The sequence below is a fragment of the Meriones unguiculatus genome, chromosome 5, assembly GCF_030254825.1.
Source record: "Meriones unguiculatus strain TT.TT164.6M chromosome 5, Bangor_MerUng_6.1, whole genome shotgun sequence".
Lineage (NCBI taxonomy): Eukaryota > Metazoa > Chordata > Mammalia > Rodentia > Muridae > Meriones > Meriones unguiculatus.
In genome coordinates this window covers 37,390,131-37,462,219 of record NC_083353.1, presented here as the reverse complement: position 1 = coordinate 37,462,219, position 72,089 = coordinate 37,390,131, and the positions used below count along the sequence as shown (strand labels likewise).

The 72,089-nt window shown below is 38.2% G+C and overlaps 1 pseudogene; it reads left to right on the top strand.

The window, feature by feature from the left end:
* Positions 1–45,738: 45,738 nt before the first annotated feature.
* Positions 45,739–64,862, top strand: LOC110539536 (small ribosomal subunit protein uS4-like; annotated as a pseudogene).
* Positions 64,863–72,089: the final 7,227 nt, after the last annotated feature.

Genomic DNA, 72,089 nt, shown 5'->3' with positions numbered 1-72,089 from the left:
CCTTCTGAGGCAACCATAATTGCTGCAAGTGATGGAGGCCTTCAAGGCACCTGGGCTCATACCATACCCCACACCTGTGTCTGCACCCCACCCTTTAAGGCATCTGAATACATAGTCCTTATGAACTTAAAAGTGTGTGCTTGTGCCTGTGCCCTTGCCCTTACCTGTGCCCTGTTTTCCAAGCAAATGGAGTAGCCATCCTCATATCTAATAAAATAGATTTTCAACCGGAAGTAATTAAAAGAGATGGGGAAGAACACTTGATTCTCATAAAAAGAAAAATATATTATGAAAACATCAGTATCCTGAACATCTGTGCCTCAAATAAAAGGACACCTGCATTCTTAAAAGAAATATTATTGAAGTTTCAAACACACTTTGGTCCAACACGTTAATACTGAGAGACTTCAATGCCCTAGTCTTCCTAAGGGACAGATGATCTAGACAGAAGTTAAATAGGGAAATAATGACAATTACAGAGGTCATGAATCAGATGGACTTGATAGATGTCTACAGAATTTTTCATCCAAACACAAAAGAATATACCTACTTCTCAGTACCTCACAGGACCATCTCCAAAGTTGTCCATATAGTTGTGCACAAAGCAAGCCTCAAAGATACAAGAAGACTGAAATAACCCCTTGTATCCTATCAGATCACCATGGTGTAAAGCTGGACCTCAACAATAACCTAAATAGCAAAAAGCCTACACACACATGAAAATTGAACGACTCTCTACTCAATGACAGCTGGGTCAAGGAAGAAATAAAGAAAGCAATTAAGGACTTCCTATAATTCAATGAAAACGCAATCTACAAATTCAATGCAACAAATATCAACAAAATTCTTTAGAGACTTTGAAAGAAAAACAACTTCATAGGGAAAAATAGAAAACACAGAATAGCTAAAATAATCGTGTACAATAAAAGATCCTCTGGAGGTATCTCCATCACTGATCTCAAGCTGAACTATAGAGTAAACAGTAATAAAAACTGCATGGTACTGGCATAGAAAAAGATTGGTAGATCAATTAAATCTAATTGAAGACACAGAAATAAACTCACACACCTACGGACACCTGATTTTTGACAATGAAAAAGGACAGCATATTCAACAAATGGTGCTGGTCTAACTGGATGTCTACTTGTAGAAATGAAAATATATTCATAGTTTTTATCCTGTACAAAATTAAAGTTGAAGTGGATCAAAGACCTCAACATAAGAGCTTGGACTCATTGGCTTAGGAGACAACTTCCTGAATAGAACACCAACAGCACTGACTCTAAAACCAACAGTCAATACATGGAACCTCATATAAATGAAAAGCTACTGTAAAGCAAAGGACACTGTCAACAACAACAACAAATGACAGCATACAAATTGGGAAACAATCTTCACCAACCCTACATCTGACAGAGGGTTAATATCTAGAATATATAAAGAACTGAAGAAATTAAAAATCAACATACCAAATAATCCAGTTAAAAATGGGGTACAAAGCTAAACAGAGAATTCTCAACAGAAGAATATCAAATGGTGGAGAGACACTTAAAGAAATGTTCAAAGTATTTCATAGGTCCTTAGACCCTTTGCTCAAATGTAGCCCATAGGTAGCTCAGTGTCCATGGGGGTTCCATAGTGAGGGGAATAAGGGCAGTCTCTGGCATGAGTTCAGTTGCCTTCTCTTTGATCACCTCCCCCTGGGGGGGATGTCCTTACTAGGCCACAGAGAAAGAGGGTCCAGACTGTCTTGATGAGACCTGATAGGCTAGGGTCAGTTAGTAGGGGAGGAGGACCTCCCCTATCATGGACTAGTGGAAGGGAATAGGAGTGGAAGAGGGAGATAGGGTAGGACCAGGAGGAAATGAGGGAAATGGCTGCAGCCAGGATACAATGTTGAATAAATTGTAAGAAATAATAATAATAATAATAATAATTTAAAAGTCTTATTTTCTGTTCTTGGGTAAAAGATCCCTATAAAACACAGATTAAAACTACCCATGGAGGAAGAGAATCCAGGCAGTCCTGATGAGACTTAACAAGTATAGGCAGATGGCAATAGTGGAGAACTCCCCCTTTCAGTGGACTAGGGGAATGAGATGGGGGGAGGGAGGTGGCTTCATTGGGATATAATGAATAAGTTGTGAAGAAAAAAAATAAGAATTAAAAACAACAACAACAACAAACACTACAAGTTTTTGCTTTGTCAGGGGCTTTTGCTCTGTCAGGGTTGTGAGTTTATACGTGCAGTGGGCCTACAGTACTCAGCATGCCACTTGCCAGAAGTTGGATTTGTTGCAAAAATCTAATGTGAGACCCACAGAGACCCTTTGAGAAATTGCATTTTGACCAGGAACTGAAGTTGAACAGAGAGTATGGGCTAAGGAACAAACATGACGTGTGGAGGGTAAAGTTTACCTAGACCTTTTAGGCTAGGGTCAGATAGTAGGGGAGGAGGACCTCCCCTATCAGTGGACTAGAGGAGGGACATGGGGGGAAAGAGGTGAGACCAGACCAGGAAGAGATGAAGAAGGGGGCTACAGCTGGGATACAAAGTGAATAATTTGTAAATAATAATAATAATAATAATAATAATAATAATAATAATTGCTCAAAGTCCTTAGTCATTAGGGAAATGCAAATCAAAACTACTCTGAGATTCTATCTTACTCCAGTCAGAATGGATAAGACAAAAAAACTCAAGTGAAAACACATGCTGGAGAGAATGTAGTGAGAGGATGTAGTGAAAGAGTAACATTCCTCTATTTCTGGTGGGAGTGCAAGCTTGTATAACCACTTTGGAAATCAACCTGACACTTTCTCAGAAAAATGGAAATAGCCCTACCTCAAGACTGAGCTGTAATGTTCCTGTTCCTGAGTATATACCCAAGAGAAGCTCCACCATTCAACAAGGGCATTTGCTCAAGTATGTTCACAGCAGCTTTATTTGTAACAGCCAGAATCTGGAAACAACATAGGTGTCCCTAAACTGAAGAATGGAAACAGAAATTTTGGAACATTTACACAATGGAATACTCCTCAGCTATCAAAAACAAGGAAATCATAAAATTTGAAGGTAAATGGAATGAAGTAGAGAAGATCTTCCTGAGTGAGGTAAGCCAGAAGCAGAAAGACACACATGGTATATACTCACTTATAAGTGGCTATTAGCCATATAATAAAGAATAAATATATTAAAAATCTACAAACCTAAAAGCTAACCAACAAGGAGGACCCTAAGGAGAATGCTTAATTCCCATTCCGAAGTGCAAAACAGGATAAATACAGGAGGTGATTGAATAAAGGGAACAGGATAGAAGCCTACCGCAAAGACTCCACCTGTCAGGGGATTGAAGCAGATGCAGGGACTTACAGCCAAACTTTGGACAGAGTGCAGGGAGTCTTATGGAAGAAGTGTAGGGGGTGGAGTGGGGATAGAATGACCAGAGGCAACAGGTGCTCCAAAAGGAGACAAACAAAGACAAAATGTCTTGGCCCAGGGGCCCCTGCAGAGACTGATGCATCAACCAAAGACCATAAATGGAGAGGACCTAGACCTCCTGCTTAGTTGTAGCCTATAGACCACTCAGTCTCCAAGTGAGTTCCATAGTAAGGGGATCTGGAGCAGTCTTTGACATATTCTTGGTTGCTTGCTCTGTGATCACTTCCTCCTGGCAAGGTGGCCTTGCCAGGCCACAGAGGAAGAGAAGCCAATGCAGTCATGATGAGACTTGACAGGCTAGGGTCAGATGTCAAAGGAGGACTCCCTCTTTCACTGGACCAGGAAAGGGGGATAGTGGGGTAAGAGGTAAGTGACAAGGGAGGGTGGTACAATCAGAATATGAAGTGAATAAATTGTATTTTTAAAAAGTCAAGCTGAAAAAAAAAGTTTTCACCATTAACTCATTACAACACCTTTTAATGCCTCCAGAGAACTACTGTCATTTAACCAAGTCTGATTCAACCTTATAAACTTTTAAAAATGGCAATTCTATTGGAATAGATTTGGCCTTGAGTTAGTAACATGGAGTAGTGTGATAGTTTCCCAAAATGCCAGTACATCTTTGAGTATACATTTTTTCCATATTTTAAATTTCTTTTTAAAATTTATTTATTATTTATTTTAAAGTTTATTCACTTTGTATCCCTACTGTAGCTCCCTCCCTCATCTCCTCCCAGTCCCACCCACCCACCCTCTTCTCCCCATATGTCCCTTCTCTAGTTCAACGATAGGGGAGGTCCGCTTCTCATTGTTTCTGACCCTAGTCTATCAGAAATAATCAGGATTGGCTGCATTGTCTTCTTCTGTGGCCTGGTAAAGCTGCACCCTTCCAGGAAAAGGTAATCAAAAAGCCGGCCTGAGTTATCTTTGAGTTCATACACCTGCTCCCCTTACTAGGAGACTATAGACTGAGCTGTCTATAGGCTACATCTGAGCAGAGAGTCTAGAACCACTTCATGGTTCTCTTTTGTTGGAGTATTGGTCTTTGCAGGCTCCCCTGGGCACAGGTTTTTTGCTCTGTTGGTCTTCCTGGTAGAGCTCCTGCCCTCTCCAGCTCTTTCTAACTACCCCTTCTTCCATAAGATTCCCTGCACTCTTACCTAAAGGCTATAAGTCTCTGCATCTGCTTTGATACCCTACTGAGAGGAGTCTTTTGAAAGCCCTCTGTGGTAGGCTCCTGTACTGTTCCCTGTTTTCTCCCACTTCTGATATCTATCACATTTGCCTGAGTATTGAGCATCTTCCTAGGGCACTCCCTGTTGTTTAGCATTTTTAGGACTTTAGTATTTTTATCCTATATGATATGGCTAATATCCACTTATAAGTGAGTACATGCCATGTGTGTCTTTCTGCTTCTGGTTTAGCTCACTCAAGATGATATTTTCTAGTTCCCACTATTTGCCTGCAAATTTCATGATTTCCTAGTTTTTAATTGCTGAGTAATATTCCATTGTGTAAATGTACGACAATTTCTGTATCCATTCCTTGGTTGAGGGACAACTAGGTTGTTTCCAGCTTCTGGCTATTACGAATAAAGCTGCTAAACATTTTTGAACAAATGTCCTTATTGCATACTTGAGCATATTTTGGATATGTGCCTAGGAGTGGTATATCTGGATCTTGAGGAAGCACTATTCCTAATTGTCTGAGGAAAGACCAAATTGCTTTCCAAAGTGGTCGTACAAGTGCACATTTCTGCCAGCAATGGAGGGGAGTTCCTTTTTCTCCACATTCCCTCCAGCTTGTGTTATCACTTGAGTTTTTGATCTTAGCTATTCTGATGGGTGTAAAGTGAAATCTCAGGGTCGTTTTTATTTGCATTTCCCTGATGACTAAGGACATTGAACATTTCTTTAAATGTTTCTCTATCATTTGATAGTCCTCTATTGAGAATTCTTGTTAAACTCTGTATCCCATTTTTTTATTGGATTACTTGGTTTGTTGGTGTTGAACTTCTTGAGTTCTTTATATATTCTGGATATTAGCCTTCTGTCAGATATAATCCTTTCCTAGTCTGTAGGCTGGTAACAGTTTTGTTCTGTTGAAGGCCAGGTTCACAACCAAAATTTATAAGAGTATGCATTTCTAAGAGAAGCCACAGTTTATTTTCAGATGATGGTGTTTTGTATTTCCACATGAATTCAATCAACACAATGCTTCTTCTTGTTCTATACTAACACTGAGAATGAAGTGTGCTAAAAATGACAAAATAATATTAATTCTCTTGATTATGTAGTTTAGAAAAAAGTAGTGGATTCAAAGAACTAAATTCATTTCTTTTATATCTGTTAACCGGACTATTTAGTTCATTTTATATAATACACTTTAATAAATTTGTTTTCTGAATAGGTTTGGATGATAGCAGTCAATTAATTGACATCATCTTCTATAGTAAAGAGCCTAATAGAAAGTAGGCTGTTTGACATGACAATGATGAGTTATGGAGAATGAGAAAAGACATTTAACAACATATATTCAGTCAGCATTTCCCAGAAATACTAGCCTACTGAAAATACTAGCCTACTGAAATGCTAGCCCTACTTGCTTTGCTATAGGCTCTTAAATCACATTTAAGTTTTCAGCAGGATGGTAGTTATAGAAGATAATTAACTGTAAAAAATAACAAATTAAGAGTTTGGTAGACTTATAATGCACAGGTTTTAGCATTTCTCCTCTCTGTATGCCTCTCAGCTTCTCTTATCCATGGTACATGCAATAATGAATACAATGATGTGGTGGAAGGGGACAAATGTGGACCACATCAAGTTTTCATATCTTAACCATCATCCTCTTCTGTCTTTCTGGAAAGGACAGACTATAGCAACCATAGAGCACTATGAGATACTCTGCTTTATCCTCTGTCAGCCAGATGAACAACTGTAAGATCTCCTTTCAGCAGTTAGTTTTTCTAGCTTACATAATCTGTTCCCATATCCTCAGATATCTGCTTGGGAACCTTGGCATATTGTGGCCTTCAGTCTAATCTCAAGGGAAAGAATTCTAATTGAACTGAGTCATTCTGAGAGCTCAAATATTCTCATGAAGAGGAGAGGATTATAACACAATATGAACAAACCAGTATAGAAAGACAGGCTATCTGCCTGTAAGGTCAAACACTGGAGAGCTATTTGCATACCCAGAGAACTTAATTACTGATAGAAGCAACTGCAGATACTTTAAAGGGAGGTTATTTTTCATTAAGGAAACTGATTTTTTTCCCTTTGTCCTTAATTTATCTTCTTTCCTCTTGTCTTTGTTAAAGATAAACCTCACTGTTTACACAATCAAATTGTAATATGTATGTGAAGAAGAATCTATTTATTGCAGATTGAAGTTATTTTCAGAGTAGGCAATTTCTAGACCATAAAATTGCATTTTTAAACTTCAGTAACATGGCAAATAGACTACAAATAATAAAGAATTCTTGCGTATGAAGAAGGCTATATTTTGCCATTGAAGAAATTTCAGTTCTGAAGAAAATGTTTCAAAGTGAGGTGCAACTAGTATCTACCAACCTGGATTTGTTATAGCCAGACAAACACATGTGAAGCTGACTTCTGAAACTTAAAACAAGCTGTGTCCCAGAAAATGGAACATCACATTTCACATTAATGTTTTCTGTTTTTCACAGACCCTCTGCAGTGCCACTACTGATCTGGGTCACACTACAGAATTTTAATAGTCTCAATTTCAAGCCACAGTGTTTTTGTTATTGTTTTTGCCATGCCAGACCTATTTTAATGGGAACTAAAACAACAGAAAAAGTCAATTGTAGAACAGCCCAGGAGAAATATTAGAGAATGAAGAATATTGTGATGACAGACTTACATTTGCAGCCATAATTTAGATATTCAGATCCCCATAGCTTTGAAAAGTAACAATGAAATTAACCCAATAATCAAGTACGTCACCGTAGTTCCTATGCAGTTCATTTGCATGTGGGCAAGAAGGTATTTGAAGTAGTGCACGGTTACCTTAGCAAATTAATAGCCAGGTCCATGTGATAATAACACCAAAGAGAAAAGGGAAAAAGAAAGTCCCTCAGGAACTGTTTCTTTTATCGAGCATACAATCTTGTCCAATGTTGGCCAAAATAAACCTGGGAATAAATAAATTATGCCTGTGAATGACTATAAACCAAAAGTCTGCTGCCTACAGTCATCCAGTCATGATAACAAAAGAACAATATCATTGTTGTATACATGACAAGGGGGGGAAGAATAACAAAAACTCTGTAAGTTTTAACAGGGGTATATAAATTTTAGAAATGTATAATGATGATTCTCTCCATTTGTGAAATATTGAAATGTTTGACTTACTACTGAAAATGAGGTCTCTAATTATATCCTTGTGATGTATTCTTTTCACTTGTTTATTTTATATAGGCATCAATTTTAGATCTTTTGACTGAAAGTATCTTTGATTTTACATTTTATTCTAGTAAATTTTGTCTTTACTATTACTGAAAGGATTTTGCAGTTGTCTATTTATGAAGACCATAAAGAGACATAGATCAAATATAAAAACTAGATCACAAATTTTATCAAATATGTCAACTAAGTAATGAAGAAATTGAATAATAAAAATCACTTTCAGTAATATTTTCTAAATATTTTATTCTATGACAAGACCCAGACCTAATAGTGTCTTAGTTTTCTTCTCCTGCTTTCACTACCTTTTTGTAATTAAAACAGCCTTGGCAACAATTGTAAAATATCTCTTAAATAAATTATGCAGTTTCTGCATACATTTCTAGTTGTGGTTATCAAAGGCGTTCATGTTTAATCTTAATTTGATTTAATTAATAACTCTAGAATATTGTGGTATTGTTTTTCTTGAGGGGGAAAGCAACAAAATCTCTTGCTTCCACACAAAAAGCTTTAGAATGCTAAAACTCTACAATACCAAGGGCCTGACTAACAAGTCCTTCATCAGTGCAAGGAATGGGCTTTATAGTTAAGACAGAGATCACTGTTCTTTAACTGAGATTAAAACGGCAAACTATGCAGAGGAGTATTTCCCATTTGTAAAAATACAAAATACAATACAAATGTGTATGTGGATTATTACAAGCAGCAACTTCTACCTTAGTGGTTATTGGTTTCCTACATATATTTTTTCAAATGGATAGAGAGGTAAGAAACCTCTTGGAGGATTTGCAGGAGGGAATACAATAAAAATATTTTTAAAACGAATAAAAACAAATAGACATCTATACATGAGTAGAACTGATAAGAAAAGTACAACTTAAAACATTTAACTATTCCTATATCTCACTAAACCCAATTCCTTTCTCTTGAAATTCTTTTGTTAATTTGTTTCCATTAAAATGTCCCCAAATCCTTCTTTTGAGCTTTCAGTTAAGTAGTATCTGTAATTTGACTGTAAATCGTCCAACTCCATCTATATTTGCTCACCTCAGGATCTCACCCTAGGAGCATTCCTTACTAGAGTGGATGAATTAACAATTTGTTCAATCCCCGTTGTGTGTACAGAAGTGTTCAGGAAACACAAAAAGAACACACACACACAAAACAGAAAACAAGAAAAGAAAAACACGGAAAGCAAAAGGAATTGGCTCTTGTTCTGGAAGACCTTATGGCATTTGCAGTAAGTCTATATAAATATTACTTAAGTGTATACGCATACATGTACATGACACAGCAAGTCATGTACCTCTCAGTGTCCAGAACTTTTTCTTGCCTTTCTTTTTATTGAATTTATTATTTTATAATTATCATTGTCATCACTCAACTTTTAGAATATTATTTGTAGTTTTACACTGTCATTTTGTTGTGCACTGAATTCAAATGACTACATAAAAACAAAACAAACTTTGCACTTTCCTGAGACAGACACTCACTGTGAGGTTTTCCCTCTGCTCTTATGCTTTGAGCCCCAAACAGGTGGCTGTGTATGCATGTGATCAGGCACAGAGAGCACCGGCCCTGGGCTATATATGCTTATGACTCCTTTGGACTGGCAGGGTAAGTTATTTACATGTGATCATGAAGCACACTGAGTGCACTGACTTCCCACGCACTGAACCCTGACCTTAATTTGAAAGTAATGACTATTATCTAGAGGAAAGAAATCTATGTAGTGGTATTAGGTGGTTGAGTGAAGATCAGCAGGTTAAAGAAAAAGTCTTTTAAAAGTTTTAAAAATTTTTCAGTTTTTCTAACTTCTTTTCTCTTTCTTGCTTGTAGATAATTTAGGTTTTTTTTGGAGGACATTACATCACCAAGAAGACTAAATAGCTGTGAGTCTAATAACTACTGTGACAAGTGAAGAATGGCTGTGAGAGACTTTGGGCCTCAAACCTGACCCTGCTGCTTGCCCCCAGATCTGGCCCAGAACAGCTACATATTTCCACTGAAAAGTATAGTTGTTACATCTTTTTTCTTTTTTTTTCCTGTCATTATGTAACAGGTTTTCAGCTGTATTGGAATTTTTTTTAAAGATGTATTTTAGATGGTAGGTACTTTAAACTGCCAAGTATTTGAAGTGTAGGTGGATATTTGTCTCCCCTTTGTTCTCTGCCACTAAATGCCTGAGGCATCTGCAGCTGAACAATGAGAAAGAACTCTATAAGAGACAAGCCTGTGCACATCCACATCAGCTGGAAGTCAATCTCTGTAACATGCTTTCAGGCCATCAGTTTGTGTTCACACACAGGTGTATTGCATATGAAAAATGCTCCTGTGTGTATATGCTTACAAACTTTCAACTTGATTGTTGATGTTTTAATATTTATGACATTTGGGTAGGTCAAGCAACTATCATACACATTTAGTGTTGCATAGCATCTTATTTTGTCAAAAAACACACTGTAGTTAATGGCATGCCAGAATAAGAATTTTATTTATTTTAATTAATTTATGTTTTATTGATTACAATTTATCACTTTGTATCCCAGATATAGCCCCCTCCCACTTCCCCTCCCAATTCAACCCTCCCTCCCTCATCTTCTCCCATGCCCTTCCCCAAGTCCACTGGTAGGGGAGGTCCTCCTCACCTTCCCTCTAACCCTAGCCTATCAGGTCTCATCAGGACTGGCTGCATTGTCCTCCTCTGTGGTTTTGTAAGGCTACTAGGGGGAGATGATCAAAGAACCAGCCAATGAGTTCATGTTAGAGGCAGTCCCTGTTCCTATTTTAGACATGTGTGTGTGTGCAAGTGTGATTTTTAGGTTTCTTGCTTAAAATTGCTCAAGAGCTTGATATCAATAAATATTTTGAAATAGCCTATAAATAAATATTTTTGAAATAGGCTATTTCTTTTCTTTCCATTCTATCACTATTTCACTTATATGTACTATATTTCTAACAGATGGAAAACAGTGCTCTTGCTCTTAAAATATATACGGTGTAGATGTGGTGTTTACACTTGTGATCCGAACATGTGGGAGGTGGAAACAGGAGAGTCAAGCGGCCAAGGTCATCCTTGGCTATATAACTATCTTGACACAGCTTTGGCTACATGAGATCCTATCCCCAAAATGCAATTAAGAGATGAAGGAGGTTGTAAAGAGGTGAAAGAGGTGGTTATTTGTAGCATTTTTAAATTTCACACAAGTCTTTTAAATAAAAGAAAACTTATGTGACTTAAATTTCACATAAGTCTTTTAAAAAAAAGAAAGCATAAAGTTATGATAACTTTAACTTACTGTTCCTTTATAAAGATTTCAAACTATGAGGTTGAATTTTATAAATCTATCGGTAGTATTTAAGTGGCAATGGAGATGAGAGAATTATTAGTCCATATTTTTCTACATCAATAAAACTACAATGAAAAACATATACAATGAAGATCTAAGCTAAACCCTATGAACCCAACTAAAATCCTACAATACAGGCTATTAAGCCAGATGACTTTTTCAACATACTGGAGAGAAAAATGTGCTCAAAGAAACAACTCTCTTAGGACCAAATAAGACAATGATGAAAGAGGTTTATTAAATAAAGATGACGAGAGAGAGAAGAGAATGAGCCATGATAGGGGGAAGATGGTGGTGCCCCGACAGAGAATGGGGAAAGAGCAAGAGCCAAGAGAGCCAAGAAAGGGACAATATAACAATGCCTGCCAGGTGTGGCTACCTGGCCTGTGACACCTGATGACATCATAGGTTGCTAGGCAACCTACAGTAACACTTATACCTTGTCAATTACTTGGATAATGAGTTGAAAATGTGTGTCTCTATCTTTATGAAACACATCTCTTTTTTAATCTTTTTTTAAAATTCTTATTATTAGTTACATTTTATTAACTCTCTATCCCAGCTGTATCCTGCTCCCTCATTCCCTCCCAGTCCCACCCTCTAAGTAACAGGACAGGAGCCTACCACAGAGGGCCTCTGAAAGACTCTACCTAGCAGTGTATCAAAGCAGATACTAAGACTCATAACCAAACCTTCGGCAGAGTGTAGGGAATCATATGAAAGAAGGGAGAGTTAGTACGACGTGGAGATGATAGGAGCTCCACATGGACCAAATATATCTGGGCACAGGGGTATTTTCTGGGCTGATATACTCCACCAAGGACAATGTATGGATATAACCTAGAACCTCTGCTCGGATGAAGCCCATGCTAGCTCAATAACCAATTGATTTTTCTCTAGTAAGGGGAACAAGGACTATTTGTGACATGAACCCAATGGCAGGCTCTTTGACCAACCCACCCCCAAGGGAGGAGTAGTCCTGCTAGGCCACAGAGGAGGACTTTGCAGCCATTCCTGAAGATACCTGATAAAACAGGGTCAGATGAAAGGAGAGGAGGTCCTCTCCAATCAGTGGACTTGGAAACACATCTCTTTTAGAACTTTATAAATCTTATAATATTTACAAGTGAAAACTAAGTTTAGCTATATCCATAGCTCAGAAGGTCTATGGCAGAGTGTAAATTCAGATCTTTCTTACTGTAGTAAATGATAACTTTGCAGATTATTTTTAATTCATCTGATATGTGATGGTAAACATAAATTTCAATTCAAATAGCGATTTCTGACAATGCAAAATGTGTATGTTTTCTTTTCTTAAAGGCAAAACAAAGTCTTGAGGGATAACTCCAATACCTTTACCTGCCTTAAAATTTCCCCAGAAATTCAGTTTGACTCAGAAAGGGTCAAAGTCAGTTATGTTTTTGTTAGTGCAGAACTTTCTCATTAAGTAGAGGTACCAGCAAACCAGTAACTTATAGAACACGTGGGGTATAGTATTAGCCCTTTGCATGCCCCAATCATAATACATGGTATTTCTTTACTATGTGGCCAACTGTTCCATTTAAACATACCAGAAACTACCAGAGATGAAAACAGCCAAGCCTAGGGAAGTCCATTACTAACCTTTATTTAGATAATAATGGTTTCTGACTACTTACTGAACCCAACCCCAGCTTTATAGTTTGTTGTAGTGACAGAGTTTTTTAGGACATTACTGACATGCACACATCACTTACTGTACCATAAGGCAGAGCAACCATCATGTTCATTTCCTGCTCAACTTTGCATCTTGCAGGTTACCTTTATGCATGTAATAGTGATTTGTGTGCATATTTTCTCCTCCCAGGTATTGCCTGGTCTAATTTCTATGACAAAAAATAAGACATGCAACATGCTTTCTCGCTAACCCGGTAAGATATAAAGTCTTTTCTACCAACTTTACTTACTTCAGTATTATGTTAAATAATCAGCATAGTTATTTTTACTTCCTTGTCTCATGAAGTAGAATTTTAAGATTTTTTTTAACATAATGATCAAGGACCTGCTAAAAATCTAGAATTTTTTTCATTATTTGTTTACTTTAGTAATGTTTTCTACATTTAAATAATTTAAATAACCTGACAATTTAAGCTAATTGACACACTGATAGCTGTCAAAAAATGTTGAACAATTCAGAGGAAGTGAAATTCCTGCCAGAATAGCATAACTTGGGATCTGTTATGCTTCCCTGTGAATTCTTCCAGGCTTTAAAAATTATGTTTTCAAAGGTGGTTAAAAAATGTATGTATGTGAATGTGTTAACATATATCTCTGGAAATCCCAAGTGTCCTACAGCACTGACTCTTACCTTGAATATCTGCTAAGATAGACAAACCATTTTACTTTTTCATAGGTTCCAGATTCTAAAAATTAGTAAATAGCTTGGATTTGAGACTCATTATTCACTTCTTATGTAATTTTGATTTTAAGGTCATTTTTAAAACAAAGGGGATCAGATCCAGCTCCTTGTCCATTGCAGACAAGTATTCTACCACTGAGCTGTACCTTCAACCTCTGTTTCACTTCTTTTGCAGCAAAATTATCACTTCAGCTGTGTTTGGAATTGTTGGAGAAAGCTTGTCTGTATCCTTCCTTTGATGATGAACCCTATTGCCTATTTATGAATGAGGAACTGGTCTACCTGACAGCAAGGATGAAGCCAGCACCTACCTTGCCATTCATTATTGTGTCTTTCCTGAGGTCCAGTAGGCAAAGCTAGGAGTGGCTAATCTGTGACTTAAACAGAACAGCCAAAATTCATAGCCTACATTCTTACAACAATACATTTTTTTTCTTTCTTTAAATGAATATTCACAGTTAGGAAGGACATAAGTCACTTTTAGATTATCCTTTACTGTTTGAAAGAAATGTAAGAGAAGAAGTGTGTTAATATATCTACAATTTAAAAAAAATGTAGCATGGTATTGAGTTTTCTTCTTTTTTTCAGAGTGCTATGAGAACCTTTGCTTCAGGCTTTGTTCCAGGTACTAGAGCACAAGTCAAATGACACATTCCCAAGTATACACAATAGTCTTTCCAACAGGAGCCATGTGGGGAGTCACCATTTTAGAGAGGTGGCAAGGGAAAATTTTACTTCAGGATAAATATCTAGGAAGGCTGAGAGAGAGAGAGAAATCAAAATAAAGAATAAGTGCAAAGAACTTAATGAAAACATATGTAGTATTTTAAAGAAGGCAAGGAAATGTGTGGCTGGATAGACGTCTAAGAGACAAAAGTCTCTTAGAGTCTCTTAAAGTATATGAGAGACACAGGCATAGATAGATAGGATAAGAGCTAGCTGTACTGCTTGAATTTAGTTTATACTATGCATGAAATGAGTCATCTGAGGAGTTTCAGGCCTTTGCTAGATCTTGCTGGATCATTTTGATGGCTGAATTCAGAATAAGACTGGAAGCAAAAGCATGAGAAAATAAGAGATAATTGTTGTTTGGACAGGATTTGTAACAGGAGGTGAGAAAAACTGGTAGAATAATTATCATATTTTAAAGTTAGAGCCAATGTAGATTTGTTGATTTCTTAGACTTGATGTTTGTATGTCTCATACACACCATTGTAATGAATGTTTTGTCAATTGTTGTGATCAGTTGACAGGGGTATAAGAAAAAGCTAAGAGTTACAATTACCCACAAGGTTTTTCTATCTGAGAAGCTGGTGAAAAGAAGCCCCCACTTACACAATGGGGAAGACAGTGGAAAGCAGGATGAGGATGTGATCAGGAGTTGAGTAGAATACCCTGACAATCTAAAAGAGAAAGGCTTTATTTGGCTTAGGGTTCTAGGTTACAGTTCACACTGTGGGGAAGGTAGGTGGCAGGGACTTGCAGCAGTGGATCACCTTATTTTTACATTCAAGGGCAGAGAATGGTGAATTGATGCATGTATGTTAGTGTTCAAGTCTACTTGTTTCCCTACTCAAGAAAGCCAAGCAGTCAAGAGCCACTGGTACACTAAAGTGCCACCATAGTAAGCAGGGCTACCACCTCAGTTAACATATTCAAGGCAATCACCTACAGACATGCCCAGGAGCCAACCTAATTCAACAATCTTTGATTGAGACTCTCTATCCTGGTAATTCCAGACTGTGTCAATTAAGACCATTGACAATTAAGAGCATTCATTATAATGGTGTATAAGAGACATATAAACATCACTATTAGGAAGTCTAAGAAATCAACAAATTTACAGAGAGCAGTCAGCCAGCAAGAACAGATGAAAATCAGGAAAGTGCTTCATTCTAGAAGCAAAATGAAGATATTATATGAAAAAAAAAAGTGTATGACAGCTTTTTTTGGACAATGAATAATGAGAGCAAAGTCTTCATTAACTATATTTAAACATGGAAAGAACATTGTTAACTTGATGGATGGTGAAAGTGAAAAAATGTTTGGAGTAGTAGTAGGGAAAACTGAATGCTAAAATAAAGTTTCTCTTGATCTCCTAAGTTTTAAAAAGATAGAAGCCAGGTATGGTGACAGCACTCGGGTATGAAGATAGGAGGATCAATAGTTCAAGATCATCCTCAGCTAAACAATGATCTGAGATCACCATGAGATTCTGCTTCAAAATATAAAATGAAACTAAACAATGAGACAATTAGCTAAACATGAGCCAAATCCTTCAGTAGGTACTTCACAAAAGAGTACAGATGGACAGCAACTGACAGGGTAAGTGCACACAGCATACATTGGGATTAGAAGGCAGAAGCTTCCAGTTTACCAACACAGTGTTGAAAGTGTAAAGTTGGAGAACTGGCTGTCACTAACTGAATAACAATGGGGCTGAATTAATGAAGTCAGTAGGGGATTGAAGAGGGAACAGACACAGATGAACAGAGAAAGAAAGAGACAGAGACAGAGAAACAGGGAGAGACAGGGAGCGACAGAGAAAGAGATAGAGAGAAAGATCAATGAAACTGAATAAAGATATGAGAGGTCTTTACATAAAGATATGTCTGGCCTTCACAGATATAATCAGTTGGTAAAATGGAAGTTTTGGGGTTTTTTTGAAGACTCAGTTGAGTCATGTGATGTTTTGCTAGAAGCTCCTTGTGAGGGGGCATATGTTTTGTTGGAAGCTGGTTTGTGGGAGAGCACATAATGTTTTGCTGTCAGCTGTCTTGTGTGAGGGGCTAAATTTTGGGCAGTTGAGAACATCCATGCATAGACTTTGAGGAGAGGAGATATGTAGAAGCCCACAGACAGTGACACATCACTTTTTAGATTGACATCACTGAGCTGGTCTTCCTGCTTTGATACTTGACTTTGCAGACAGAAATGTTCCAGAGAACTTTTTGTGGCAATCCAAGTGAGTCTTGCAGCTTTCACTGACTTGTTCTGATCTTCTGTATCATGTTGATCTTTGATGCTGCTTGGTGTTGGCCTTTGAACTGGACTGCTGGTATCCAGACAACAAAGAGTGGACTCACTCTAAGGAACTACTTCTAAAAAGGCCTACAACCTCTTTACCGAATAACCTTCTTTCTCCTCTACCTCTTGTTATTGGGTAGAAGGGAGGTATAAGTGATTAAGAACCCTAAATAAAGTAGATTAGATGAAAAATCTAAGCCTACAAGTTGGTCTTTAAAAAGGCAGTAAAGTGACATGGTGGTGAAAAATAGTCATTGCAACAAATGGCGCTGAAACAAAACAACAGCCATTGGGGGGAGGGACGACAAAAAAACCACAAGTAGATTTTACACATTTAACAAAAATCAGCTTTAAACAGTCACAGAACTGAATGTAAATTGTGAAACTATAAAACTTCTAGAAGGAAAATATCAATAAACTTTAGATGACTTTGGGATTGATAATTAAATTTTAGGGGCAATGCTAAAAGCACAATCCATGAAAGAAAACTGAAAATCTGGACTTCATTTAAGTTAGCTTTTTCTGTTCTGTAAAAGATTCTATGAAGAAAGTGAAACAGTATGTCATACACTGTGGAAATACTTGTAAGACATGTCATATAAAAGGCTGACCAAACTGTAGCTATTCAATCTCTTAAGTGTTTCCCTGCTTGCTTTTAGAGGGTCGGTCTTATTAAAAGATCTGGCTACTTCAAAGTAGTTTTAACTTTCACTTTCCTGGTGGCTTAGAGAGGTTGTATACTTTAAAAATAGTTATTGGCAAATCGTATTTCTTCTTTTGAAAACTGTCTATTCAGTTTGTTAGTCCATTTGTTAACTGGTAGTTTTATTTTCTTGGCATATAATTTCTGTAATGTTTAGTCAGTTTTGTATATTTGTTCCTTCTCGGAAGTATGGTGAACATCTTCTCCCATTCTGTAGTCTGTGTGCTCTGTTGAGAGACGATTTTCCCCAAAACAGAATGGCTATCATCAATAAATTTGACAACAAATATTTGAAAGGATATATGGAAAGAATAACCCTTCTTCAGTGGTGGTTGGGGGCACAAATTAATACAGCCATTATGGAAATCAGTTTGGCAGTTCATTAAAAATTAAAAATAGAACTACCGTATGACTCTGCTATTCCACTCCTGTCCAAAGAACTCCATATCCTACCATATTATATTTAAACGTTCATGTTTATTGCTGCTTTGTTTACAGTAGCAAGGAAATAGAAGCAATCTAGAAGTTTAGCAACATGTCATCAAATTCTGGTACATATGAAAATAGAACATTATTTAGCTCAAAAAAAAATGGAAACCACAAAATTAGCAGGAAAAATGGGTAGACTCATAATGTATATTTTACCTTATATGTGGATCCTAGTTTATAATATATACATGGATATATGTAAACAGCTGTGTGAGTATAATATATGTGTTGTCTAGCTTTTAACTAACACAAGCTAGAGTAAATTGAGAGGAGGGAACCTCAGCTGTGAAAATACCTCCATAAAACTATAGGGAAGCCTATAGGGAATATATACATAAATTACATTAGTGATTGATGAGGGAGGGCCAAGCATATTGTGAGTAAAATCACAACCAGGCTGGTGGTCATTAATTCTATAGAAAAGCAGGTTGAGAAAGTCATAATGAGCAAGCCAGTAAGCAGCACCCTTCCATGGCTTCTGTATCAGCCCCTGCCTCTAGATTCTGCACTGCTTGAGTTCCTGTCCTGATGCCTTAGAAGATGAACTATGATATGGTAGTGTAACAAAAATAACACTTTTCTCCTCAAATTGCTTTTGGTTATGGTGTTTCACCACAGCAATAGAAACCCTAACTAAGGCACTATAACATTTAAAAGGTGACCAAGAAAGAATATTAGGTGGTAAGGAAGTGTGAAATCAGCCAAAAAGACACATGCATTGTGAAAGAGAATGTAATCTTACTGTTTTTTCTAGTTTCAACTGTTATTATTTTTCTTTCTTTTTGATGGATAAGTGCATACAAATGTAACTGATAGTAAAAGCATAAACGTTAAGGGAAGCTCTATGGCTTTAGAGTGGCTGTGCTATCATTCACTGTGATGCTTAGAGTTTGGGGCCAGGTAAAGTTTATGGAGTGACTTCCTTAGTTTATCTGTGTTATACTTTTATTTGTGAGTTCATTACAAAAATATCATGTCTGTTTTTAAAGTGTTAATAATAAAACAAGAATCATGTTGAAAAATGCGCCAAAGAAATTAAGAGATAACTAGCTAAATTATATATATACAGGACAACTTCAAATACTAGCAAGAAATTAATGGAACAAGAATCCTTGTTCATTGCTGGTGAGCGTATATGGTGACTCTGTACTCTAGTTGGGAACACAGGAAACTGCTGAACATTCCACTCAAAATATTCTGACATTGACTAACTTATACTTTATTGTTTAGGCTCAAGGTCGAGTATTTTGAATAATTTTGTGCTAATACATTTTTTAAAATTTAGAGAAAATGAACCATTTCTAGAATATTACAATTGATGGAAACTATCAGAAAAAAGATAAAATATGAATATGCTGATGCACATTGAAGCAACTGAATCTGCAATTTATAACTTTCCCATAACAACAGTTGCAGGCCCAGATGTCTCTACTCATGAATTAGCACCAATCTTGTTCAAATAAAAGGTAATAGAATAAAACTGAAAAGAAGACTCCCAACTCACTTAATTAACTCAAACAATGTAAGAATAAAGGAATATTAAAAGCCTGTCTTTTATAAACCCAGATGCAAAGACTCTTCCCCTTCAAACTGCTGAACAGAATTTGATGACATTAAAATGCATAAAATATTGTGGAAATTATTTATTTTTAGGTTGAAGAGTTGATTTTATATTATGAAATAAATCAATTTCAGAAATTAGCAAAAATAACAATTAACCAATAGTAATTCATAGCAATTCAAAACATAGAGAAATTTATTCAATAATATAAAATTCTGGGCTGGTGACATAGTTTAGTTTGAAAAAGCCCTTGCTGTCATGCCTGGTGACTTGAGCTTTATCTGCAGAATCCACAAACAACAGGGTGAAAGAACTGATGTTAACTGTTTTTGTTTTTTTTTTTTCAATGCAGTTTATTCAGGAACCTTGAACAATCATCTGACCCTGGGTAAAGCCAGCCCACTTTAAATAGCCTCTGGGTAGCCAACCTCAGCATGCCACGTGGGCAATGCAGATAGGTCCACATACATGGAAGCAAGCCAGATCCTCAGCCTTAGCCAAATGTGGAGTTGTTTGTGACAGAGAGCACTCACCATCGGGAAGGTGGAAGGCGGAAACTGGTTGTTTTTTTTTATCCTAACATATACATGGCCATTCATAAATACATGTAAAAAAAAACCAAAATTCTATTTTTTAATTTTTATTTTTATATTAATTACAGTTTATTCACTTCGCATTCCAGCTGTAGTCCCCTCCCTCATCCCCCCCAAATCCCACCCTACCTCCCTCATTTCCTCCCTGCCCCTCTCTGAGTCCACTGATAGGGAGGGACCGCCTCCCCTTCCATCTGACCCTAGTTTATCAGGTCTCATCAGGACTGGCTGCAATGTCCTCCTCTGTGGCCTAACAAGACTGCTCCTCCTTGGGAGGCGGGTGTCAAAGGGCCCTCCACTGAGTTCTTGTCAGAGACAGTCCCTGTTCCCATTACTAGGGAAACCCACTTGAATGCTAAGCAGCCATGGGCTATGTCTGAGTAAGGATTCTAGGTTATATCTGTGCATGGTCCTTGGTTGAAGAATCAGTCTCAGAAAAGACCCCTGTGCCCAGCTATATTTGGAGTTAGTAAGACCTGGAGAAGACAGGAGAGCCACAAGGACCAAATATAGCTAGGCAAAATTCTATTTTTATTTTGACAAATCTCTTAAGCTAAAACCAGGCATAATGGCTCATGCCTGTATTCATGCATTCAGAAAGCTGAGGCAGGAGAATTGTCAGGCTTGCTTGAGCTTCACTTTGAGTTCTAGGACAGCAAGCTATAAAATGAGACCCTATCTCAAACAAACAAACAAACAAAAGCCTTTTATTATAGAAATAAATGGGAGGTGGCAATAAGTGAAAATTCTCCTTGTATAGAATTTTCTGGCAATTTCTTATTATTAATGACACCCTAAATCTGATTAAGGCTGCAGATGTGCCCATGGGTATGCAGCCAATCCCTGGGGCATGAACAAGTTCCCAAAGAAGAAAGAAAAATAAGAAGACAGCATGAAGTTAGGAGACAGGTAGAATGGAGTCATTAGAGGGATCTGGGGGTAAGGTAGTGGTGGATGGATATCAAAGTAAAACATTTAAAGAATAAAAAGTATTACAAAAGGCCTCCATAACAGTAAAAAGGAAAATTCTAATTAATGATACCATATAATGACTTCAAATACCCACTAATAAACATAAATAAATAAAAACTCTATTTAATGAAAGCTCTAAGAAATTATCATGAAAAGTTATTCATTAATGGGATCTGGAGAGATGGTTCTGCCATTATGCGTGTTTACCTGTCTTACAAAGAAGCAAGTTTCAGTCCTCAGCACTCACTTCTGGCTGCAAATAAGTACCTGTTGAGCTCTAAGTAATCTCATTTCCTCCTTTGACCTCCATGGATGCTGATATGCCCAAGTACAGTCTAACAGTCACACAAATGTTCATTAATAAAAATGAAAAAATAAATCTTGAAAATATTTTTTAAAAAATTAATCCTAAGCAAATGGATTATTCAAAATTTTAGAAAATTTTATAATAAAGATGTTGGTTTTTCTACAAATTGTCCAATAGGTACATTGTAGACCTAATACCATTTTCAGAAGTTTTTGTAGGCGCTATTTTAAAATTGCCTGGTCAGTCTGAATTAAAGTTTAAAGTGATCTGGGTGTGATGGCACATGCCTTTAATCTCGACACTAAGAGAGGTAAATGGATCTCAGTGAATTCAAGGCCAGCCTGGTGTAGAAAGTGAGTGCAGGACAGCCAAGGCTACACAAGGAAAGGGAGAAAACAGGGAACAGGACAGGAGCGTACCACAGAGAGCCTCTGAAAGACGGTACCCTGCAAGGATGTCAAAGCAGAGGCTGAGACTCATAGCCAAACTCTGGGCTGAGTGCAGAGAATCTTATGAATGAAGGGGAAGATAAAAACACCTGGAGGGGACAGGAGCACCAAAAGGAAGGAAAAAAAATCTGGGCACAGGGGTCTTTTCTGAGACTGATACTCCAACCAAGGACTATGCATGGAGATAGCCTAGAACTCCTGCACAGATGTAGCCCATGGCAGCTCAGTGTCCAAGTGGGTTCCCTAGTAAGGGGAACAGGGACTGTCTCTAACATGAACTTAGTGGCCTGCTCACTGCTCACCTCTGAGAGGGTGCAGCATTACCAGGCCACAGAGGAAGACAATACAACCACTCCTGATGAGACCTGACGGACTAGGATCAGATGGAAGGGGACAAGGACCTCCTTTATCAGTAGACTGAGTGAGAGGCATGGTGTAGAAGAGGGAGGGAGGGTGGGAATGGGAGGGGAAGTGGAAGGGAGCTACAGGTGGAATACAAAGTGAATAAACTGTAATTAATAAAAATAATAATGATAAATAAATAAAAACAAAGAAAAAGTATAAAATGTGATTATTTAGTATATATACATATATAATATATAATATATATGTGCATAAAATATATGTGTGTTATTTAGTATATATACATATATACCTATTATGAAATTAAAATAATAAATACAGCAACAGTTGAAGAAATACAAGCAAGCCAGTGAAAAATTGGAGACTTAGAGAGACTTGTGATATAAAAGGACAGCTCTGCAAGCAGTATGCAAAATGTGGCTTTGTTAGCAGATGCACTTAATGGTGGTGTGACTGGAGGACCATGGAGGAAACAACTGAATAGTGGGCCATTACAGAGCACCAACATGAAGGAATTTTATCTATTTTAGAGTCAGTGAATCTCATGACCACAATGTTGGGTTTAGGACAACAGACACAAAATAGTATATATCTTTAAATAACCATAACAATTTTAAACACCTGTAGTACCAAAATGTGGCAGTTGGAGCCCACTGTGTTAGTGGAGGTGGAGGCCCTCTTTGGGCTGTCTGTGGTTTTATAAACTTGGGTGATGACATCACAGATGTTCACTTTGTCAATTTACCGAGACAAAGGTTTGCTTTATTTTGTGAAGTATGCTATGGCTGCAGAATAATTTCTTAGTATAGAAATTACTCTTGTTTTGGCATGGTTTGAAATCCTGGAAATAGTGTCGTCGAGTTTCCAGTAGGAATGACACACCAGGTTGCTGCTGGCAAGATCCGTGTGAACAGTCTTCAGAGGGGAGAACCACTGGCCTCAGTTTATTTCCCCTAAGGACCATGAAGGGCCTTTCCAACTCTTCCCTACTTCAAGCAGGCTGACTTTAATGCCAGTACTTGTATTCCAAATCTATGCAAGAGAACCTTTCCTGCTATGCTTAATTTCAGAGTCCAATGCTGTCACAAAAACAGTTGCAACATGACACACAGTGCAAAGAGCAAGTATGGTTTCATCAGCACAAGACCTCATGTAAATTGGTCTTGCTTTTGCTACAAAGGAAGAAGATCTCCAGATTTCTAAATAGTTTTATTTTAAGCTGCTAATAGAAAATAAAGTTACTTTTTAAAATTGACTAACATTTTGCACATGGGGCCAAAAGTATCCAAGTGAAACACACAAAAAATTCCAGTATTTAATTCTAGTTTGTGCTAAAATGAATATTTATTAAACTGATAAATTTAAAGGTATCATGATATTTCTATCTTAATTCCCATTTTAAATTATCTCGATGATTATAATCACAACTGAAATGGAAATGTCAAATCTTTAAAAAAATTTCTAATAATTTACATAAATAAAAATGAGAACATTCCAAACATCCAAAATACCAATTTTTTCTGGGGACAAGAAAAATATCAGCTTTTCCTTTCATTGATTATGTGATATGACCTACCTCTATGACAAACAAATAAATTGAAGAAATGATTCTTAAGTGGATAATCATGATTAAATTGGAGGTATGACCTACCTTCAGGCCACGAAGGTGTGAAGCAAAGTTTTAAGTAGTTAAGAAGTTCCCTAATAATGGGAAGAGTCTGTCTCTGACATGAACTGATTGGCCTATTTTTTAATCACCTGCCTCGGGGGTGGGGAGCAGCCTCACCAAGCCACAGAGGAAGACAATGTAACCACTGCTGATGAGACCTGATAGACTAGGATCAGAAAGAATTGTAGGAGGACCACCCCATCAGTGGACTGGGGGAGGGGCAAGGGTGTAGAAGAGGGAGAGAGGGTGGGATTGGGAGGGGAAGAGGGAGGGAGCTACAAGTGGGAAACAAAGTGAATAAGCTGTAATTAATAAAAATAAAATTAAAAACATTTTCTAAGAAGCTTTAGATTAAAATTTTATTACTTAAAATTGCCATATCGCCAAACTGACTTTTTACAAATACACAGTTCTGAGCTTAAACAGATTCATAAGTCCTGTCACAATCAGAATAAGCAATAGTGTCATCCCTGAAAAAATCTCCAATGTTTGTATGTAGTTTATTTTATTGACCATCTTTTAACAGAACAAAATTTTTAGCTTTATTGGGTCCTCTCATCTTTTTTTATATTCAATAGATGAGCTCTTGGATAAGATCTATTGCTTCTTTTCTAGTGCCAGATCACTAGTTTTAATTCTATTTTTTCAAAGTTTTTAGTTTCTATTGTATATTTAGATTGTTGATTCATTCTGAAATCAGTATGAATAACTTGGTAGGTTCAGTGTTCTAGTTTGTTTCGTTATTTCTTTCGTTATTTCTTATTTCGTTATGTTTCTTTGTTTCGTTATTCGGCAGTAGTTGTTATATTAGCTTTATCCACTGAATTAACTTTGCATGCCCATCTATGTCAATGGTCATATTATATCATCTGTTTCTGGAGTCATTATCTTTCTGTTGATCTCTATGTGTGTGTGTAGGTTATGACATATGTATGAATGTATGTATGTGTGTATGTATGATGTGTGTATGTATATATTTATGTATGTGTCTTGGTTGCTGCAGTTTTATAGAAAACCTTAAAGGTGAGCATTGTTACTTCTCTATTTTTTCAAATTGTTCTTTTTTTAATTTTTTATTTTTATTATTAGTTACATTTTATTAATTCTATATCCCAGCTGTATCCCATTCCTTCATTTCCTCCCAATCCCACCCTCCCTCCCTCATCTCCTCCCTGCCCCTTTCCAAGTCCACTGATAGAGGAATTGTTCTTGATCATTTGCTTTACACATTTTTTAAAATGGGCTGTAATAAGTAATGTTGATTTCAGTCTACCATAAGTTTGGTGGAAATTTAAGACTTTACATCAAGTATTCTAATCCATAAACATGATACATCCTTCCATTTATTTCTAAAAATTTTCAATAGCATTTAATTTTTTTACTTAGACTTTACATGTCTTGTCAGACTTGTAACCGGCACATTAGTTTTCTAATGTGAATACAACAAAGAATCCCATATTTAGTGGCAACTAAATTTATTTTCAACAACTCAAAATTATTTTCTTATAATACAATATGTAGGAAATATAATAGAGATCTCAGACTGAGGTCAAGGTTTCCACAAGAACACAGTCCATTCTGGGGCTCTTTGGGGGATCCATCAGTTTGTCTGTTTTCTGGTTCATAGTTGCTCTCCTCTCCTCCTGGCCCTTGATCTTTCCTCTGTGAATTCTAAGTATAACAGTCTCTGTGCATTTTGTGTAGTTCCCCATTACCATGTTTATCTTCTTCTCTTAGTTTAATGTTCTTTGATTACTTTGGCCCACTCAGACGATACAAGACAATATTTCTATTTCAGTATCAGTTTACTAGCAATCTCAATTCCCCTAGAATATGGTCAATATCCTTGGGTGACTATATTTTGCCCCCACACTTTGCACTTTTGAGGGCATTGTAAGAGAATTGTTACAATGCTAATTTTAAATTGTTAGTTTAAGTAATTGCTATTACTTAATTACTGATTGTTAAATTTGCTATTTTTAGTTTTCCTCCTGGCTAGTACTTACATATATAGAAATGTGATTGATTTTTTCATGGTGACTTTGGATCCTCTGATCTTGCAAAGCTTAGTACCAAGGCTGCTTTATTTCTTTCTAGGTTGTTTAAAACAGTAGATAACCATATTATGAGTGAGAAGGAACAATTTCATTTCTTTATGGTTTATGTGCATTTTATTTGTTATTTTCTTGGTTGTATTAGATGATACCTGAAATGTAATATCAATTAAAAGTAACAAGAGCAAACGTCTTTGCCTTGTTTCAGTATTAAAGGAAAACTTGTCAGTCTCTCACACTTAAATTTGCTAATAACTATGACTTTATGTGGAAATGCCTTTTGCCACTTTAATGAAACTACCTTCTATTCACAATTGGTTCTATACTGCCATGAATACATGTCAATTTTTCATCAAATTCATTTTCTGTACCAATTTCATATTAACAAATTGCTAATAATGGACACAACTGTATGAATCTAAAATATATAACTATCCTTTCATTCTTAGGTAGTTGCATTTAGTTACTGTATATCTTATTTTTCATATATTACTACATTGTGTTATTTTGAGTATTATAGTACCTATGCTTGAGAGGATTATCAATACATAAATATCACTTTTATAATTATAGCTGTTTTTGGTGTGGACACTGTACTGGTCTCTTTTAACGAATTAGGAATTTCTCTCTAGTTTCTGCAGCAAATATGTACCATTCGTATTATTTTACTGTATTTATTTGGCTCCAGATGTGCTATTTTTATTCATATTTCTCCAGTGACTATGGATAAAATAATCTGGTGTTTTATGTGGGAATGTTTATAGTTTGTGACATTTAGTGAATTTGTTCAAGACATTTAAGTTGTCAAATTTGTTTGTATAAAACAGCTTATATGATTCCTTTATAGTATGTCTGGGGTCTGAAGTGATAGTGTATTGATAATTCATCCTTCTCTCTCTTCCTTCACTGTTGCTCCTTCTTTCCTTCCTATCCTACCTCTTTAATTCCATGCTTTCCCCTGTATTCTCCTTGTGTTCATATCTCTCTCCCTCTTTCTGCTTTTGTTAGTTTGGCATAACTAATAAATTTATAAGTTTTATAGATTTTTTCAGTAAGTTTTTAATTATTTTCCTTCTTTATTATTAATTTTTGTCTTTCAATCTATTGATCCTTGTTTGGTCTGACATTTACTTTTGAACTTTCAGTCTTCAGTATGTTTTTCAGTTTGTTTTACTCTTCTTTGTACTTCTTCAGTTGAAAACTTAGAGTGGCGCAAGGTCACTTTTTTCTTTTTTGAGTACTTACTGTTTGCACACATCCTTTTGATCATTGCTTTGGCTGTTTCTCACAAATTTTGATGCTTTGTGTTTTTACATTTATGTATTACAGAATATTTACTTAAATTTTCTCTTTGTGTTTAATAATTTTTAAGTGTATTTTAATTATGTTTGCATTGAATGTCATATTTTAACCATCTCTCCATACAGGTCCACTTTTCTTATGAGTGATAAGTAAGCCTCAAGATAAATAATATTATCATGTGGAAATTACATATAGAACATGTGCCATATATGAAAATGTTATTTCTTTTTATTTTACTTACTGTTTAATTATCTAAGTATATAAATTAGGTATGGAAATAGCACTCTTTTTAATTTAAAATTCCACCAGCAATTGTCTGAGCTTACTAAAAGACCAATGTGACTAAGTCTGGCTTGGTGGATGATTTTGAAAAGAAGTATATGGCCTGACTATTCCTGTGCCAGAGGATAAATACACAGCCCTGGTGAACAATGAAGAAAAGGAGGACGTGAAGAGCTGTGCTGGGTTCATGTCTGGATCCCAGGTCAGGATCTAGGAATATGAGAAGCAGCTGGAGAAAGTGAAGAACATGATTCCCTTTGACCAGATGATGAGTGATGACTTAAATGGTCTTCCCAGAAGCCAAGCTAGATAGTGGCCCCACCAGCCCGTCAGAACCTGTGCAGCAGGCCAGGAGGGAGCCTCAGTCCACATTGAAATAAAACATTAACATAATGAAAAAGAATTCCTGGTAGATTTTCAAATCCAAACACCGCCAAGCACCATGACTGACAGTCAACTTTGAGCCTATCTTTGTGATCTTGGAAACATAATTTGCATCCTATAGAAATGAAGATGACTTTCTCCTATGACAAGGCTGAGTCTGACACTGGTTAGTTAGCGTGCAGATCAGATCGTAGGAAAAGTGCCCATTTTTCCTCCTGGTATACAAATCTTACATTCATATTCAGCACATATTGCAAAGTACAATTGTGCACAAGTCATATGACAGTAATCAGGTCTTCACTTTTGAAAGTTATAATAAAGAGCCAGATAACAATTATGAATTTCAAAGTACAGTGTGCTCAAATAATTGGACAAGCTTCACTGAGAAAAGATGAGGCAGAATTTATTACACTATATTTGTGGTTTAATTCTTAATTCTCTTTTTGATTTATTTTATTTTATTTTTCTTTATTAATTACACTTTAGTCACTTTGTATTTCCCCCGTGGTTCCCTCCCTCCTCCTGTCCCAATTCCTCCCTTCCCCCACCTTCTGCATGCATGTCTCTCCCCAAGTCCACTGATAGGGGAGGATTTCTTTTCCTTCCTTCTGATCCTAGTCATCAGGTCTCATCAGGAGTGGCTGCCTTGTCCTCTTCTGTGGCCTGGTAATGCTACTTCCCCCTCAGGGGGAGGTAATTAAAGAGCAGGCCAATCAGTTCATGTCAGAGACAGTCCCTGTTCCTATTTCAATTGAACCCACTTGGATACTGTACTGCCATGGGCTACATCTGTGCAGGGGTCTCCTGGAGAGGACAGAAACTCCATAAGGAGAGCAACAGAACCAAAAAAATCTGAGCACAGGGGTCTTTCCTGAGACTGCTATTCCAACCAAGGACTATGCATGGAGATAACCTAAGATCCCTGCACAGGCAGTCCTGTTAGGCCACAGAGGAGAGCTTTGCAGCCAGTCCTGAAGATACCTGATAAAACAGGATCAGATGAATGGGGAGGAGGTCCCCCCTATCAGTGGACTCGGAAAGGGGCACGGTGGAGATGAGGGAGGGAGGGAGGGACTGGGAGGGAATGAGGGATCGGGACATGGCTGGGATACAGAGTTAATAAAATGTAACTGATAAAAAATAAATAAATAAATAAATAAAAAATAATTTAAATAAAGAATTACGTTTATGTATTTCCATTAACAGCTCTTTTCTATTATTACATTTTATAATTTTATCTTTTTTAGCTTTCCTCCATATGATGTTATTATTTCACCTTTTTCTTACATGAACGTTTCACTGATATACAGTTTATCATTTATATTTATCTTTCAACACTTGTTGCTCTGTCACTTTCTGGTTTTCATGGACTATCATGAGAAACTGGTTAAATTTATTAATATATCAGTTTTGCATTGTTTCTTTCAAGACTCTTCCTGTTTCGTTTATAGAGATTTTCTTTACTATGTCTTGTAATATGAACATTTTGTTTGTTATTGTATTTTTAGGAAGGATCTCATCATGTAGTCAAGGGTCGCCTTGAAATTACAGTGAAACTCTGGCCACACACTGGAACTATACTTGTGAGCCACTACTCATGGTTATTAGTTGTATCATTTAAAATTATCATCAAGAATTTTGAAACTCTAAGTTCACACTTTTGTTTTCAAAAATTTGAAGCTTTACTCCTGATATATTCAAAAATTCAATTTTTATTTGTATTTCTTCTGATTGCTTCAAGATATGTTTAACATAGAACTAAACATTGTGCAGTTGTCCCACAAGTCCCTGGGTCTCTGATTTATGAAAATATTCTGTCGTTCTGTTTGGATAATTTCTACCAATCTCTATTCAGGTATATAGGACTTTCCCTGTCACCTGTCATTTGAATTCTTGGCTTCTCTCCTAAGTGTTCCACATGTCTGTTATTTGTGGTCTGTAGCCTTCTCTCTCTCTTTCTCTCTGTATGTGTGCGTGGTCTCTTCCTGTTGCTTGTTTGTGTTGCCTATCCCTAACAAAGGGCTTTGTTCTGTATTTATTAAACAGCACAGAAAACGTGGTATGGGAACAAAATGAGAAATACTTTTTTATAGACATCTTTTTTTTCATGAAATCATTATTTTTTATATTAATTACAATTTGTTCACTTTGTATCCCAGGTGTAGCCTCCTCTTTCATTCCCTCCCAATCCCACCTTCCTCCCTCAACTCCTCCCATTCCCCTTTCCAAGTCCACTGATAGGGGAAGTCCTCATCCCCTCCACCTGACCCTAGCCTATCAGTCTCAGGACTATCTGCACTATCAGGACTAGCTGCATTGTCCTCCTTCGTGGCATCTTTAACAGAATTTTACAAAGGGGGACGTTATTTCTGGGACTCAGAAGAGCCCTCAAAACCACAATATGTTACTGATTCTAGACCAATATTCATGAGTCTTCCAACATTTATGAGATATTTGTTGTTTAAGGACTCTTTCAACCTATTGGCTATCTTCAGCAAATAATTACCATAAAACACACATACACACACACACACACACACACACGTTATTCTTGGTTGAGGCATGAAAGAACACATAATTTAAGATTAGAGTGAAACATTTAGCTTAGTTTGTGTTTTTACATGGGCAATCAAAAGTGTAGTAAGATGTTTACAGTTTCTTCTTAAAGGCAGGTTAAACTTAAACAAGCTGATTTCACAGTAGGATAGCAGATGGGCTACATGGTCATAAATGATCTCATGGCATATTATTAATTGGTTTCAAGACTGAAAGGGTTCAGTCTCTTCAAAAGTAAGGAGGTATTTTAAGAAAAAATATATCTGGGCACAGGGGTCTTTTCTGAGACTGATTCTCCAAAAAAAGACCATACATGGGTATAACCTAGATCCCCTGCTCAGATGTACCCCATGGCAGCTCAGTATCCAAATGGGTACCCTAGTAAAGGGAACAGGGACTGGCTCTGACATGAACTCAGTGGCTGGCTCTTTGACCTTCCCCCACCCAAAGGGAGGAGCAGCCTTGCTAGGCCACAGAGGAGGACATTGAAGCCAGTCCTGATGAGACCTGATAAGCTAGGGTTAGAAGGAAGGGGAGGAGGACCTCCCTTAGCAGTGGATTTAGAGAGTGGCAGGGAAGAGATGATGGAGAGAGGGTGAGATTGGGAGGGAATGAGGGAGGGGGCTACAGCTGGGATACAAAGTAAATAAACTGTAATTTTAGCCTCTGAACTGTCCTATGAAACTAGAGTATCCTATCACCTAATTACTATGTTATTATGATTGTGATTCTGTTTTTATGGTTGTTGTTTTAGTAAGAATTTAACTCTGGTAGGTACTGTGTATTTGTTTCTCTCTTGAGTGTATGATTTCAATGTAAGTTCTGGATCTAAATCATTTGCTATGGTATTCCCACATGTGAATCACATACTAGTGATTGATATGAACCTGGGCCATGGTCACAAGTTCAGTTCTGTTCTCAAAACAGTTGCTATGCTATTGGGGGATGGGGGTCATATTCAACATGCGTAGCTCAGGAATGAGCCCCGTGTTGGTGACAAAATTTCCAAGGATGCTTTTTTAAGATCCCTCTTGTCTTCAGTCTTTCCCATCACCATACCCCCTCCCACACACACACACATCATTCTGAGCAAAAGATGGAGCTTTGGTCTCATGAGTCTACCATGCATTTCTTTCATCTAGGGAGAGAAGGGAGGAGTGGAGAATAGGAAAGAGGGAGGAAAAAAGACAGAGAAGGGGAGAAGGAGGAGGAAGAGAAGGATGGAAGGAAAGAAAGAGAAAGAGAATTAGAAAGAGAGAGAGCCAGAATGCACACCATGGTCATAAATGATCTCACGGCATATTATTAATTGGTTTCAAGACTGAAAGGGTTCAGTCTCTTCAAAAGTAAGGAGGTATTTTAAGAAAAAATACCTTCATGTGGAAGAAAATGCATATTGCAAACAGCTTTACATGCCAGTCATACCTAAAAGTATATTTCCTATGTTTTTAGTGTCATAGGTTCTCTTAACCAAAGAAGTGTTCTTTCGTTAGTACCAAAGAGAACTTCCAGGATGTCACTGCTGTCTCCACTATTGCCATTGTGAGTAAGAGAGAAGATTTTAAAAAATGCACACAAAATAAAAGTATGGATTGCCCTCCCTCTTTTTGTTCTTGAAATTTTCATTTTTATTTTATTTGCTTGGTGATTTTCCTGAGTGCATGTTTGTGCACCCTGGCCATACAGCACCCAAGGAGGCAACACAAGGCTATCAGACTCTCTAGAACTGGTAACAGATGGTTGTGAGTTGCTATATGGGTGCTGGAACCAAGCCCAGGTCTTCAGGACTCACAACCAGTGTTTTTATCTACTTCCTCTGCAGCCCCATGTTTTTGATAAAAGTGTTCATTTTTCAACGTTCATAAAAAAAGGAAGGAATTTATTTACTATATTGCATGTTCTGTCTACCTAGAACACAGGAATGGATATCAGGCTGTGTTTGCCATCAGGCCAGTAAAGAGAGGGGGAAAAGTCTGCTAACACAGCATGTTTGGTGGTTGTATTGTTTATTTTTCTTTGTAAATTTATACTTATTTATTTATCTATTTATTTCTTTTTGTGTGTGCATAGACATGTGAATATTCATATTGTGGTGGACTTATGAAAGTCCACATGAAGGAATCTGACCTCTCCCTCCCAGGTATTGTAGTCAGATTCTCAGGTGTGGTACCTTATGCCCTTGCATCCTAATCATCTGTCCATCTATTTTCTGTGTCCTTTAAGAAACCCTTGCTGAATCTTTGTAGCCTGTATTCAGTAGCTTTCAGCCTGTAGGTTGCTCAGAACTTACTGCACCTAGTCTGAATTTAATCTGCTTGTGAACAAAGTATATTTGCAGTGAATTTACTTATCTATTATATTTTGTCTAATATTTTTTATTTTTAACAATAAAGTTTACAATACACATTTCAATATATCAATAGCTTTACATGCCAGTCATCCCTAAAAGTACATACATTTGCCTTGTAAGTATAAGGGTCTGAGTTCAATCCTCAGTGCTGAAAATAAAAATGAAAGCACTGATGTTACATCAATATGCACAAGTTATACATGTGAATATCAATTAAGTGATGAAGTAAAACCAATTCCTGATTTGTTTGCTACCAAGAACAGAGCTTATCAGCAGCTTCATAAAAAGAGCTGTGCTGTGAAAGTAACCAAAGGCAATTCTTTACGACTGTCATCTTTCAGAACCTTTGTGGTTTTAGAAGTCCCTGTAACCATCAGAGCTTTATGTGGAAGAAAATGCATATTGCAAACAGCAGTGCACTGAAATCCACAGCACGACCTGTTTGCTTGTTTCAAGGAGTGAAATGAGGGTGTATTTATCAAACTGCCCTAACTTTGAGCAAACTTAAAAAGCCTGGCAGCCCTGGGCTACATCTGTGCAGGGGTTCTAGGTTATCTCCATGAATAGTCCTTGGTTGGAGTATGAGTCTCTGGGAAGTTCCCTATGTTCAAATTTTCTTGTTCTGTTGCTCTCCTTGTGGAAACCCTTTGGGTTACATAGTAATGTGAAGAGGGACTGCCTCTGACATAATCTGATTGGCCTGCTCTTTGATCACCTCCCTCTGGGGGGGGGGGGGCAGCCTTACCAGGCCACAGTAGAGGACAATACAGCCACTTTTGATGTGAACTGACAGACTAAGATCAGAAAGGAGAGGAGAACCTCCCCTATTAGTGGACTTGGGGAGTGGCATGCAAGCAGAGGGAGGAGGGAGGGTGGGATTGGGATGGGAGGAGGGAGGGGCTTATGGGGGGATGCAGAATGAATAAAGTGTAACTGATGAAAAATTAAAAAAAAAAAAAGAAAAAAAATCACACCAAAAAAAAAAAAAAAAAGCCTGGCAGCATCCTACTACCCCCCATGACCCACCCCCTCACCCAACAGTGTGCTGGTGGATTCAGAAAACAATTTCACTACTTGAACCATGGTTTGTTTGCCTCTCTGTTAGCCATAGCAAGTGCTCATCATTATTTTAGAAGCTAGAGAGTGGGAGGGGGTAGGAAAATATCTGCTTCAAGCATTTTTTTTTTTTTCAGAAATAAAAAGGAGAAAAGAAGGAAAGACACAAAAAATAATGTTGTACTGGATTCTGCACTCTGAAGTTCAACGCTTCACAATTGCCTAATTGTTCATCAGCCTCACAAAGAAATGCCTTTTATTTTCTCCAGGCACCTAGAGGTGACAAAGTGTCACTTAGTCAATTGTCAGAACAAAGAAGTCAATTTATGGATCACATTCTCTCTGTTTCGTTATTCTTAAAAATAATTCACTTTATTGATTTAGTGTTCTGGAAAGGTAAGGGACTGACAGGCCCAGAGAACAGAAATATCATCCCAAAGATTCAGGTTGCACACATACATTTCTGATTAAAACAAGAGGTGAAAGGGTAACTCCTACCATTCTCTCTGGGTTGAGCACGACTGTAAAACTGGAGCAATACTATGAAATCCTGACATTTTCCAGGCAAATTGCTCTCACTTAAGGTCACATGTCCATATTTTCTTTCCACATTAGTCATGTGTACCAATTAAGATGTGGTCCAATCATAACTCTGTAAGCAGAAATTTAGCATTACAACATAAACAAATCTTAAAGAAACATGTTTATAGTTTTTTTAATAAAAAATGACATTACCAATAAAGTTAAAAAATATATGCAAATAAGATAAAATTTAAGTTACCTATAATTTCATAGAAAAATATAATGCCTTTCCTTTGATCTTATCATGCTTTTCATGTACATGTCTATATTTATATTATATATGTTATAATATATATTATATATATTAACAAATTATAGCCCTATTAACATTGTATAGCATTATTTGCATATGAGCAGTTACACAGCTCATCAAAGAGTTTTCTAAAATGATTTTTCCATTTTAAAATTATTCTCCACACATGGGTACACCCTTGTTTATAAAACATTCAATCCTATTAGTCAATTAAATTATTTACAATGGTATGGTTATTGCAATCGCCCTGGAATGAGTAATCCTGGGTATATGCTTTCATATGCATCTCTGGTTATTTTCTAGGGAAAACTTCTTGTGAAGAGTTTATTTTACTTAAAGTATGAAGGCAAATCACTGTGTCCAACTTTCTTAATCCACTATCTTAATAGGAAGACTTATCTGTTTTATATTAATTATTGCATTTGTTTTGTTTTTATTTTTTATTTTCTGATTTTTTTAGACACCATCTTGTATAGCCTCTGGAGGCCTGAAATTCATTATATACAATTTTGATGAACATTATATGTTAATTTTTATAATTTCACCTATTCCTTATGTATCCTTTATATGATAGCAAATTTATTAAGTAGCATTGTTACCCCAAACACCCTAACGTACACACACTAAATAAATAAAATAAATAAAAGAGTGAATTCACATAGCCACACATTTTCTTCTCTGCAAAAGCCATCTCAAGGTAGAGTATGCAGTGATGCTCATTTTCAAGCAAACATGAAGCATACCTTTCAACACTGAAAACCCTGAGGGATCTGTTAGAATGTGGAGAACTTTGGAGAGAACAGGCACTGCCCTTCTGTTCTCTTTTAAAAGCTTATCTAGAGTGATGCAAAACTACAACTGCTGCTGAGTACAATCTCTGGTCACAAGCAGAATTATCTCATTGCATTCAATCTATTTTTTATTTTTAATGTGGAAGGTTTTTCTGTATGCAGAACGAGTACAACCACAAACTGTGATTAGAAAAGCTGCTTGTTTAGCAGTTTCAAAGGGAACTAACATGGCAATCAAACATGGAAAGAACAGATGGAAAACTTATTTTAGGACACACAGCCATAATAGAGAGATGTGGGAGCAATTAAAACAGGAAAAATTCAGTTTGGCTAAAATTGAATCCAAAGTTATTTCAGTTCAGTACTTAATTACATTTTTTCCTAAACCAGTGTTTGAAATTGGAAGAATAAAAAGTGAATGTTCTCTCAGCAAGAAAGACATACCCAGAATGCTCAAAAACATTCTAAACGATTATTCAATATCAGCACTTAATTTTAGATAATCAAATTGCTGACAGCTATACTTAGATTATCAGTAGAGATCAGCTGCAACTGAATTAAGCTTGTGTTTATCCTTGAATTTTAAAAATTAGCTACTTTTAAAAGTCAAGTATGCTTACTTTTTCAGTTTAAGTATCCATGTGTCTCAGACATCTTTTACTTTCTATTTTAGGACAAACTTAGGTGGTCTTGGGAAGCAAGGTCTCTGTGAATCATTACTTTAGGGTTTGACTGGAAGATGAGAAGACAGAAGGGTCAATAAGGCAAGCAAAATATCTGCACAGGAATATATAAATATATTTCCATATTTATAAATACATGTTTTATATATATATAAAACCATATATATATATATGGTTATTAAACTCATTTACAAGCTGTGGGCCAACTAATCTAACAATGGCAATCAATAAATGAAAAATCCAAGTACACAAAATTTACTTGTTCTACAAGCTGGATTTCTCAACTGGTTTTGAGTAGATATTGTAATCTGGAAGAAGTAGGCTTTAATGCAGGGAAGGATTGGACTTGCTAGCAGAGAGCAAGCAGGGAAGGAATAAAAGCTTCCTTTTTCCATGTCCTTATATATGCTTCCAGCAGAAGATGTGGCCCAGATTAAAAGTGTGTCTTAGCACTTGAAGATCTGAATTAGAAATATGAGTCTTCCTACCTCAAGATCTGGAACAATGGTGTGTGCCTTCGTATCTTAAAGGTCCAGACTAGATGAGGACTCACCCACTTCAGTTCAAGCAAAAAAAAAATATCTCACAGGTGTGCCATCCATTTCTAGACTATAGCTCATTCTAGATATACTGAAATTAGCAAGCAAAGGTAACCTTCACAAGAGAGACCATTCAGAAATTTTATGAATGATTAATCTAAATTAATGTAGTGTAAAATATTACCAAAAAGAAAACTAAGTGCAGGATGTGTGATAAGTCTCAACACATATTTTTTGTATAGCTAAGCATTATTTAAGACTTTTTAGACTTTATTTAATTATAATTTTTATTTTTATGTTAATTACATATTATTCATTTTGTATTCCAGTTGTAGGCCCCTCATTCATTCTCTCCCAATCCCACCCTCTCTCTCTCATCGACTCCCATGCCTCTCTCCAAATCCACTGATAAGAGAATTTCTCTTCCACTTCCTTCTGATCTTAGACTATCAAATCTCATCAGGACTGGCTGCATTGAGCTCATCTGTGGCCTGTTAAGGCTACTCCCCATTAGAGAGAGGTGATCAAAGAGCCAGCCACTGAGTTTATGTCAGAGACAGTCCCTGTTCCCCTTACTAGGGTACCCACTTGGAGACTGAACTGCCATGGGCTACATCTGAGCAGGGCTTCTAAGTTATCACCACGCATGGTCCTTGGTTGGAGTATCAGGCTCAGAAAAGACCCCTGTGCCAAGATTTCTTGGTTTTGTTGCTCTCCTTGTGGAGTTCCTGTCCCCAACAGGACCTTATATCACCCCCTTCTTTCAGAAGATTCCCTGCACTCTGCCCAAAACTTGGCTATGAGTCTCAGCATCTGCTTTGATACACTTTGGGGTAAAGTCTTTCAGAGGCCCTCTGTGGTAGATTGCTGTCCTGTTCCCTGTTTTCTCCCCCTTCTGATGTCCTTCCTGTTTGTCTTTCTGAGTGAGGATTGATCATCTTACTCAGGGTCCTCCTTCTTGATTAGCTTCTTTAGGTGTACAGATTTTAGTATGCTTATCCTATATTGTATGTCTAATATCCACTTATATTGAATGCTTCTAGCATACCTCATTCAGGATGATCTTTTCTAGATCATTCCCACCATTTGCCTGCAAATTTCATGATTTCCTTGTTTTTCATTGCTGAGTAGTATTCTATTGTGTAAATGTTCTACAATTTCTGCATCCATTCCTCTGTTGAGGAGCATCTGGGTTGTTTCCAGGATATGACTTTTACAAACAAAGCTGCTACAAACATGGAGAGCAAATGTTCTTGTTGTGTACTTGAGCATATTTTGGATATATATCCAGGAGTGGTATGGCTGTATCTTGAGATAACACTATTCCTAATTGTCTGAGAAAGCGCCAGATTGATTTCTAAATTAGTTGTACAAGTTTACATTCCTACCAGAAATGAAGGGGAGTTCCCCTTTCTCAACATCCTCTCCAGCATGAATTGTCACTTGAGGTTTTGATTTTAGCCATTCTGAGGGATATAAGGTGAAATCTTAGGGTCATTTTGACTTGCATTTCCCTAAGGATTATGGATGTTGAGCATTTCTTTAAGTGTTTCTCTGCCCTTCTATATTCCTCTACAGAGAATTCTGTTTAGCTCTGTAGCTCATTTTTTAATTGGATTGCTTAGTTTGTTGTTTTTTTAATTCTTTAGTTCCTTTAAGATCCTTTCCAAGTCTGTAGGCTGTCATTTTGTTTTGATGACAGTGTCCTTTGCTTTACAGAAGATTTTCAGTTTCGAACATCCCATTTATTAGATTGTAGATCCTAGAGCCTCTGCTGTTGCTGTTCTGCTGAGGAAGTTGTCTCCTGTGCCAATGAGTTCAAGGCTCTTTCTTCTGACTAATTTAGTGTGTCTGGTTTTATGTTGAGGTCTTTGATCTACTTGGACTTTAGTTCTGTGCAGGGTGATAAATATGGATTTATTTGCATTTTACAACATGCAGACAAGCACCATTTGTTGAAGATGCTGCCTTTTTTCCATTGAATGGTTTTAGTTTCTTTTAAAAAATCAAGCATCCATAGGTGTGTGGACTTATTTCTGGGTCTTCTATTCGGTTCCATTGATCCACCATTCTGTTTCTATGATAATACCATGCAGTTTTTATTGCTATTGTTCTGTAGTTCAGCTTGAGACCAGGAATAGAGATACCTCCAGATGATTTGTTGTACAGAATCAATTTGTCCATTCTGGGTTTTTTGATATTCCATATGAAGTTGAGAATTGTTCTTTCAAGGTCTATAAAGAATTGTGGTAAGAGCTGGAGAGGACAGGGTCTCCACAAGGAGAGCAACAGAACAAGAAAATTTGAACACAGGGAACTTCTCAGAGACTCATACTGCAACCAAGGTCTATTCTTGGAGATAACCCAGAACCCCTGCACAGATGTAGCCCAGGACAGTTCAGAGTCCAATTGGGTTACATAGTAATGTGAAGAGGGACTGCCTCTGACATAATCTGATTGGCCTGCTCTTTGATCACCTCTCCCTGGGGGGGGAGCAGCCTTACCAGGCCATAGTAGAGGACAATGCAGCCACTTTTGATGTGAACTGATGGACTAAGATCAGAAAGGAGAGGAGAACCTCCCCTATCAGTGGACTTGGGGAGTGGCATGCATGCAGAGGTTGGAGGGAGGATGGGATTGGGAGGGGAAGAGGGAGGGGCTTATAGGGGGATGCAGAATGAATAAAGTGTAATTGAGGAAAAATTAAAAAAACAGGGAAAAAAATAATTTAAGAACCTTAAATGACTTTCAAAAGTGGAGGAAAACATGGAGTTAGTCAATTTACATGGAGCATGTCTTGCCCCTGGGGGCAATGGTCTCTTGAACCTACTCAGACCTCGGACACCACCACTGCTAGTTCTAGAACTGATGTAAGATGTTCCAACAAGAGGGTTAAGGCTTCTCATAATATTTCCTATAAGCCCACACCTGTTTGTTTATATTCCCCATTTTTATTCATTATTAGCCAGATAGAGCCAAGTAATTGTGGTGATGATACTTGCTTTTTTGCCCAATGCTGGAATGCTAGTGAATTTAGGTATGCCCTGGTTACTCGCATGCCTCGCTGGGTGCCTGTGCCCATTGATGCCCCTCACGCTATGACTCTCTTCAGACAGAAAAGGGATCTTGGAACTACAGCCACCACTGTTACTGCCATCTCATTGGCGGCTGTTGGAGCTACCACCAGGGCATTAGCCAGGAGTCATACTGTGCAGACTGCTCAGACCCTGAATAATCTTTTAGCCAATGTAGCTCATGCCTTAGATGTACAAAAAGGAATTGATGCTCAACTAAAAGGAGGATTAATGGTGTTCAATCAGAGGATTGACCTCGTGCAGGAGCAAATTGATACCCTATGGCAAATCGCTCAACCTGGCTGTCAATGAAAGAATCCTGGACTTTGAGTCACTAGCATACAACATGAGAATTTTTCCTGTGCTGCAAATCTGTCTAAACAATTGTCTAGCTATATTTTAGGTAATTGGACTAGAGAATTCGATACTACGATGGAGCAGCTGAGAGTGGCCATTATCACAGTAAATTCTACCAGAGTGGACACAGGACTAGCCACAGGATTATCACCATGGATTGCTGCAGCCATGAATCATCTGAAGGAATGGGCGGGCATGGGAGTGTTAGCAGGCCTTCTGGTGTTGGTCTCCTTGGTTTGCCTGTGGTGTATATGCAAGATTAGAGTCTCACAACAGCGTAATGCAGCCATGATCATTCAGGCCTTTACAGCCATTGAAGCAGGACAGTCTCCCCAAGCATGGTTGGCTACCATAAAAAGCTAAAATGTTACGCTCAGGATGCGAGGCTAAGCACTGCACTCAGGGTCAGCCGCTTTCGACCCAGAGAAGAGCAAGTCTGATTGCATGCGGGTTGATGCCCCAGGTCCCGCCTCTGAGAAAAAGATAAATGCTCTTTGGGTGGATGACACCTAAACGAACATCGGTACAAAGTCCCAATTTATTTCTAATATCAGAGATCAGACCTCTACTCTTGCCTGATGCGTCTAAAACAAAAAGGGGGAACTGTAGAGAGCTGCGGAATGCCATGCCTTAAAGATGGAGCTGGTTTCTGCCTTCCACCTTCCCGATGGTGAGTGCTCTCTGTCATGAACAACTCCACATTTGGCTAAGGCTGAGGATCTGGCTTGCTTTCATGTATGTGGACCTATCTGCATTGCCCACGTGGCACGCTGGGGTTGGCTACCCAGAGGCTATTTAAACTGTGGGCTGGCTTTCTCCAGGGTCAGATGATTGTTCAAGGTTCCTGAATAAACTGCATTGAAAAAAAAAAGAATTGTGTTGGTATTTTGATGGGAATTGCATTGAATCTGTAAATTACTTTTGGCAGGGTGGCCATTTTTCACTATGTTAATCCTGATCTGTGAATATTTTTCTATCTTCTAATAGTATCTTCACTTTCTTTCTTCAGAGACATAAATATTTTTCAAACGGGTCTTTCACTTGCTTCATTAGAGTCACACCAAGGTACTTCATGTTACTTGTGGCTATTGTGAAGGGTGTAGTTTCCCTAATTTATTTCTCAGTGCTTTTGTCTTTCATATACAAGAGGACTACTAATTTTTTTTTTGAGTTAATTTTGTATCCAGCCCTATTCCTGAAGGTGTTTATCAGATGAAGAAGTTCTCTGGCTGAATTTTTGGGGTCACTCATGTATACTATCATATCATCTTCAAATCATGTTACTTTGACATCTTCCTTTCTGATTTGTATCCCCTTGATCTTCTTTAATTGTCTTATTGCTCTATCTAGGACTTCAAGTACTATGTTGAAGAGATACAAAGAGAGTGGGCAGCCTTCCCTTATCCCTGATTTCAGTAGGATTGATTTAAGTTTCTCTCCATTTTGTTTGATGTTGGCTGTAGGCTTGCTGTATATTGTCTTTACTATGTTTAAGTGTGTGCCATGTATCCCTGCTCTCTCTAAGACTTTAAACTTGAATGGGTTTTGCATTTTGTCAAATACTTTTTGGCATCTAATCAGATGATCCTGTGGTTTTTCTCCTTCAGTTTGTTTATATGGTGTATTACATTGATGGATTTCTGTATATGGAACCACCTCTGCATGCTTGGGTTAAAGCCTACTTGGTCAGAGTGAATGATATCTTTGTTTTGTCTTGGATTCAGTTTGCAAGTATTTTATTGAGTATTTTTGCATCAGCGTTCATAAGAGAGATAGGTCTGAAGTTCTCTTTTTGGGGGGCTCTTTGTGTGATTCAGGTATCAAGGGGACTGTGGTTTCATAGAATGAGTTTGGTAATGTTCCTTCTGTTTCTATTTTGTGGAATGATTTTGAGAGAATTGGAGTTAGTTCTTCTTTGAAGCTCTGATAGAATTCTGCACTGAAACCATCTGGCACTGGGCTCTTTTTTTTTTGGAAGGGAGACATTTAATGACTGCTTCCATTTCCTTGGAGAATATAGGACTATTCAGTTTATTTACCTGACCTTGTTTTTATTTTGTTAAAAGGAATCTGTCAATAAAATTGTCTATTTTATTTGTATTTTCAAATTTGGTGGCATATGGGCTTTTGTAGTAAGACCCAATGATTGTTTGGATTTCCTCCGTGTCTGTCGTTATGTCCCCCTTTTCTTTTCAGATTTTGCTGATTCCAATAGTTTCTCTCTGCCTTTTAGTTAGTTTGACTAAGGGTTTCTCTATCTTGTTGATTTTCTCAACGAACCAGCTCTTGGTCCCATTAATTGTTTGTATTGTTTTCTTTCTTTCTAAATCATTGATGTCAGCTCTGAGTTTGATTATTTTGAATGGTCTACTCCTCTTGGCTGTGTCTGCCTCTTTTTTTTCTAGAGCTTTTAGGTGTGCTATTAAGTTGCTTGTATGGGATGTTTCCAACTACTTTCTGGAGGCACTTAGTGCTATGAACTCTCTTCTTAGCACTACTTTCATTGTGTTCCATGAGTTTGGGTAAGGAATGCCTTCATTTTCATTGAATTTTAGAAAGTCTCTAATTTCTTTATTCATTTCTTCCTTGACCAAGCTATCATTGAATAGGGAGTTTAGTTTTTATGTGTATGTAGGCTTTTTGTAATTTCTGTTGTTGTTGAGGTCTAGTTTTAGGCCACAGTGGTTGGATAGGATACAAGCTATTATTTTGATCTTCTTGTATCTCTTGAGGCTTGCTTTGTGACTGACTATATGGACATTCTTTGAGAAGGTTCCATAAGGAGCTGAAAAAAACGTACACTCTTTTGAGTTTGGGTGAAAAGTTCTATAAATATCTATTAGGTCCTTTTGACTTAGGACCTCTCTAAGTGCCATTATTTACCTATTTAGGTTCTTTCTAGGTGATATTTGCCTTTGTGAGAGTGGAGTGTTGAAGTCTCCCACTATTAAGATGTTGGGATTGATGTGTGATTTAAGCTTTAATAATGTTACATTTACAAATGTCAGTGCTCTTATATTTGTGATGTCCTCCTGGCAGATTTTTCCTTTGATGAGAATGAAGTGCCCCTCCTCATGTTTTTTGATTAATTTTGGTTGAAATTCTATTTTATTATATATTAGGATAGCTACCCCAGCTTTTTTTCTGGGTCCATTTTTTTTTTCAAAAAACATTTTTCAAACTCTGAGATAGTGTTTATCATTGTTGCAGATGTGTGATTCTTAGATGAAGCAGAATGTTGATTCCTGTTTCTGCAATCATTCTGTTTAGTCTTTGTCTTTTCATGGGTGAGTTGAGTCCATTGATGTGGATAGATGTGGAGTTGGTGGTGTTACTGTGTTTCATTGCTTATTTTCTTTTAATTTTTGGCGTGAAGGTATCTACATCCTGTGTTTTCTTGTGTGTAGTTGTTTTCATTGGATTGGAGTTTTCCTTCTAGTATCTTCTGTAGGGCAGGGTTGCTGTATAGATATTGTTTAAACTTTCTTTTGTCATGGAATATTTTTTCTCCATCTAAGTTGATTGAAAGCTTTGCTGTATATAGTAGACTGGGTTGGCATTTGTGATCCCTTAGAGTCTGTATGACATCTTCCCAGGTCCTTTTCTGGCTTTCAAAGTTTCTGTTGAAAAGTCTGGTGTGATTCTGATATGTCTACCTTTGTATGTTACTTGGTCTTTTCCCCTTGCTGCTTTTAATATTTTTTCTTTGTTCTGTGGATTAAGTGCTTTGACTATTATGTGATGTGAGGAGTTTCTTTTCTGGTCTAGTCTATTTGGTGTTCTGTAGGCCTCTTGTATGTTTATGGATGTCTCTTTCTTTAAGTTGGGAAAGTTTTCTTCTATGATATTTTTGAAAACATTTTCTGGATCTTGGAGTCTGGAATCTTCTTTTTTGTCCATTCCTATTATTCATAGATTTCGTTTTTTCATAGAGTCCTTGGTTTCTTGGATGCTTTGTGTTTGAAACTTTTCTGATTTTACTTTTTCTTTGAGAGATGTATAAATTTATGCAATTGTATCTTCATTACCTGCAATTCTCTCTTCCATGTCTTGTATTTTATTGCCATCTTTACCTTTATGGTTCCTGATCTTTTCTCCAGCTTCAGGGTTTTCTCTGTTTGTGTTTTGTTTATTGTTTCTACTTCTATTTCCATGTCTTATACCATTTCCTTCATCTGTTTGAATGTGGTTTCCTGTCTTTCTATGATGGCCTCTAATTTTTTTGTTGTTGTTGTTCGTTTCCTCTCTGTATGTCACTAATTGTGTCTCTATTTCATTTGGCTATATTTCTTTGAGAGCTTTTTTTGTTTCCTCTTTATGTACCTCTAATATCTGGATAAGCCTAGAACTGAGATCATTTTTCTCTGTTTCTGATGAATTAATGTGTCCATTGATTTGGGGGGTTGCTGGTGAAGCTATCATGTCCTGACTTTTTTGGATGTGTTGTTATGCTGACTTCTACCCATATGCCTATCTGTAACCTTCACTGTTTGTTCCTGGTGTCTATACTTCCGACTTGTTCTGTCTTTCTCTGGTGTCTGGAGTGTTCTGCAGGAAGATGAGAGAGGTCCACTGGTTTGAGAGTGGATGTTGGTGTTTCAGCTGTAGCTAAGGGAGGAAGATCGCAGGAGCAGATCCGAGCAAGTGTGTGTGTGGTTGTGGAAGTATGCCTTAAAGGACAGGGTGCTAGAGCATGTAGATGCTTAGAATGTGGGGCTTAAGCAAAGGAGGGGGTGCATGTGCTAGTGCTGTTCACAGGCTCAATGAATACACTCTGGTGCCCTGAATACCTCAGTGGCCTACAAGCCTGTTTTACTGTCCTCCTGGTATTCAGATCTGTCTGGGCTCCAGAAATTGTTTGATTGGACTCCACTGTTCGACCAACAGAACAGGGTCTTCAATGTTGAGATCATTGTCCCAAGAATTCCTATGTTGCCCACAGTATATGTGTGTAGGGGAGGGATCCGAAGTCTGGCTGCTAGCATAGAGGGACCCTGGATCTGGGGTTCTGTAAGCAATCACCTGAAGGAGCACTTACTCGCTAGCAGGCCTAATCAGAAAGCACAGAGGTTTCCCCTGTTCTCTACTCTCAGGTATGGGCCTGCAAGGGCAAATAAGAGTGTGGGAGATCTGTCAGCTCAGTGGTGTCCACTGTTTGTCCACTGGGCAGGGAGACCCTTATTTGGAGTAGCCACTTCTGTTGTCTCAGTCAGGGAGCCTAGAGGCTCATGTTAGAACTAGCTGCCACACTGCCACCACCACAGACCTGGGAGGCTGGTACAGCCCCACAATGGGAGGCCCGGACCATTGCCTGCTGCTGCAGTACACCTGGGAGGCTGCTATGGTTTCCCGCTGGGAGAACCTGGGAAGCCTGTACAGTGGCTTACAAACCCGGGAAGCCCTGGGAAACCTGCACAACTGCCAGCAGGCCTGGGAAGCCTGCACAGCTGCCTAACATAGCTGCAGAACTGGGAGGCTAGTGCAGCCACCTGCTGGGTAGCCCTGGGAGACCTGTACAGCTGCCCACAAACTTGGGAGGCCCCAACAGCTGCCTACAGCAGCTGAACTGGGAGGCTGCCTCTGCTGTTTCTGTTACAGAGCAAGGATGTTGGTGCTTGGAGCAGCAAACACTGTGGGCTACCTCTGCCAAGGAAGGAGGTCCATCAAGGAGAAATGCAGGGGGTTGAATATTCACCAGTCTGAGTCCTTTGAGAAATCCGCAATGACCTGCTTTCAAATAGTCTCAGCTCAGGAGTTGTCCCCTATCGCCCAGTATGCCTCAGTGTCAATATTCTGGCTTCAGTTGCCCCTCCACTCACCAACTTCTGAGTTTCAGATATGTTACACTTGTTGTCACCATCTTGGATCCTCCCCCTTTTTAACTTTTATGCATGTTACTGTGTGTGTCTAAATGTGAGCATGGGCACATGTAAGTACGGTGCCCACAGAGTACACAAAGAGGCTACTGGATTACTAGGGTTGGTTGTGAGCCACCTGACATGAGTGTTCGAAATGAAACTCCAAGAGTAATATATATTCTTAATTGCTAAGTCAACTCTCCATCCATAAATGTAAATGTTTAAAAAGTAAATTTTATTTTAAAACAGAGCTAACTACCACCTAAAATATCCAATGGACAAATGCAAAAACTCATAATGGTGTTGTTTGCCTCAGCCTCTCAGGAGCACAACAGAGTTTTATTAATCCCCTCATATATCTCAATCCATGGTGGACTGCTTTCATCACCTTGATTTACAAAAGATATCAATATACTAGAATATCTCAATGTGTATACCTTCAATTCAGAAAAAAAAAAGTTCTCTGAACTTCAGAAGTAATTAGTAGGTCATTATCCTTTAAGAGGCCAATGAGGCATTTGTAGACAGTCTGGTTTAATCACACCACAGCTTCCTCAAAGGTGTAGCCCCACACTGGGTTAAAAGAATAAAAGTGAGGGACATCTGGGTTGTTTCCAGGTTCTGGCTCTTACGAACAAGCTCCTACACACATGGTTGAAAAAATGTCCTTGTTGTGTACTTGAGCATATTTTGGATATATGCCTAGGAATGGTATAGCCGAATCTTGAGGAATCACTATTCTTAGTTGTCTGAGAAAGCACCAGATTGATTTCCAAAGTGGTTGTACAAGTTTGCATTCCCACCAGCAATGGAAGAGGATTCTTCTTTCTCCACAACATCTCCAGCATGTGTTGTCACCTGAGTTTTTGATCTTAGCCATTCTGAAGGGTGTCAGGTGAAATTTCAAGGTCATGTTGATTTGCATCTCTCTGATGGCTAAAGACTTTGAGCATTTCTTTAAGTGTTTCTCTGCCATTCTGTATTCCTCTACTGAGAATTCTCTGTTTAGCTTTGTACCCCATTTTTTAATCAGATTTTTTGATTTGCTGCTTTTTAACTTATACTACTCAGCAATTAAAAATGAGGAAATCATGAAATTTGCAGGCAAATGGTGGGACCTAGAAATGATCATCCTGAGTGAGGTATTTCAAAGCAGAAAGACACACATGGTTTATACTCACTTATATAGACCTCTAATGTAGGATAAATATACAGAAATCTATACACCTAAAGAAGATAAGCAAGAAAGAGGACCCAGGGTAAGATGATCAATCCTCACTTAGAAAGAAAAATGGGATGGGCATTGGATGTAGGAGAAAACAATAACAGGACAGGAGCCTACCACAGAGGGTCTCTGAAAGACTCTACCTAACAGTGTATCAAAGCAGATACTGAGATTCATAACCAAACCTTTGGCAGAGTGCAGGGAATCATAAGAAAGAAGGGAGAGTTAATATGACCTGGAGAGGACAGGAGCTCCACAAGGACCAACTATATCTGGGCACAGGGGTCTTTTATGGGACTATTTCTGTAACCAAGGGCAATGTATGGATATAACCGAGAATCTCTGCTCGGATGTAGCCTATGGTAGCTCAGTATCCAAGTGGGTACCCTAATAAGGGGAATAGGGACTGTTTTCTGAAATGAACTCAATGGCTGGCTCTTTGACACTCCTGCTCCTGAGGGAGGAGCAGCCCTGCTAGGTCACAGAGGACTTTGCAGCCAGTCCTGAAGATACCTGATAAGCTAGGGTCAGATGAAAGGGGAGGAGGTCCTCCCCTATCAGTGGACTTGGAAAGGGATAGGGAGGAGATGAGGGAGGGAGGGTGAGATTGGGAGGGAAAGATTTAACGGGATACAGCAGGGGTACAAAGTTAACAAACTGTAACTAATATTAAAAATAATAATTTAAAAAGTGAGGAAAAAATTAGAGTAAAAGTGATTCTCCTGAATTCCCTTCTGATGTAAAGGAAGCCACTCTTCCAGGGGCTTATGATTAAACTTTTGCCTGCTTAGCTTTCAAGTCTATTCTATCTTCTTTTCAGCTTTCATTTTGCCTGGGACAACTTCTTGATGAATTCCTTGCCCATGAGTCTTGGGCTAAGCATCTGATTCTGGGAACTCCAACTGAGACCCTAGTATTAGCACTGGCAAATCATCGTCTTCCACTGGCCCTCTCTCCTCAGGGCACATTGACAGCCTTTTGCGCTAAACTTTAGCAGTGCCAGTGGTGCAAGGATTCTAGATACCTCTACCTGTTCCAATGCCTTATTCACAGTTACAATAGTTAGAACTATTAGAGCAATACATATATTCATTCCATAACTTCTGCTATTCTCATATGTGGATGCCAGCTTCAAGTCTTTAATTCCATATGTTTAACTTAGAACACTCGTAGAAACCAGAAGATAATGAAAAATCATTGAAGGGTAAGGAATGTCTAGTAGAACACTGGTAGTATAAAGTAGAGAGGGAAAATACTGAGGGTAGAAAAGTTTAAGCAAGAATAAGATTGGGAAAGTATTACAATTGTCTTAATTACTTGTCTAATTGATGTGATGAAATTGCTTTTTTTTTTTCAGAGCTGAGGACCAAACCCAGGGCCTTGCACTTTCTAGGCAAGTGCTCTACCAATTGGATGTCTACATGTAGAAAAATGCAAATAGATCCTTATTTATCACTCTGCACGAAACTAAAGTCTAAGTGGATCAAAGACCTTAACATAAAACCATACACACTAAATTGGTTAGAAGAAAAAGTGGGCAAGAGCCTCGAACTCATTGGCACAGGAGACTACTTCCTGAATAGAACACCAACAGCACAGGCACTAAGATTAACAATCAATAAATGGGACCTCATGAAACTGAAAAGCTTCTGTAAAGCAAAAGACACTGTTGTCAGAACAAAACGATAGCCTATAGACAGAGAAAGGATCTTCACCAACCCTATATCTGACAGAAGGCTGATATCCAGAATATATAAAGAACTAAAGAAGTTAAACAGCAACAAATCAAGTAATCCAATTAAAAAATGGGGTACAGAGCTAAGCAGAGAATTCTCTATAGAGGAATATAAAGTGACAGAGAAACACTTAAAGAAATGCTCAACATCCATAGTCATTAGGGAAATGCAAATCAAAATGACCCTGAGATTTCACCTTACACCCATCAGAATGGCGAGATCAAAAACTCAAGTGACAATACATGCTGAAGAGGATGTTGAGAAAAGGGAACCTTCCTCCATTGCTAGTGGGAATGTAAACTTGTACAACCACTTTGGAAATCAATCTGTTGCTTTCTCAGACAATTGGGAATAGCGCTTCATTGAGATCCAGCAATACAACTCATAGGCATAGATCCAAAATATGCTCAAGTACAAAACCTTTGCTCAATCATGTTCATAGCAGCCTTATTCGTGATAGCCAAAACCTGGAAACAGCCCAGATGCTCCTCAACAGAGGAATGGATACAGAAATTGTGGTACATCTACACAATGGAATACTAATCAGCAATGAAAAACAAGGAAGTCATGAAATCTGCAGGCAGATGGTGGGATCTAGAAAAGATCACCTTGAGTGAATTATCCCAGAAAGCAGAAATACGCCCATGGTATATACTCACTTGTAAGTGGATACAAGACCTATAATATAAAATAAACCTACAAAACTCTGTATATCAAAGAAGCTGAGCTAGAAGGAGGAACCTGGGTAAGATGATCAATCCTCACTCAGAAAGGCAAACAGGATGGGCATTGGAAGTAGGAGAAAACATGAAACAGGACAAGAGCCTACCACAGAGGGCCTCTGCAAGACTCTACCCAGAAGTGTATCAAAGCAGATACTGAGACTCATAAACAAACTTTGGGCAGAATGCAGGGAATCTTAGGAAAGAAGGGGAAGATAACAAGACCTGGAGAGGACAGGAGCTCCACAAGAAGAGCAACAAAAGCAAGAAATCTGGGTACAGGGGTCTTTTCTGAGACTGATCATCAACCAAGGATCATTCATGGATATAACCTAGAACCCCTGCTCAGATGTAGCCCATGGTTTCCCTAGTAAGTAGAACAGGGATTGTCTCTGACATGAACTCAGTGGCTAGCTCTTTGACTGCCTCCCCCTGATGGGGGAGAAGCCTTGCCAGGCCAAGGAGGAGTACAATGCAGCCAGTTCAGATGAGACCTGATAAGCTATGCTCAGATGGAAGGGGAGGAGGACCTCCCCTATACTTGGACTTGGAGAGGGGCATGGGAGGAGATGAGAGAGGGAGGATGGGATGGGGAGGTAATGAAGAAGGGGCCAACAGCTGGAATACAAAGTAAACAAACTGTAATTAATATAAAAATAAAAATTTATTTAAAAAAAAGAAAATTAAGAATAGGAATAGGAATACCAAGAAGAAGAGTGTGGGTTAAGGAGACAGTGGGGTTGAGTGGATTAATCAATGTGAAAAATCTAGGAGAAAACCATGCATAAACCAAATACTTTGTAATTACTTTATAATTAGAAATAAAAATTAAAAATTAGTTAGACTGCAAATATCCTACATCACTGGATAATGCTATTCCCTGAAATAGTAGTTTCACTGAAGAGTAGTTCACCAGATAAAAAGTTCAAAGGTCACCCTTAATGACATACTTCATTCAGCAAGGCCACAATACTTTAATCTTCCTAAATAGTACTACTAATTAGACTGAACAGTTAAATGGGAACATTTCTTTCAAAGCATCATAGATATCCTCTATGAGTTGTTCAGAGAAGCCTCAGAAGCTTCTTATCTTTGCTCTTGATTGCCCATCAAAACTAGATGGTAAGACCCTATTTCTAAAGATACTACATACCTTGGTCATAAGATATAAGGAAAGGAATCTGACAAGTTTCCCTTTTTTGGCTAACTTCATGGTACCAGAAGGCAATATGAAGGCTACTATGGCAGATATGGTATAAATACTGTTATTCAGCTCTGAGTACTCACAAACTTCAGCCATCATACCAGTGTTGGCATGACCATTATTTGGGTAACTAACTAATCTTGAAATGGATTAAATATTCACTGCTAGAAGGAATATAGTCTTAACACTAGAAACCCAGTCAAAAAGCTTCTAGGAATTCATACCCTGTAGATGGGATTCATTGCTTTTGTTTAGTTAAATTGACAGAACACCAAACTTCCCTATTTATGGCTATACCTATTAAAAAATATCTCAAAATTAATTATGGAAGCTGCTTTTTGCAGTGAATGGCACTGAATACCCATGGCTGCTCAAGTTGGTGAGAATGAGTGGCAGGATAGGGAAGAAACCTAAGTGCTCAGGAAACACACATTAAGGAGTAGAAAGCATGTGAGATCTGGGAGAAAGGGATAGAGATGGGGAGCACTATTGGCATGGTATGACACAATTGCAAACATATTTCACAACATCTTTAGTTGCCTGCAGTGAGTCTTCATAAGATGATTTGTTATTAGCCAGTTATGGGTCAGTAATGGGTCATGGGGACCTACCTTAGACTCTTGCTAAATTATTGAGAATCGATGGATTCTTAGGGAGGTACAGTCATTGCCTTCACTATGCTGGACAGTGAGTCTACCAGGCTTCACAGGATAGTTACAAACCTGAGACCACACAAATGATATCGGTTTAAGTCAGTGGTTCATAGAACAAAACAAAAGACCAGAATCTGGGAAGGAGACCTATAAAAAAAAGGGGGGAGGGCAGTTAATAGGAGTGGTTGTGAAGTAAAAGAAGCAGGGTGAGAGGAAATAGAATAAATTCTAAGAATTATGAAACTGTCAAAATTAATCAATAGAAATCTAAATTAAAGAATTATAAAAGGTTAAGTTTGACATTAATGTATATGGGGAATTTTTGAGAATTTAAGCATTGCAGAAATTACCTGTAGGGTGAGTCTAAGACAAGAGGGTGTAGGACAAAACTTTAAGAAAATCTAATATACAATGAGTAGATAGAAAAGAAGGGGATAAAAACTAACTAGAGGGAGAATGGTTAGAAATGTTGAAGAAAAAGAAATAACAGTGTTAAATAAGCAAATGTAAGAGTTTTGATGTATGACGAGAAGTCAAGGTTCTCAAACAGTATGGAGCAATCATGTAATAGATGTATACAGTGAAATTAAAACAGAAAGACCATTCTGTACAACAATAAGCAGAAAACTCACCAATAGGGGACATACTTTGTATTTTAAAAGAAGGTACTTTTGAATATTAATGAAGAAGTAAACTATTTTCTAAAAGTTCCTTATTATAGTTTTCAATGAAGTATAAGACAAAATCACATTCATTTTATTTGTTTATTTATTTAGTGCATGTATGTATTTGTGGTCTGGTGCATGTACCACAAAAAGGAATGAAGGTCAAAGGAAGTCAATTCTCGTCTTCTGCCATGTGGCTCTTGGAATTGAACTTAGGCATGAAGATAGCTGCTGAGCCATCTAACTAGCCCCAAATTGCTTATAAAAGGATTGTAGGGGAGAGAGGCTAAGATGATAGTGCCAGGAAAACACTGCATCTGAGGAGCAGGACAAGATTTTCCATACAGCAAACAAGAGACTGAACTCTGGGCCCTAAAACAACAGCGATCATGTTTCCCAGGTGAGAGGAAACCCCCATGGCGTGGAAATCAGTCGGGTCCACACTCAGGCAACCCAGCTAGAACACGGAGGATATCCTGGTCCCGCAGGAACTAGATCGCCAGACCAGAGCCACATGCCTGCGTGTCCCGATCAACTTCCCAGGCTGAACGGTGGGCACAAAAACACCAGAAACTGGGAGTCCCAGTCGCAAGAAAAACCCACGGGGAAGGAAAGTAGTGGGACTGGCTGTGGATCACCTAGTCTTTCCCTGGAAAAAGTCTCACAGACCAGTGGGTACGAGTTGCCATCACTGAACTGGGCTCCCTCCAAAAGCACTGGGAGGGGCTACACGCCCAGCTCACAGGCACAGAAGGAGCTGTGCACCCCAGTGCAACAGAAACTGGGAGTCACTGTTGGGAGAGGACCCCACAGGGAAGGAAGGAAACAGTGCTGACTTGGGCCACCCAGCCTTTGAATGGAGAAGGTGTCACAGACCTGCAGGTATGAGCCTCCATCACTGATCTGGACTGAAGCCAGGAGCACAGAGCATTGTTGGGCACCCAGCCCCCGCAAAACTCTCAGTACTCATACATGGAGAAAACAAGATATTCAATGAAAAAAACAAATTTCAACAGTACCTTCACACAAATCCAGCATTACAGAAAACACTAAAAGGAAAAATACAACCCAAGAAAACTAGCTACTTTCAAGATAACACCAGAAATAATTAACCTTACTACAGTAAAATAAAAGCAACCAAGCACACAACCTTAAGACTGCAGCCAACGTCAAAATCGAAGGATCTAACAGCCACTGGTCATTAATCTCTCTCAACATCAATGGACTCAACTCTCCAATAAAAAGACACAGATTAACAGAATGGAAGACGGCGTTCCAAGCAAATGGACCCAAGAAGCAAGCAGGAGTAGCCATTCTAATATCTGATAAAATGGACTTTCAACCAAAATTAATTAAAAGAGATGGGGAAGGACACTTCATACTCATCAAGGGAAAATTCCACCAAGAAGACATCACAATCCTGAACATCTATGACCCAAATACAAGGGCACCCACATTTGTAAAAGAAACATTGATAAAATTTAAACCACATATAGATCCCCACACATTAATAGTGGGAGACTTCAACACCCCACTCTCAACAAAGGACAGGTCAACAAAACAGAAATTAAACAAAGAAACAATGTCTCTGACAGAGGTCATGAATCAAATGGACCTAACAGACATTTACAGAACCTTACACCCAAACACAAAAGAATTTACCTTTTTCTCAGCACCTCATGGAACCTTCTCCAAAATAGACCGCATAGTTAGTTGGTCACAAAGTCAGCCTCAACAGATACAAGAAGATTGAAATAATCCCTTGTATCCTGTCTGATCACCATGGAATAAAGCTGGACCTCAACAATAACAGAAATAGCAAAAAGCCTACCCACACATGGAAACTGAACAACTTGCTACTAAATGAAAGTTGAGTCAGGGAGGAAATAAAAAAAGAAATTAAAGTCTTCTAGAACTCAATGAAAGGGCTGGAGAGATGGCTCAGAGGTTAAGAGCATTGGCTGCTCTTCCAGACGTTATGAGTTCAATTCCCAGCAACCACATGGTGGCTCACAACCATCTAAAAAATGAAATCTGGTGTTCTCTTCTGGTGTGCATGCAAATACACATTGTATACTTAATAAATAAATAAATCTTTAAAAAAAAAAAAAAAGAACTCAATGAAAATGAAGACACAACATACCCAAACTTGTGGGACACAATGAAGGCAGTGCTAAGAGGAAAGTTCATAGCACTAAGTGCCTTCAAGAAGAAATTCGAGACAGCTCATTCAAGCAACTTAATGGCTCACTTAAAAACCCTAGGAAAAGAAGAAGCAGACACACCAAAGAGGAGTAGATGGCTGGAAATAATCAAACTCAGGGGTGAAATCAATCAATTAGAAACAAATAAAACAATTCAAAGAATCAATGAAACCAAGAGCTGGTTCTTTGAGAAAATCAACAAGATAGACAAACCCTTAGCCAAGCTAACTAAAAGGCAGAGAGAAATCATCTAAATCAACAAAATCAGAAATGAAATGGGGGACATAACCACAGACACTGAGGAAATCCAACAATCATTAGGACTCACTTCAAAAGTCTACATGCCACAAAATTTGAAAATCTCAATGAAATGGACAATTTTCTTGATCAATTCTACTTACAAAAGCTGAATCAGGACCAGGTAAATCAATTAAATAGTCCTATATCCCCCAAGAAAATAGAAGCAGTCATCAAAAGTCTACCACCCAAAAAAAGCCCAGGACCAGATGGTTTCAGTGCAGAATTCTACCAGCCTTTCAAAGAAGAGCTAACTTCAGTTCTCTTCAAACTGTTCCACAAAATAGAAATGGAAACTCATTCTATGAAGCCACAAACATCTTGGAACCTAAACCTCACAAAGACCCAACAAAAAAAGAGAATTTCAGGCCAATCTCTCTTATGAACATTGATGCAAAAATACTCAACAAAATACAATGCAAACTGAATACAAGAACACATCAAAGATATCATCCACTATGACCAAGTAGGCTTCATCGCAGGTATGCAGGGGTGGTTCAATATATGGAAATCCATCAATGTGATTCACCATATTAACAAACTGAAAGAAAAAAACACATGATAATCTCCCTAGATGCTGAAAACGCATTTGACAAAATCCAACATCCATTCATGTTTAAAGTATTGGAGAGATCAGGGATACAAGGCACATATTAAACATTGTAAAGGCAATATACAGCAAACCTATAGCCAACGTCAAACTGAACGAAGAGAAACTTAAAGCAATCCCACTGAAATCAGGGACAAGGCAATGGTGCCCACTCTTTTCATATCTCTTCAACATAGTTCTGGAAGTCTTTGCTAGAGCAATAAGACAGTTGAAGGAGAGCAAGGGGATACAAATTGGAGAGGAAGAAGTCAAATTATCACTATTTGCAGATGATATGATAGTATATGTGAGTGACCCCAAAAACTTTACCAGGGAACACCTACAGCTGATAAACACTTTCAGCAATGTGGCTGGATACAAAATTAACTCAAAAAAATCAGTAGCCCTCCTGTGTACAAAAGACAAAAGGGCTGAGAAAGAAATTAGGGAAACAACACCCTTCACAATAGCCAAAAAAGACATAAAGTACGTTGGTGTAACCCTAATCAAGTAAGTCGAAGTCTTTTATGAAAAAAATTTCAAGTCTCTAAAGAAAGAATTAGAAGAAGATATCAGAAGATGGAAAGATCTCCCATGTTCATGGCTTGGCAGGATTAACATAGTAAAAATGGCCATTTTACCAAAAGCCATCTACAGATTCAATGCAATTCCCATCAAATAACAAACACAATTCTTTACAGACCTGGAAAAAAAAAATTCTCAACTTCATATGGAATAACAAGAAACTCAGAATTGCTAAAACGGTCCTCTACAATAAAAGATCTTCTGGAGGTATCTCCATCTCTGATCTTAAGCTGCACTATAGAGCAACAATTATAAAAACTGCATGGTACTGGCATAGAAACAGAATGGTGGATCAATGGAACCGAACAGAGGACCCAGAAATAAACCCACACACCTGATCTTTGACAAAAATGCCAAAACCATACAATGAAGAAAAGGTAGCATCTTCAACAAATGGTGCTGGTCTAACTGGATGTCTACATGTAGAAAAATGAAAATAGATCCATACTTACCACCCTGTATAAAACTAAATCCCAAGTGGATCAAAGACCTCAACATAAAATCAGACACATTAAATCAGTTAGAAAAAAAAGTGGGGAATACCATTGAACTCATTGGCACAGGAGACAACTTCCTGAACAGAACACCAACAGCACAGGCTCTAAGAGCAACAATCAATATTGGGACCTTATGAAACTGAAAAGCTTCTGTAAATCAAAGAAACACCATCATCAAAACAAAACAACTGCGTACAGACTGCTAAAGAATCTTCACCAATCCTTCATCTAACAGAGGGCTAATATCCAATATATATAAAAAGAATCAAAGAAGCTGAAAAGCAGCAAACCAAATAATCCAATTTAGAATGGGGAACAGAGCTAAACAGAGAACTCTCTTTAGAGGAATGTCAAAAGGCAGAGAAACACTTAAAGAAATACTCAACCTCATTAGCCATTGGGAAATGCAAATCAAAAGGACCCTGAGATTTCACCTTACACCCATCAGAATGGCCAAGATGAAAAACTCGAGTAACAGCACATGCTGGAGAGATTGTGGAGAAAGGGGAACCCCCCTCCACTGCTGGTGGGAATATAAACTTGTACAACCACTCTGGAAATCAATCTGGTGCTTTCTCAGACAACTAGGAAGAGTGCTTCCTCCAGATCCAGCCATACCACTCCTAAGCATATATCCAAAAGAGGCTCAAGTACACAAAAAGGACATTTGCTCAACCATGTTTATAGCAGCTTTATTTGTAATAGCCAGAAGCTGGAAACAGCCCAGATGCCCCTCAACTGAAGAATGGATGCAGAAATTGTGGTGCATCTACACAATGGAGTATTACTCAGCAATGAAAAATAAGGAAATAATGAAATTTGAAGGTAAATGGTGGGACCTAGACAGGATCATCCTGAGTGAGCTGTCCCAGAAGCAGAAAGACACACTCGGTATATACTCACTCATATAGACATATAACATAGCATATACCTACTAAAATCTGTACATCTAAGGAAACTAATAGAGATAGGACCCTGAGTATAGCACTCAATCCCGATCCTGAAAGGCAAAGAGGATGGACATGAGAAGAAGAAGAAAACAGGAAACAACCTAGGAACCTGCCACAGAGGGCCTCTGAAAGGCTCTGCCCTGCAGACTATCAAAGCAGACGCTGAGACTTATGACCAACTGTTGGGCAGAGTGCATGGAATCTTATGTAAGAAGTGGGAAATAGTAAGAGCTGGGATAGGAAAACCCACAAGGAGAGCAACAGAACCAGAAAATGTGAACACAGGGGTCTTCCCAGAGACTCATACTACAACTGGGGACTATTCATGGAGATAAGCTAGAACCCCTGCACAGATGTAGCACATGACAGTTCAGTGTCCAAGTGGGTTCCATAGTAATGGGAAGAGGGACTGCCTCTGATATAATCTGATTGGCCTGCTCTTTGATCACCTCCCCCTAAGGGAGGAGCAGCCTTTCCAGGCCAAAGAAGATGATGATGCAGCCACTCCTGATGTGATCTGATAGACTAAGATCAGAAGGAGGGAGAAAAGGACCTGCCCTATCAGTGGACTTGGGGAGGGGCAGGAGTGAAGAAAAGGGAGGGAGGGTGGGATTAGGAGGAGAGGAGGGAGGGGCTTATGGGGGGATACAAAATGAATAAAAACAAAAGGGCTGAGAAAGAAATTAGGGAAACAACACCCTTCACAATAGCCGCTAATAACATAAAGTACCTTGGGGTGACACTAACCAAGCAAGTGAAAGACCTGTTTGAGGAAAACTTCAAGTCTCTGATGAAAGAATTTGAAGAAAATATCAGAAGATGGAAAGAACTCCTGTGCTCATGGATTGGTAGGATTAACACTGTGAAAATGGCCATCCTGCCAAAAACAATCTACAGATTCAATGCAATTCCCATCAAAATACCAACTCAATTCTTTACAGACCTTGAAAAAAAAGATTCTCAGCTTCATATGGGGAAACAAAAAACCCATAATCTCAAAATCAATCCTGTGCAACAACAGAGCATTTGGAGGTATCTCCATCCCCGATCTCAAGCTGTATTACAGAGCAATAGTAATAAAAACTGCATGGTATTGGCATAAAAACAGAAAGGAGGATCAATGGAACCGAATAGAAGACCCAGAAATAAAACCACACACCTATGAATAGTCGATTTTTGACAAGAAGCCAAAACCATTCAATGGAAAAAAGGCAGCATCTTCAACAAATGGTGCTGGTCCAACTGGATGTCTACATACAGAATAATGAAAATAGATCCATATTTATCACCCTGCACAAAACTAAAGTCCAAGTGGATCAAAGACCTCAACATAAAACCAGATACTCTAAATCTGTTAGAAGAAAAAGTGGGGAACAGCCTAGAAGTCATTGGCACAGGAGACAACTTCCTGAACAGAACACCAACAGCACAGGCTCTAAGAGCAACAATCAATAAATGGGACTTCATGAAACTGAAAAGCTTCTGCAAAGCAAAGGACACCATCATCAAAACAAAACGACTGCCTACAGATTGAGAAAGAATCTTCACTAACCCTTTATCTGACAGAGGACTAATATATAGTATATACAAAGAACTAAAGAAGCTGAAAAGCAGCAAACCAAGTAATCCAATTAAAAAATGGGGAACAGAGCTAAACAGAGAATTCTCGACAGAGGAATACCGAATGGCAGAGAAACACTTAAAGAAATGCTCAACCTCATTAGCCATCAGGGAAATGCAAATTAAAACAACCCTGAGATTTCACCTCACACCCATCACAATGGCCAAGATGAAAAATTCAAGTGACAACACATGCTGGAGAGGTTGTGGAAAAGGGGAACCCTCCTCCACTGCTGGTGGGAATGTAAACTGGTACAACCACTTTGGAAGTCTATCTGGCGCTTTCTCAGACAATTAGGAGTAGTGCTTCCTCAAGACCCAGCTATACCACTGCTAGGTATATACCCAAACTTAGCTCAAGTACACAAAAGGATATTTGCTCAACAATGTTTATAGCAGCTTTATTTGTAATAGCCAGAACCTGGAAACAACCCAGATGTCCATCAAGGGAGGAATGGATACAGAAATTGTGGTATTTTTACACAATGGAATACTACTCAGCAATCAAAAAAGAGGAAATCATGAAATCTGCAGGCAAATGGTGGGATCTAGAAAAGATCATTCTGAGTGAAATATCACAGAAGGAGAAAGACAAACACGGTATATACTTGCTTATATAGACCTATACTATATGATAAGCATAATGAAATCTATACACCAAAAAAGATAATCAAGAGAGTGGACATGGGATAAGATGATCAATCCTCATTTAGAAAGACAGATAGGATGTGCATTGAACGTATGACAGGAGTCTACTGAAGGCATCTGAAAGACTCTAACTAGCAATGTTTTCAAAGCAGATAAAAAGACTTATAACCACACCTTTGGCAGAGTATAGGGAATCATATGAAAGAAGGGGAGTTAGTATATTGGGGAAAGGATAGGACCACAAGGACCAAATATATCTGGGCACAGGGTCTTTTCTGAGACTGGTATTCAACCAAGGGCCATGTATGGATATAACCTAGAATCTCTGCTCAGGACTTGGAAAGGGGCAGGAAAGGGAGGGAGGGTGGGAGTGGGAGGGAATCAGGGAGCGGGATACAGCTGGGATACAGAGCTAATAAAATGTAACTAATAAGAAAAATATAAAATTATTAAAAAAAACAATGAATAAAGATTAATCAATAAAAATAAAAAAGGAGTGTAGGCTTCCAACTTTCACATTTCTTGTTGTTGTACCCTGTCCTACTATGGGTTAGGGGACAGATAAAGATACAGAACTCTATTAAATAGTCACTACTGATTATATCCAAGTAAATTCTTTAAAGCATATGATCCCATCAAGGTTTTCCAAGTGTCCTGGCTGGTTTTATGTCAGTTTGGCACAAGTTAGAGTCATCTTAGAAAAGAACCTCTCAAATGAGAAAATGTCTTCATAAGCTTGGCCTAAAGGCAACTCTGTAGTGTGTTTTCTAAAGTAGTGCTTGATTTGGAAGAGCCTAGTCCATTGTTGGTGGAGCCACCCCTGGATTGTTGGAACTGAGTACTTTAAAAATGCAGGCTGAGCAAGCCATGAGGAGCAAGCCACTAAGCAGCACTCTAAAATGGCCTCTTTATCAGTTCTTATCTCTAGGTTCCTGCCTTGAGTTCCTGTACGGACTTCCCTGGATGATGAAGAAGAAATAAAACTTTTCATTTTACTGTGCTTTAACACAGTAATAGAAACACTAAGACAACCAGTTCTCAATTAGGACTATAGTGAAGCAGAAGAAATTTCTCTATGGAATTTTAATAATAAGTATAAAGATAAGTATAATAATAAGTATAATATTTCCATCAAATAGTGTTTGTAATAGTTTGGAAGTCATGTAGGATACAAGAGACAATCTGTTCTGGCTGTTCTCTCTTTCGTTTATCCTCTCCCTCAATGTGCCCTTCACTGTTTCAGTTCCCAGAGCTTTTGTAAATTTTACATGTGCATTTTGCCCATAGAATATCTAGCTACCGTGTTTGTCTTTTCTAGATCCCACCATTTGCCTGCAAATTTCATGATTTCCTCTTTTTTGATTGCTGAGTAGTATTCCATTGTGTAAAAATACCACAGTTTCTGTATCCATTCCTCCATTAATGTAGCCCGTGGTAGCTCAGTAACCAATTGGTTTCCCATAGTGAGGGGAACAAGGACTATTTCTAACAGGAACTCAATGGCTGGCTCTCTGACCTCCTCACCACCCAAGGGAGGAGCAGTCTTGTTAGGCCACAGAGGAGGACTTTCCAGCCAGTCCTGAAGATATCTGATAAAACAGGGTCAGATGAATGGGGAGGAGGTCCCCCCCATCAGTGGACTTGGAAAGGTGCAGGGTGGAGATGAGGGAGGGAGGGTGGGATTGGGAGGGAATGAGGGAACAGGATACAGCTGAGAAACAGAGTTAATACAATGTAATTGATAAGAAAAAATAAAATTAAAAAAAGAATATCTAGCTACTATTTCAAATTTTTTTGTTTTTTCATAATTCCAGTTCTTAGCTAAAACTTACAGATCATGCTTTTGATACCAAGTACAGAGTAAACACACTTGTTTTAGAGCTTGTGCGCAGGAATTTCTTCAACCTCTGCTGTCATAATTGTCTGTGTTATATTCTCTTCTTTTCTTTGGCTGTGTTCAGGATATTGCATCTTAAAATTATCTGCATAAATAATATAAAATTTGTTTTAGTTGTCTGCCTTCAGGCGTAATTTTTTTTTTTTTTTTTTTTTTTTTTTTTTTTTTTTTTTCTCTTGCCCAGCATTTTGGGGCATAGGCAAAACATGTTTCCTTAAGTAAGTTTCAAACTCCTGGGATTTCCCATAACCCAACTGACTTATAGCATGACCACTGAAGTTCTTACAAACATTGGGTTACTTTCTGTCCAGCCCCAGAATGTACACTGCTAAGGTCTGAAGCACTGTACATAACAACTCCACCATGACAAGCTCTAGACTCCAGTGTGGTTGCTCTGGATCAAAGGAACTTTTCAGGTACTCCATAATCTTTCTAGAGTTGAAAATCTCTTCAGGAATGGAACTGGCCTCAAGGATGGTAGTACCTGTGGCTGCAAGTCCTCCTTGATCTTCTTATAATACTGCTTCATGGTCACCTTGAGCACACTCATTGTTTTTAGGTGAGTGACATGTTTTGTGAACTTCAAAGATTTACAGCTTGTAAACTACTAAACTAGATAATTGGGCCGTAGGGTCAGACTGCAAAAAGAAAGCTAAACTCAGTTTGATTAGCTTCATGGGAAAGCCTCTTCAGATTGGCTTCACTCACTTCTTTGGCTGAGTAAGTACCTACTGTATTTGTTGCTGATGTTTGTTGTTTGTTTTACCAAAAGTGGAACACCATAATTCATCTTCTAAAACATATAGATTATTCACTATGCAGCAGTCCTATAGAGCAGCAAAACTAACATGGACTAGATTTTCCTATTTGCGTGCATCTGCTCTTTGAACAGCACATCAGACAAAATCAACTATATGATTTCCATAGTTATTTATAGCTCACTCTTTTCATATAAATAAGAATCATTGATTCTGAAGAATTTAAATTTGTATTTCTGAAGCTCCATTATTCTTTGATTTTTTTTTCTTTTGAGGGCTTCTACTAATGCATATTAATTGTTCACATTAATAGATTTCACAGTGCCATTTCCATACATGCACATATTGTTGCTTTGCTCATATTCACTCTCCCTGTGATTCTCTGTTATTCTCTCCTCTCCAGTCCTTACTTTACGCTGGTTGTTTAATCTATTATTTTTAGCCTGGACTTTTTATTTCTATTTCTACACTCCATATAGGAGAGAAAACAAGTGATATTTTTTTTTCTGTGTCTGGGTTTTTTCACTCTGGGCTGATCATTTTGAGATCACAAGTAATTTTTAAATCTTTTAAAAATTCCGGGTGAACAGATGCTTGAAAAATCTTTTTATGCTAGCTGTTAGGTTTATTGCCATTTTACTAAAGTATAATCTGTATAACCAGATTTTTTGTCACTGTTAGGACTGTTGAGATTATATTGAAAGCAAAAAGCTAATTTTTAAAATATTTTGTATGTGATTGGAACTCATTTTGCAAAGTGGTTGTTCAAGTTTACATTCCCACCAGCAATGGAGGAAGGTTCTTTCTCCACATCCTCTACAGCATGTGATATCACTTGAGTTTTTGATCTTAGCCATTCTGATGGGTGTAAGGTGGAATCTCAGGGTCTTTTTGATTTGCATTTCCCTGATGACTAAGGACATTGAGTATTTCCCTTTGCCATTCAATATTCCTCCGTTGAAATTTTTCTATTTAGCTCTGTATCCCATTTTTAATTGGATTACTTGGTTTGTTGATGTTTAACTTCTTGAGTCAATGTGGCAGTTTCTCAGAAAATTGGAAGCAGTGCTACCTCCGCATTTAGCTATACCACTCCTGGGCATATATCCCAAAGATGTTCAGCCATACAACTAAGACATTTGCTCACCTATGTTCATAGCAGCTTTATTTATAATAGCCAGAATCTGGAAACAATCTAGATGTCCCTCAACAGAGAAATGGATACAGAAGTTATAGTACATTTGCACAATGAAATACTACTCAGCAATTAAAAACAAGAAAATCATGAAATTTGCAGGCAAATGGATGGAACTAGAAAAAAAAATCATCCTGGGTGAGGTATCCCAGAAGCAGAAAGACACACATGGTATATACTCACTTATAAGTGGATATTAGCCATATAATATAGGATAAACATACTAAAATCTACAGTCCTAAAGAAGCTAAACAACAAGGAGGACCCTAGGGAAGATGCTTAATCCTCATTCAGAAAGGATAACAGGATAGACATCGGAAGTGGGAGAAGACAGGAAACAGAACAGGATCCTAACCCAGAGGGCCTCTGAAATACTCTACCCAGCAGGGTATAGAAGCAAATGCTGAGACTCATAGCCAAACTTTGGGAAGAGTGCAGGGAATCTTATGAAAAAAAAAAAAGGAGATAGAAAAACCTGGGAGGTACAGGAGTTTCACAAGGAGACCAACAGATGAAAAATTCTGGGCCCAGGGGGGCCTGCAGAGACTGATGAATCAATCAAAGGCCATGTATAGAGAGGATGCAGACACACTGCTCAGATGTAGTCCATGGTCAGCTCAGTCTCCATGGGGGTTCTATAGTAAGGGGAGAAGGGGCAGTCTCTGGCATGAACTCAGTTGCTTTTCTTGATCCCCTCACCCTGACGGGGTGTCCTTACTAGGCCACAGAGAAAGAGGATCTAGACAGCCCTGGTGAGACCTGATAGGCTAGGGTCAGATAGTGGGGGAGAAATACTCCCTTGTCAGTGGAGTAGGGGAGGAGCATAGGAGTGGAAGAGGGACAAAGAATAGGACCAGGAGGAAATAATATAGGGCTCTAGATCTTGGACACAAAGTGAATAAATTTGAAATAATAATAAAGAAATAATAAAAAAATAATAATAATGATAATAAATTTTTAAAAAGTCTTATTTTGCGTTGTTAGTTGAAAGATCTCTATAAAACAAAGATTAAAACTATTAGCTTTCAGTTTGTCAGGGGCATGAGTTCATAGGTACATCTGGCCTAGAGAAGTCAGCAGGCCAATTGCCAGAAGTTGGGTTTGTCTCCAAACCTATGTGACCACACAGAGACCATTCGAGAAATCGCATCTGACACTGGAGGAAAGGAACTCGTGGAGTCTTCTCGAAGGCAATGCTCATTGTTTGCATTGGAGTGCTGGATGAGGGAAAAATGAAGCTCAATTGCATCCTGGGCCTGAAGATTGAGGATGTCCTTGAGAGGCAGCTGCAAACCCAGTTCTTTAAGCTGGACCTGGCCAAGTCTATTCACTATGCCTGTGTGCTTATACCCCAGGTCATACTAGGGTCTGCAAGCAGTTGGTTGAATATTTCATCCTTCATTGTCCATCTGGTCTCCAGAAACACATTGCTTTCTCCCTCCATTGTCTTTGCAGTGGTGGCTACCCAGGCCAAGTGAAGAGAAAGAATGCCAAGAAAGTCCAGGGTGGTGCTGCAGCTGGTGATGATGAGGACGAAGATTAGAAAAATACCTTCCTGGACTGGAGGATTACATAGTTTTCCAGTTTACTAATAAAAAAGAATTGACACTTGGTTTAAAAAAATAGTAGCTTTCAAAGAAAATCATAAGGAGGATGGTGTTTGTAGTGGCTAAAAGTGTGGAATTTACAGATAACAATGCCTAATTTGGAAAGCACAGTTCCTGAGCTGACTTCTGTGAACACCTGGTTATTTGTTTATAAAGTAAAGACAGTCACTTTGCCTACCATGTGTGACTATGGAGATTACCTGACACTTTCAGACATTGAACACAAAGAGTATATCATTACAATATGCTAAATATATTTGAGGGCAAGGGGGACTCAAAGAGATATTAAAGGATAATGACTAAAAAGTACAAATTGTTAGTAACACCTTTCAAAATGCAATCACTGTAAGAACAAACACTGGAGACACATAAAGCTAAATCCAACACATAATTCATATGGGGAGATTTGCAAGAAACTGATAACCCTCCCCAGATACACTGAACTCCATCTTTTATAAACATTAAGTGTATTTTATTTCCTCCCTTAATTCATGTTTTCTTTAAAAATGAATCTAATATATTCAAAAGCCAACCTATAGGTGTTTGTGACATCATAGGATGGATACTTGCTACATTAAAAGTAGGCTTTGAAAAGCGAGGTTTTACAGCAAGGGGCCTCTTCATAACTTTTAGGACTTTCTAAAAACATGTCAATGGCAGATTTACCTTCCACATGTTCACAGAGAACACACAGTTCATATTTGCTAAATACCATGGTACTGGCTGTGTGTGGCAGAGAGGCATCCTGTATAAATGGAGTCCTCTGTATTTCATCCCAATGAGTATCAGGAGAAATAACAAAGAAATGGAGTAGCACATTCCAGCTGGAGGAGCTGTGTTTTTTAATGGAGACATGTAGAGTGTCTGCTGGAAAGCAGGGCTAGAGCACTGGAGACTGAGTGGAGAATATTCAACCCCCTTGCACTTCCCCTTTCTCCAAGCACAGGTATCCCTACTTGGCAAGGTGACCAGCAGCAGCCTCTGTCCCAAACACTGACAGTGCTTGGCTGAGACTTCAGTCATTGCCCCAAGCACAAGCCTCTGCACTCATTGACAGAAAAGGCATAGGTGGGCCTCCTGGAGGGGGATAGGGTTTAAGACTGCTGCAGGGCAGCAGCTAGTCCAAGTACAAACCTCCACATACTTAGTGAGTGAAACAGCACAGGCAGGCCTCCCAGAGCTGCCAAGGGGTAGGTTAGAGGCTAGTACACACAAGAGCCTCCCAGTGCTCTGTGACTGAGGCCAAACAGTGAACACCATTGAGCTAATGGATCTCTTGCACTCTCATTAGCTCCTGTGGGCACAAATCTAAGAGTAAAGAACAGGAGGGTCTCCTGTGCTTTCTGATTAGGGCTGCAAGCCAGTGAGTGAGCCTTTAAGTGAGTGTTTTCAGAGCCTAAGAACCAGGGTTCCTCTAAGCTAGCAGCCAGACATCTGATCATTCCAACCCAGACCCCTACTGTGGGCAACATACAAATACTTGGGACAGCAATCTCAACATTGAAGCCACTGCTCTGTGGGTCTCCCAGTGGAGTCCAGGCAAACAATTCCTGGATTCCAGACAGATATGAATACCAGGAGGACAGTACCACAGGTCTGTAAGCCACTGAGGTATTCAGGGCACCAGCACATGCGTATTGCACCCTCACATTTCCCCCTCTGCCCCAACCCTGATGCTTAAGCACCACCTGTAGGCATCTGCAATCTCTAGCACACACTCCCTCAAGGCACACTGCTACTCACACTCCAACATTTGGGCATATGCTCCTGGGACCTTTCTCCCTTAGCTACAGCTGAAATACCAAAATCCATTCTCAAACCAATGGACCTCTCTAATCTTCCTGAAGAACACTCCAGACACCAGAGCCAGACAGACCCATTCTGAAGTACAGACTCTAAAAATAAACAGCAAAGGTTACAGATAAGCAGATGACTAGAACATATAAGCAGTGGACATAAGAACACATCCCAAAGAAATCAGGATATTATGGCTTCAACAGCAACCCCAAAAAAACAGTTATTTTAATTCATCAGAAACACAGGAAAATGCATTTAAAGCTCTACTTATCCAGTTATTAGAGGCACATAAAGAGGAAAAGAACAAAGCTCTTAAAGAAACACAAGCAAATAGAGCTAAACAGAGACACAGAGGCAAAATTAGTGGCATATAGAGAGTAAATAAACAAAACAATAAAGGCCATGATGGAAAGACAGGAATCCACATTCAAACAGATGAAGGAAGTGATGCAAGACATGAAAACACAATTAGAATCAATAAAGAAAACATAAACAGAAAAAACCTGGAGCTAGAGAACTTAGAGAAAAGACCCAGGAACCACAAATGTAGACATCACCAATAGAATAGAAGAGGTGGAAGGGAGACTCTCAGATGCTGAAGATACAATTGCAGAAATGAATACATATATCAAAGAAAAAAAATAAAATCATAAAATTTCCAAACAGAAAACATCCAAGAATTCAAGAACCCTATGAAAAGATGAGATCTAATAATAATAGGAATAGACAGAAAAGAAGATTCCAGGTTTCAAGGTCCAGAAAATATTTTCAAGAATATCATAGAAGAAAATTTTCCAACTTAAAGGAAGAGATGTCCATAAATATAAAAGAGGCCTACAAAACACCAAATAAACTAGACCAGAGAAGAAAATCCTCACATCATTTCATAGTTAAAACACTAAATCTAGAGAACAAAGAAAAAATATTAAAAGCAGCAAGGGAAAAAGGCCAAGTAACATATAAAGGTTGACCTATCAGAATCACACCAGACTTCTCAACAGAAACTATGAAAGCCAGAAGGGCCTGGGCAGGTGTCATGCAGACTCTAAGGGATAACAAATGCCAACCCAGACTACTATACACAGCAAAGCTTTCAATCAACAAAGCTGGAGAAAACAAAATAGTCCATGAGTAACTAAACTTAAACAAGATTTATACATCAACCCAGCCCTACAGAAGATACTAGAAAGAAAACTCCAATCCAATGAAAACAACTACACCCAAGAAAACACAGGATATAGAGAACTTCACAACAAAAAAGTAAAGCAAAACTGGCATTGAAACACATTAACACCACCAACTCCACAATAAAAGGAACTAATATTCATTGGTCACTATTATCTATCAACATTAATGGACTAATATTTCCAATTAAAAGACACAGACTAACAAAATGTTTGCAGAAACAGGATCCAACATTCTGCTTCATTGAAGAATCACACCTCTGCAACAAAGGTAAATACTACCTCAGAGTAAAGGGTTGGAAAAAAGTTTTTCAAAAAAAATGTACCAAAAAATAAGCTGGAGTAGTTATGCTTATATTGAATAAAAGAGACTTTCAAAAAAAATTAATCAAAAAAGATGAAGAGGAACATTTCATTCTTATCAAAGAAAAAATCCACCAGGAGAACATCACAATCCTGAACATCTATGCCCCATGTACTAGAGCACTTACATTTGTAAATAAAACATTATTAAAGCTTAAATTACGTATCGATCCCAACACATTAATAGTGAGAGACTTCAACACTTCACTCTCACAAAGGCACGGATCATCTAGACAGAAGCAAAATAGGGAAATAATGACAATTACAGAGGTTCTAAGTCAAATGGACCTAGTAGATATCTACAGAACTTTTCACTCAAACTACCTTTTTTTCAGCTCCTCATGGAACCTTCTCAAAAATTGACCATATAGTCATTCACAGAGCAAGCCTCAACAGATACAAGAAAATCGAAATAATCCCTTGTATCCTCTCAGACTACCATGTGCAAAACCTAGACCTCAATAACAACAGAAATAACAAAATGCCTACATACACATGGAAACTAAACAACTGTCTACTCAATGACAGCTTGGTCAGAGAAGAAATGAAAAAAGAAAGTTGAGACTTTCTAAAATTCAATGAAAATGAAAAACAAAACAAAACAAAACAAAACTTACCCAAACCTATAGGACACAATGAAAGCAGTGTTAAGAGGAAAGCTCATAGTACTAAGTGCCTCCAGAAAGAAGTTCCAGACAGCTCATACAAAAAACTTAATGGCACACGTAAAACCTTTGAAAAAAAAGAAGAAGAAGCAAACACACACAAGAGGAATAGATGATTGGAAATAATCAAGCTCAGAGCCAAAAACAATGAATTAGAAACAAAGAAAACAATTCAAAGATCAATGAGACCAAGAGCAGGTTCTTTGAAAAAATAAAAAAGATAGACAACCCTTAGTCAAACTAACTAAAAGGCAGAGAAAAACTATTCAAATCAGCAAAATCAGAAACAAAAAGGGGCCATAACAACAGACACCGTGGAAATCCAAATAATCATTAGGTCTTACTACAAAAACCTATATTCTACATAATTTGAAAATCCAAATGAGATGTACAATTTTCTTGATAGATTCCATCTATGAAAATAAAATCAAGATCAGATAAATAGATTCAATAGTCCTATATTCCCTAAGGAAATAGAAGCAGCAATCAAAATCTCCCTTCTAAAAAAAGCACAGGGCAAGACAGTTTCAGCGCAGAATTCTACCAGACCTTTAAAGAAGAGCTGACTCCAATTCTTTTCAAACTCTTCTACAAAATAGAAATAGAAGGAACATTACCAAACTCATTCTATGAAGCCACAGTCACTTTGATAGCTAAACCACACAAAAACCCAACAAAAAAGAGAACTTCAGACCTATCTCTCTTATGAATATTGATGGAAAGACACACAATAAAATATTTGCAAAATGAATCCAAGAACACATCAAAGATATCATCCACCATGTCCAAGTAAGCTTCATCTGAGGCATGCAAGGGTGGTACAAGATAGGGAACTTTATCAATGTAATCCACCATATAAACAAACTGAAGGAGAAAAACCACACGATCATCTCCAATGCCAAAAAAGCATTTGACAAAATCCAACACCCACTCATGTTTAAAATCTTGGAAAGATCGGGAATACAAGGCACATACCTAAACATAGTAAGGACAATATACAGCAAGCCTATAGCCAACATCAAACTAAATGGAGAGTAACTTAAATCAATCTCACTTAAAATCAGGGACAAGGCAACATAGTACTCTTCAACATAGTACTTGAAGTCCTAGCTAAAACAATAAGAAAATTAAATGAGATCAAGAGGATGCAAGTCAGAAAGGAAAAAGTCAAAGTATCACTATTGGTAGATGATATGATAGCATACATGACTGATTCCAAATATTCAACCACAGAATTCCTTCAGCTGATAAGTACCCTCAGCAAAGTGGCTGGACACAAAATTTACTTTAAAAAAATCAGTAGCCAAAAAAAAAAAAAAAATCAGTATCCTTCTTGTATACAAAAAACTAAAGGGCTGAGAAAGAAATTAGGGAAACTACACCCTTCACAATAGCCAAAAATAACAAGAAATACCTTGGTGTGACTCTAACCAAGCAAGTGAAAGTCCTATTTCAAAAAAAACTTCAAGTCTCTGAAGAAAGAAATTGAAGAAGATATCAGAAGATGGGAAGATCTCCCATGCTCATGGATCCGTATGATTAACATAGTGAAAACGGCCATCCTACCAAAAGCAGTCTACAGATTCAATGCAATTCCTATCAAAATACCAACACAATTCTTTTTTATTTATTTATTTATTTTTTTATTTTTTCCAATGCAGTTTATTCAGAAACCTTGAACAATCCTCGGACCCTGGGGAAAGCCAGCCCACAGCTTAAATAGCCTCTGGGTAGCCAACCCAGGCGTGCTACGTGGGCAATGCAGATAGGTCCACATACATGGAAGCAAGCCAGATCCTCAGCCTTAGCCAAATGTGGAATTGTTCATGACAGAGAGCACTCACCATCGGGAAGGTGGAAGGCGGGAACCAGCTCCATCTTTAAGGCATAGCATTCCGCAGCTCTCTACAGTTCCCCCTTTTTGTTTTAGATGCATCAGGCGAGAGTAGAGGTCTGATCTCTGATATTAGAAATAAATTGGGACTTTGTACCGATGTTCGTTTAGGTGTCATCCACCCAAAGAGCATCAGACCCATCAGATACCTTTTTCTCAGAGGCGGGACCTGGGGCATCAACCCGCATGCAACCAGACATGCTCTTCTCTGGGTCCAAAGCCGCTGACCCTGAGTGCAGTGCTTAGCCTCGCATCCTGAGCGTAACATTTTAGCTTTTTATGGTATCCAACCATGCTTGGGGAGAATGTCCTGCTTCAATGGCTGTAAAGGCCTGAATGATCAAGGCTGCATCACACTGCTGTGAGACTCTAATCTTGCATATATACCACAGGCAAACCAAGGAGACCAACACCAGAAGGCCTGCTAACGCTCCCATGCCCGCCCATTCCTTCAGATGATTATTTTTATTCTTTTTTTATTTTTTTTTAATTTTTTTGATTTTATTATTTTTTTTATCAGTTACATTTTATTAACTCTGTATCCCAGCCATGTCCCGATCCCTCATTCCCTCCCAGTCCCTCCCTCCCTCCCTCAACTCCACTGTGCCCCTTTCCAAGTCCACTGATAGGGGGGACCTCCTCCCCATTCATCTGATCCTGTTTTATCAGGTATCTTCAGGACTGGCTGCAAAGCCCTCCTCTGTGGCCTAACAGGATTGCTCCTCCCTTCGGGGGTGGGGAGACCAAAGAGCCAGTCATTGAGTTCCTGTTAGAAATAGTCCTTGTTCCCCTCACTTTGGGAAACCAATTGGTTACTGAGCTACCACAGGCTACATCTGAGTGGAGGTTCTAGGTTATATCCATACATGGTCCTTGGTTGAATGTCAGTCTCAGAAAAGACCCTGGGCCCAGATATATTTGGTCCTTCTAGAGCTCTTATCCTTTCCCCATCAGACTAACTCCCCTTCTTTCATATGATTCCAAAGGTTTGGTCATGAGTCTTTGCTTTGAAAACACTGCTAGTTAGAGTATTTCAGATGCGCTCAGTAGACTCCTGTCATACGTTCAATGCACATCCCATCTGTCTTTCTCAACGAGAATTGATCATCTTACCCCATGTCCGCTCAATTGATTATCTTTTTTAGGTGTATAGATTTCATTATGTTTATCATATCTTATAGGTCTATATAAGTGAGTATATCCCATGTTTGTCTTTCTCCTTCTGGGATATTTCACTCAGAATGATCTTTTCTAGATCCC